The sequence below is a fragment of the Pinus tabuliformis genome, chromosome J (genome assembly GCF_031772625.1).
Source record: "Pinus tabuliformis cultivar Carrire ecotype Pingquan chromosome J, CPIR1, whole genome shotgun sequence".
NCBI lineage: Eukaryota > Viridiplantae > Streptophyta > Pinopsida > Pinales > Pinaceae > Pinus > Pinus tabuliformis.
In genome coordinates, this window is record NC_142295.1 from 1052901700 (window position 1) to 1052973788 (window position 72089).

At 36.0% G+C, this 72089-nt stretch overlaps 1 protein-coding gene across 5 annotated transcripts; it reads right to left on the minus strand.

Moving 5' to 3' along the window:
- Positions 1-9782: 9782 nt before the first annotated feature.
- On the minus strand, positions 9783-17235 carry LOC149230542 (uncharacterized). Of its 5 annotated transcripts, none has more exons than XM_089379019.1 (6): positions 16987-17005; positions 14512-14614; positions 13316-13801; positions 12989-13038; positions 10675-10875; positions 9783-10570 (listed from the first exon to the last, which is right to left on the minus strand). In XM_089379019.1, the coding sequence occupies exons 3-6, from the start codon at positions 13763-13765 to the stop codon at positions 10471-10473; spliced, it is 801 nt and encodes a 266-aa protein (XP_089235145.1). In that variant the 5' UTR covers positions 13766-13801; positions 14512-14614; positions 16987-17005; the 3' UTR covers positions 9783-10470. The 5 variants fall into 5 exon arrangements, with proteins under 5 accessions (XP_089235145.1, XP_089235144.1, XP_089235146.1 ...); XM_089379018.1 differs by lacking the exon at positions 16987-17005 and adding an exon at positions 16643-16967; XM_089379020.1 differs by lacking the exon at positions 14512-14614 and having other exon boundaries at positions 16987-17235.
- Positions 17236-72089: the final 54854 nt, after the last annotated feature.

A 72089-nucleotide genomic window follows, 5' to 3' on the forward strand; every position in this document is an offset into this window, starting at 1 on the left:
CATCCTATGGGTTGGCCTCAAATCAGCCTAATGATGAGCATCCTTACTTTGCCAAATTTCCCTAGGTCAGATATGTGTTATCCTATGCTCTTTGAGCTTCCCTATCTCTAGGAAACCCTAGTTTCCTTGCATTGATGTTCAACCCCTTTATCTTGCATCTTATTGCTACTGTTGGAGAAGAGGTCTTTGTTGGCCCAAGTAGGAAGGATCCGGAGGAAGGTTCGTTCGGTGTTGACAATTTAGACTAGGTTGTATCATGACTACCTCTTTGTTGATGCGATTTCAATAAAGAGACTCATATTCCATTCCCATTTGCATTGTCTATTTCTTATTAATATGAATGTATAATAGATACTTTTATGGAATGACTTTATTATATGTATATATGCTTTGAATGTTGTAATTCGTGGCTGGTTTCTTATTCAACTCGCAGGTCTACAATTTCAAGAGGACAAGTGAGGGTTTGGACCTTGTGGGAACAACATCAAACGTAGGACCTACATGTATGCACATAAAACCTACTTTTTCAATTCAAAGTGTATGTATTTTTGTTTGAGTTTGCTTGTTTTTTTTGTGTTCTTGTCTATTGGGGCTTCCAAGCCTAGTCTTAGGGAATTTTCCTGCAAACATTATCCTTTTCCATTACACAAAATCATGAAAATGGTATAATTTCATACATAAATTTAATGAGTGACCTAAAATAATATATATATTTAAATTATTTATCTATTTAATATTTATCATGATACGACAAACATTCATAGAAATATTTCATGCAAATATTAATTGTTACAAGTTACTTAGAAATCAATTTAGTTGATGTGAATTAAATCTAATAGCTTTTAATTTTAATATTGATTCACTTCTTTCCCACATGGCATAGAATAGACGGTGATAGGGTGTTTTGTTAAGGCACTTCGTGGTGAGAACGTCATAGGTTCAAAACCCTATGGAAAAAAATCCAACCACACTAAGGGCTAGTGTGACCAGATCAAGTGCGATCCCCCTGTGATTTTAACATCTTAGATGCCATTGATATGCGTTTTCTCAAGCCACAGGTTAAGCATGTCATTCATCTAAAAACTCACATTACCTAACAAATAAACAAAAAAATATTGATTCACTTATTAATCACCCCTAGAGTAATTTTATTCCTCACAAATTCTACAAAGCCACATGTTACACTCGTGAAAATGAAAAAAAAAAGACAATATTGTCTCAATATAATAAAATTCACACAACTATCACTTAACCTTCTCTTGATGCTAAAGTGACATTCGCCACTCCTAATTACCGCCCCTTAATAGGTCACACAAGATTATAACCCCTATTAGTATTTTGAAAGATAATTACCCACACTAGTTAAACACCTCATCACGTATTTAAATAATTCATTTCCAACTTTTTTATTTCTAATTTACTTCATGCTTCCTCTTTCCTCTCCTTTTCCTAAAACCATGCATAGAAAAAGAACACCTTTAGAAATTTCCTTATATCTCTCCATGTTTCTTGTTCCACGTATTCCATGCATAATATACTTAAATTATTTCACCTTTGATCTTTATGTATAATTCTATGTATTATTTAAAATTCTGATCTCTTTAATATTTTAACCAGCAAAATTTCATTATACATTGTGTTTTATTTACCCCTTTTGTTTCATAATGTTAGTATAGATTTTAAAATAATTCTTCAGGCAATCATGTCCAAGTCACAAGCTCCACTTTAGAAAGAAAGTTAAAGTATAGTTTTAATTGCAACCAATATGACTTACCAGTATGAGTTAAGTCAGAGAGTGAAGTTCATTCATATGCATTACAATCTCATAGAGAAGGTAATATTTCAAGATCAACTCAAGGGTAACAACTATACTTAAAATTTGGTTGAAGTAAGATTTGAAATTTTCACATGGTTAAGTGTGTCTTATTTTAACTTTAGCTTTTGTTGCAATAAACATTATTTTATAGTTAATATATGCATCATATATGATTTTTTAAAAGAATCTAATTTTTATTAAAAAATCTTTTTTCTAATGTTAAACAATTACTTCAATCACTCTTTAAGTTCCAATAACAATAGTTAATGAATAGTCTTTCAATCAATGATTTCTCTCTGTTTTATTGCACAATATACCACAACTATAAGAATTAAGGTAGCCAAGGATCCATGCCATGCACATTTATTGAAACACACACCAAATAACACATTCCAATGTAAAATGTCATCATATTTAACTGCAATTTGTTCATAAATCATGTTACAAGGTGTCACTAACTCCAAACCCTATGGTTCATTGCAACCTATAGTTGTGTCACAAATAGATAATGCATACATAATTTGCATGTTAGTTAGCATGTGGTACACCCACACATGCCCTCCATTTGGAGCATTGGGTACTTGTTACCGCTCAAACTAGCAAGGGGGTCCTAGAGGGGCACTTGCTAGGTCAAGAGAAACAATGAAGCTAAAGTCCACTGTCACCGTATCTAAAGCTTCCTACTCTTTATGGACTTTCACTGGTGGGAGGAGACCTGATATATAAAGAATCACTTATGAAGGATAGATCAACAAAGATGGATGTGAAGTGATCTCGATGACCCTTTCCTAGGAGAGACTCAAGAGTGGGACTTGCTTTTTAAGCAAGGCGCAGGGTTTCTATGATAGGGGAATAGGGATTTGAGGACTTGGCTTAGGGAATGTGACTTGTAAAGGAGATTCCTAAACCCTAAAATCCTTGTTGAACTTGGTTTCCCAAGTGGTTTTTGAAGAGTTGACTTTGATAAGATATGGGACCAAACGAGACCAAGTGGACCCAGGTTAGGTCAAGAGGAAGGAGTTTGGCAACCAATGATAGAATTGACCTAAAAAAGGAGGAGAAAGGGATCAAAGAAGTGATTTTCATTTAAAGGTGCAAAATTATCCCTATGAGGAACTAGCCTGAGGAAACTTAAGCAAAAACCAATCTCGAGGCTAGGTCTTGGGATATTTCACAACCCCACTGTCAGAATTTTGGAGGAGGCTTAGGATACACACCAGCGTAGTAGAGGCCAAGAGATTGAAGCTTTTCTATGGATGGTTTCTCAGGAAAATGACTCCCTAGGAACCCTAATGTGGTTAGACCTAGAATAAAAAGGGAGAGGTGAAGAAAATTGGTTCTTTAAGTGATCACATTATGGTATATCAGTGCCTAATCCTTTGGGGTGATTGGACTCAAGAAGAATATGAGAATGGACTTCGTTTCTAGGTCAAGGAGGCTTCAAGGACAACTTCCCTTGTCATTAAGGCAAAGGAGAGTGACCTTAAAAGCTTTTACACTTCATTTTGCAAGGTAAGATGGCTTGCCAAGATAAATTCAATCATAGAATTATCCCTAGGAGAATTCATTCAACATACATGGCCCATACATAAAGAGATGCTATATAGAAACGTAATTTCGCAGTAAATGCATGCAACAAGTAGCCCTTGTATAGTAAAAATCTCATCATCAATGCATGTGACAGTAAAAGAAGAAATAACATTAAATTTGTACTTACATGTAAGAGAATATATCCAACCGTCAATAAACTTGTCAATCAAGAAGCTCCAAGATAAGAAAAGACAATCCATACATCAAAATTCATCCATGCTCCAAAATTTTGTCCACCAAAACGGAATAATGAAAATCTCAAGAGAGATACAAGTCCAAACCAAGTGATGATGAGAAATTAACTCTCATCATTTGTATTTATACACTCCCAATGAGTTTGATTTAGCTACTTGAGCCTACATTAGCCATTAACATAAAAATAATGTGCAAATAATTAACTTTTGGTGACAATCCCACCAAATTAGCTCATAAACAAAATAACAAGCCTTTGAAGAAGTTGAATGATCAATAATACATGTCATTGGGCTCTTTAATAAGCCTGAAGAAGTTCATAAGTGCCATAATGATGAATAGGACTCCCAATGTAATGGACAAGGCGTTCGCCCCTTGTTCTCCACATAATAAACTTGTTGGTGCTCCCAAGGGGGTGTGAAGGCACACAAGTGACCTCATGGGTCTCCAAGTGAGTCAGAGATGTTTGTAGATCATATGTGAGGACTTAGATGATGATGTAAGTGATGCCACATCAACATACAAGTTTTGGGTCATCTGCCAAGTGTATGGTACAACTATGGGATTGGCTAGGCAAAGGTGAACCAGGTGCATCTTCCTTGTCCAATAGGTGAATCTCAAGCAATCTCTAAACATACCTAGGGATCCATGGAGTGTTGTCTATTGTTGTGGAGGCCCATGGCTCTCAACACACACACCCTACATGTGCCAATGTAGCCCTCTGGAGGGTCGGGACCCTGTATAGGGAGACCAAAACCAAAATGGAGACCACCTGCAATCCTGCATAAGATTCAATGTGTCCCCTAGCATTCCAGTACAACAAGTCATCAAGGAAATCGAGTAAAAGAGCTTACAAACCATAGACAACAAGTGGATACTTCATAATAGCATCTCCTTCCATATTGGGATTTAGCGTGTGCTAAAGTCTCCAAGCTCGAAATGGCGTTAACCAAGTATCTTATTAGGTGGTTTCTACTTCTAAAGGGGATAGTATGTCCAAGGTACATCCTTTAAAGGGTGGTGTCACGTGATAAAGAGATGAATGGAGTAGGGGATGAAAAAGAGCATCCCTAGGCCACATGTTGGGGTACAAGGGTAGCTAATAAAAGGGAAGCCCACACTTGGGTATATAATGTATGGGAGGGAGCAATTGTTGTACATGACGTGCCCCGGCCTTGATTTTTTCACCCTTCTTTATATGCCTTTTTCCTTTTATGATTTTTCTTTATTTGACTACTTGAGGCTCAAGAGATAAGAGTCGATGTGTGAGATATAGTTGTGGATACCCCCTTTAAGGTAGGGTGGTTCATTGTCCATCAGGAGTTGGGACAATCTTGGGTTCCTCAATGATAAAGGAGGCTCATCTAGGGCATGTAGGAACCAGGGCAATGGCCATGATGATGGCGTAGAGCTCATGTATTAGCTTTTGCCCATGTGCTAAATGTGTTTGTTTCGACCATCTTTTGCATTTTGTGGTACATCTTCCTGTTGAATGTGACCAATTATGCTTTTAATTTTCTTTTTAGCTGCATTAACCTCTAGGGTATCATTCCAAGCACGACCTAAAGTGTGGGCAAGGGGAAGGGGAAGCTTAACCCTATGTGGACTCAGTGCAGGAATGTGGACCCAGGTGGGAGAAATAATGAATGGGGTTATAATGAGGGGAAGGTGAATAAAATATATGGATGAGGAACCGAGACCATGCAACCAAAATCAAGGCTCCCTATGTAATACCATCCCTAAATCCCAAAGGTTAGTAAAAGAGAACCCATGGGACTAGGTTCCAAGGTTAACATCCATAAGAGGTTAGGGGACAAGAGCACAGACCTAGCCCACACTTTCCGTCGAATCCCCCCATCAATCCATGCCCGGAAGTGTCCATGATAAGCAAACTACAATACTCAATTACCAAATGACAAGGCATACTTTTAGGTTCGAGAGGCCCACCTTCAAACATATGATCATGACAAATGGGTGAGGGACCACATGGCTGGCTCAGAAGGCAGAGAAAAGGCACAACGAGCTAGTTGATGGTTGCAAAGGGGCTATTGGCTATCGGCTGAGAACCATCTTGGAGAAAATATTTCTTCTAGGGATATCACCACAAAATGGTGGGTAACAATACCCACTTCACTATATCGCAAAATTTCTTCATTTACCAATGGAGTTTTCTCATAAATAGCAATTTTGGCCTTTCAACTATGGCACCTTGAAGTTCTAACATAACTAAAATGCAAAATAGATTTATTTTACTCTCAACTACAGAATTTGTTTCAAAACAATTTCTACACCTATTTTAATTCACAAACATCATCCCCAATTTGCACAACACTATGGTCATTAATTAACGAAGTGTACAACAAAGATGGAAGAGAATAATAATAATGCCCATCTTTTCTTAGAAATTTTCCACCAAGTTGGCTAGAAATGAGCAATTCATCTTCGAACCGTAGATAGTTGTTATTAATCTCACCCCCAACACAGGGTCTACCATAAATCCTACTCACAAGGTAGGCTACAAGCCCAAAAGGAAGAAGAAAATATTATTGGGGTGTTGGTTCACTAAAATCAACCCATAATGCTCACAACTCAACCAAACCCATACACCTAGCATGCATAATATTAATACAAACTCCACCAATCACTTTGACTATCATTTGATTGTTCATGGACATCTTCCTCTCAACTAATAACAACCATAGTTATCAGAACCAGACTAGTCATTGAACCAATAAACCCCCCAAATTGAGAACCAGTCAGACCCGTACGAAAACAGGTAAAAAAAATGGACCAAAAAATCGATCAACCAAAAACACATAAAATATTCAAATTTTAAATAAAAACATATATATTCATGTGCATCCATATGAATCCAAACCATTTATACACAAATAAGCAAAAGTTCTCATTTCTATAGCATGTAAGGGTGCACATAACCAAAATAGCACCGAGTGAAATCCATCTCTAAACTGAAAATACATCAACAAATAAGCTCCACATTGCCCCTAGCATCCAAAAAAAATATGCTACCACAAATACCTACATATCATCAAAATCATTGCCTATATTGGGATCTCCATCATTAATATCACTCTTTAAGCATTAAAAAAAGATAGAAAAATCATAACATATCTAAGTCAAGATTTTGCTTGAGTGATGGGTATTTTTTTTAGTAGGGCCATGATAGAGGAGTTCAAGAACCAATGCCACTAACATTAAGGTACATAAAGGGTTTGGTGCTCTCGATTAAATATTGGTTCCATATCCTCAGACATGAGAAAATACAATGTAGCTTTGCAATCCCCCCAATCATGAAATCCTGGAACTGCTAGATTTTGAGTGAGATCTAAAATTCCACTTTCTCCATATGAATTCCAATGAGGTCAAAAACACTTTCAAACATCTCGAGTCATTTCATGGTGATGTTAAAAATTTAAATAAAAAGATGAAAATGAAAGATAAAGGAAAATGTCACTTTTACTTTAAAAATTTAACATTAAAGTAAAAGTGACATTTCCTTTACTTTTCATTTTTATCTTTTTACTTGAATTTTTAACATTACCATGACATGCACAGCAATAGTAGGGCCATATGCTTGAATATTAGACACCTATTCTGGACTAGTGCCTAGCTAAAACAAACATTAAAAGAAAAAAAGTAGAACAATCCCCAATTGTTGCATCCTACATGGCTTTACCATACCGAACCAGACAAAAACGATTTAAGTCACCGTCGCCGGTTTGAACCAGTTTTTGCCTCAAAACGACCAAACTGATCTGAACCAACCAATCCGGTCTGGTCCTTATAACACTGATCACAACCCAAACTCGTGCATTTTGCTTCTTTAACACACATTCCCTTGAGAAATACATCCCAAGAAGTGCTCCCATGTAGGCAGAAGACTTTGAACCATTGAGTATCCTCTAAGAAACCATAGAATCGTAGATCTTCATTCATTTACACTCAATTCTTAGCATCAATATATGGTTTCATATTTTCTTTTCTTTACCAATCTTGCTAAGCATTGCATCAATGAATTGTCCCTTAAAACCAACCCAGTGGTGTTATCAGTGAAAAAACCCTCTAACTTATCATGGGCTCACATTGCTCTCAAGCTCATTTGTTCCCTATATAGGTTGCCAATGATGATGGACACAAAAGACCATTTGAATTGTATTTGAATAGAGAAAAAATGGAAGAATAAAATTACAAAACCAAAAATGTGGTTCATACTTTAATTTTACATGATATTTTGTGTTTCCTTCAGGTAAAAAATAAATTTGTTTGAACACATGAAATAAAGGTGGCAGTGACTTAACAACATTTCACGATTTTATTTTATATATTATGTTTCAATTTTTGTAAATACCTTACTATCATATATTGATTACGAGACAAAAAAAACCAAACCAAAGTCTATTTAACATTGTTTTTGTTTCGTAGTCTACCTTTGACTTTAAGCTTCACACTAAAAATTTATAAAAATATTTATAAATCAAAATATAAACCATATGATTCAACAGCTAATCAAATAACTTTATCAATACAACATATACCTAATATATTTAAATGCAACTTATATATAATGTAATTAAATATAACACAAATACCAAAATTTTACATGACACATTCATCAATTAAATCCATCCCTAACCCTTCATATCATAATATTGACACACCACAATTTAACACTACATATCATAATAAAGATACACTGCAATTTATTATTAAAGAGTATTATTTCCATAATTTATATAGATAGCATTATCAGTCAACGCCACTCATTTAGTGGTTAACATTGAACACATGAACCAAAACAAGGTGCAAACATGATCCAAATGTACCTAAAAATATAGGTTGTTATAGTTTCTCTTTGAGTAATATCGACAGATTTATTTCCTCTTTCTTTTTCATTTTTTTGTGTCCGAATAACTCTTGTTTTTAATGGCATAACCCTTTTATATTTATGAATTATGGGCACACGTTCCTTCTTTGTTCATGAATCCTGTAATCTATAAAGAGCTCTCCATTTTGAAGAACTTGGGTACTAACACATTAGGATTAAGATTGTTTATTAAAATTAATAAAAAAAATTAAGCTAGACTGGTTAAATTTTTTAAGTTAGAGCTACTTGAGCAGAGTACAAGTTACTCATTTTTAGCCATTTAAAATCAATAATTTTTGTCCAAACCTTATTTTATGTCAAACTAGGGAATAAGAATGACCTGGGGTATATGATATATGCATCATTAACTCATGCCGCAACATATTCAAGACACCCCTAAAAATACAAACTGGGCTTCCCTAAAAATACAAAATACAAACTGGGCTTCCCTAAAAATACAAAATACAAACTGGGCTTCTGCATTTTAGGTAAAGCCACTTTGGACCAAACATGTCACTAATGCGATTGAAACATACATGAGGATAATTCCTTATTTCAACCATCCAAACTAAACCCATGGGAAAATTTTTCCAAAACTACACTAATCAATTTGCTAATTTTAACAAATAATGAATCTCAACACTAATCCCTCCATCTTTTCCCAATGACTTAGGAACTAAGTCCTAAACTTGAACCATTCTGTGAATAAAGCATCGATAAATAAGTAGAAATAAATCAAGCTTATATAGAAAACAATCTGGATGATTAATAAGACTATCCAAGCGACTATTGGAAGATCTGTGACAAGCTAAATCAAAAGTTTGGATCCGATTGTCAATCGTTCATTGGTAAGTTGGAAGTGACCCAATTTGAAATCTTTCAGACACCTCATTTGAAGCAGCGGTAACCCTTATAGCTGGTATTGGCACCCAATGCTGTTAATTGTTAATCATCAAATAACTTTAGGAAGAAAGGATGAATTCATTGTGAATAATTATTGGAAGGCTATCTAATAAAAATACCAATAATATAGCTATGCCGCCTAGAAATGATCTAAGTGGACAAATTTGTAGCATCAATGACTTCCAATGAACACGCCGAGATGAAAAATAAATAGACATACTGCATACGATCATTTGACATACAGTCCACAAGGAACTGTTCAAAATTGTAAACCTAAATTCTGCTAGCAATCAAAAGTCTGGCCCTTTTCCATCATTAGAAGTATCTGATTAACGAAATCAAGCCCTGCATTTTGGTTGTAATAGCCACATCATATCACATTGCAAGTACCATTGATTCATTATAAGATTGCAATAGCCACGATTCTGTAATTACTTTATGGATGCAATAATACATGAACCCAACGGGTTGTTGGATTGACAGACTGAGTAAATGTCAGGCTTACTAGGAATTTCCACTATTATCATCAATATTACAGGGTTGTATCAATAATGAAACCCTTCCATTAAAGTGGCCACAATACATACTAGACCCTTCTGTCGTTGTTGTGGGTAGAGTTCAACCATACTAGACCTTCCTGTTGTTGTCGTGGACAGAGTTCAACTATATTTGTAGATTAGAGAATAGAAATCAATAAGAATGCGCCTTCTTACCAAAAGAATGGCCCCAGGTTCCTGTACGAACTTGCTTGTTCGAACCACACTTGGAACTCCAAAGAAGGAACTCCAAAGAATAGAATTAGTAATTCCCCAACTAGAATGCCAAGCTTTGCATTAAAAAGCCCTTAAATAAGCTTTAGCTCTACGAAGACTGTGGAAGAGCTTTTGCAATAATATTAACAGCCAATTCTGTAGCTACTCTTCCATGAGAGAGACTAGAATAGCCAACTCGATTCACATGTCAGTCCAAAGGCAGTAAACCGCAGTCAACCGAAAACTAAGCCAGTGTATCTTGTGGTGCAGAATAAGATCAGTGGATATCTGAGACTATACAGAGTTAGTTGTTGAAAGCAATTGCAATAACATCATGATAAAATAGGGATCCTCGTATTCAAGCAATCTTCAGTAGGGTTGTCAATAGTATTGTTGTCATTCCAAAGTCTTTGGCGCCATGCAACACCACACCTTGTAAATTGATATATAATACCATGTGTAAGAAATAGTAATAGATTGAAATCATGTTACAAGACAACAATGCTGGTTACCCAAATTAATGTGAAATTGCTTACCGATGATTTTCTTTGTGAAACATTTGCTTGCTTGTGGCTGCTGATATGAGATGGAGTTCCTTGAACTGTTGCCGGGACCATACCAGCTCCTGTTTGCTTCTCTTCTCGCCTTTTGTTAAATATGTAAGTAAAATCATCTGCAGATGTTGGATCCTTCTCATTCCAATCGCCAAACTTGGGCAGAGGTGCACTTCTGTCAGGCTGCACCATAAGAAAAGAACCCAAATATTGGCAATTCAACTAACATGGAAATTGGCAGGCTTGAATACTTCAAAGAAAGTACTTAAGTTTTTTGGATTAGGCTCCCAAACTGCCTAAACAAAAATACACCTCACCAGTAAAATGCATATCGGGATTGCTACAAACTTGCGAAGGTACATCCTTAAATTATTATTGAAAGACATGTATCTCAACAATTATGCAAGAAAGATGAAGAATTGCAGACGATATACTGGAGTCCTAAAATATATTAGTGGCAGTAACCATCTAAACACAAAACCAGCCATATTTATAACAGACGAAGAGAAAAAGCTTTGATTTGATTGCAAACATCTCTTTTTCAATTAAGAAGGGCAAAGTTATCTTATATCTCTATCTATAAAACTCGAAGGAAAAAAATGTAGCCAATTTATTACTGTAAGAATAGCTCCATAATGCTGAGTTATAGTAGCAATAGTTGGCATTTAATACTATGTTGAAAATATTCAAATTCATGTTCATAAAATTTGAAATTTCACAGATGAACCAAAGTTGAGTTCTTAAAAAAGCATTCACACTATTAGCATGAGATATTATCACAGTCACGTGACTCAAACTCAGGAATGACTAAGCAAAATCTGAAGGGTAAGAATATGACCCGGACTTATAAGAAACTTAGGAAAACCTTGAAACAAATCTTGATTAAACCAGCTTAAATCCATCTTGATATATTAAGCACCTAGAGGAATCCAAAAGCAATGGAGGCACAAATTTCTGAGTTAAGATGCAAAAAAGAACTGGGTTAAGACAAATCTATGCTCATTTATTTTATTATTAGATTATTTTTTATTCTTATGATCCACATTTTATATTATTTTCATATTATAGTCATCTTTTGTTTTTCATTCATTTTTGCATTACATACCTCAAATTTTCTTTCAAATTACTTGTGTTGAATCTTCCAAACTCAAAATTCTCAAATGAATTCAATCGATTTGAGTGTTGGTCAAACCCACAATGTCTAGAAGAAATTGACCAGATTTGAGAGAGCTTGACCCAACCAAACAAAATCTTATCATTTCAGGGCCAAAAGGGAAACCGGCCGAGTACTGGGCAGACTCAACCTGTCCTGTTTCAACAGATGTTATCTTAAGGAATGAATGAAAATCCGAATAATGATCAATCCTGCATAAAGTTTGACATAAAAAAATCACTTTACTCGGCCACAATTACTCATGCTTAATTAATGACATAAGATAAACAGTCTCTTGGGTCATGCACAAGAAATCCAGAGCATTTATGCAGCAAAAGTAAGCTAGAGCTTTGAAATTAGAAGTTTCAGGCTTCAGCCTTGCAGCAACATGGATCTGATATTATTCAGTAGTATTAATGAATTGAGAAACTAGAAAATGCATTATTTATGGCTTACAAATGCCATCTTACTTTTTGAAACCACTAGGCTAAGTCACACAGTTCAGGTTTGCGTTCAGGTTTAGCAACAATTAGGTTTGGTTTGAATTTTTATTTTCCGAAAAGGTTTTCTATGAAGTTCAGCTATATACATATATATAGAGAGATAGAGAGAGACACAGACACAGACAGAGATAAACTTTAAAATAAAATATGACATAAAATAGTAAAAATCAACATCAATAAACATAAAAAATGTTGCGATCAACATGGAAGCTACAAAGATAAATTAGGAGCTTGAACTGTAGCACGAGGTTTATAAAGGATAGGGAATAGACAGGAGGTCTCAGTCAATGCCCATGAGATTTGACCAGCCTGAACAAGCTTCAATTGTTTTTTAGGTATGCCAAATTTCGAACCTCAAGGTTGAAGTTTGGCAAACCTTGTGACATGGCTAGTAGGTTGCAGGCAACTTTCAACCTATCTCTCCGAAGGTTTTTGGTGCTTGTGTGCATGATTTCTCTACTTTATTAAGCATTTTTCAGGGTTGTGTGGTAGTTAACAGGGATGGATATGCCTGAAATCATAGCCGATGATAATCATAATCTAGGGGACAGCCAAGGATGTATTAAGTATGGGGAGTTCACATTTCCAAGGAATATCAAGGCATGAGGAGATGTGCACAAATAACAAAAGTTCAGCTTACCAAGGTACCACCGAAATAATTCCCATCTCACTAGGTGCAGCAACCAAACCCTGAGCATAGTAAAAAATGATGGTGCTTTCTTTCAGTTTCTTAAATTCAGTTACATAACCTCATGAAACTAGAGAATTTTTTCAATGGCAATATTTTCTTTACAATTTACAGGCAAGTAGACATTTCAAAAGACAAAACTATGATTGGTTTTCTTCAGATACCTTCATGTTGTATTTTGTAGGAATAGAGGTCCATATAATCATGGTTATGTACCAGTTCCAGTCATTCTCACTTTGCATATCCACATTATAGGAAAACAAGTGTGCAATCACTTACAGTTTCATCAGGTCGAGTGTTTGCTCCCATCTTAGATCGCCTAGGTGTCAAAGGTGCAAACACAGTTCCTCCTCCTTCTGAAGCATTCCTCTTTCGAGCAGGGGATGTTGCTTGGAGTTTGCTCCCCTGCCTTCCATGATAACTGCGATGCAATGGAGACTGACCCTGTCCATGGTGGTGATGCCCCTTAGTACCATGCTCTGAGCTCCCATTCTCAGGGTTTTCATTTAGCCCTTGTGTTGGTGAATCTGCAATTTTTGGCTTCAAAGGAGCACCACCATTAGTAGCACTGCGGACGGAGTGTCGATGAAATGGTGACTCACCAATTGATCTCCTAGCAGGGGATTCAGAATATTGATAATGTGATGGAGATTCATGGTGCATATAATCAATAGCTTCCCTACCAGAAGGCCTTCTAGGCTTAGGCTTCGTGACATACACACCATTCATGTCTGGGGAACTTATTTTCTTGGGATTTGGTCCTTGCTGCAAGCCACAACATGAGAGAAGCCTTTTAAACATGTAAAATGAAGAGAGCATGTGATGCACATGCTTGTGCTTGCATGGCAGAGTGCACATTGTACATGCTCCCCTAAGATATAAAAGTGGTTTCACAAAACGCAAAGTGCTCTCTCTAATCTATTTTGAGGTGGCGACTAAATGTAAAACATTTAATGAAGCAAAACTCAGGAGAAATAAATAGGAAGGCAAGAAGTATGGCTGAACGAAATGCTGTCCATATTACCAACTAGCTTAAATTTTGGAATCAAAGACCAGATCTCAGTCAAGTACCTAGGTGTACAAAGGTTCATGTAAAGATCAAAAACAAAAGAATCCAATTCATGTCATAGTGTTCTCATTTTACAAATCTTAGAGCAGTTGATACTGCTATGCTTCATAGGCCAAGGCATCTGAGTGGTCTACAATCACAATATTTTTCTTTAGAAAAGAATGCATCTTACATTACAATAACAAACAATATGATTACATTTGACATATCATGGTTCGACTAGGTGGTAGTTAAGTTGGCTCCCACTCCAACCATATCTGAGCAAAGCCACCACCTGAACTCCACAATCAACAGAATCTGTACCTTTCACATACATGCCTATCCTAGCGGAAAAATGCATGTCTAAATCAGCTTCAAAAGCATTAAACTCCTCAAGACAGGGGTTAGCTGTGTTGTCAAAGTTTACCTTGCAGTAAACTCCTCAAGGCAGGGATTAACTGTGTTGTCAAAAGTTACCTTGCACCTTCACTTATAGCAATAACATTTTAAGCAGCTAACAATCTCCCAAGCTACATGAAAATTTCAGATAGATCTATTCAGATCAACAACGTCAGGATAAATATAATTGCACACATAAAATTGCGGCCAAATCAGCAAAACTGCACACATATATTTAAATACAGTTCCCCTCAGTATGCACACAATTTTTTTTAATATATATAATCTTGACTCTTCTATAATATCCAATGAGAACAGTAAGAACCCTATGACTGAAATCCCTGTGAAGAATAATGTTCAATTCCACAACACTAAAAGGATATCTTGTAATAGGCATAAGAAGAAAAAATTTACCATTATTGGTCCACTTTATAGTTTGCTAGAAATTGCTAATATGCTTAATGGAAACACTGGAAACTCAAGATGCAGGCCTCATTATTTACAGTTCTCTCTCTAAATGTAATTCAAACATGCCACTATGGTAGCAAAACTTACGTGGTCTGAATGGTCAGTCATGTCTGCTTTATCATGGGAAACTATTTCAAATCAAGGTCTCGAAAATGATGGTTGTGAGCTAAGAATGGGTTCCTTAATATTGACTTATAATAAAGGGACTAGAGACTAGGGATGCTCCACACTGACGGTCACGGTAAATTATTTAAAGTATGATATCTTGCGCAGAGTAGTTTGAATTTGAATTCTTTTGAAGTTCAGAAATTTCAAATCTTCAAAGTCAGGTGACATCTGTCGAATACATGCTCAAAGAATTCTCAAGAAGATACAATGCAAAGCTGCATCGAAATTTATCCTGATAAAAAGCATTTTTAATGGCAGTTCTAAAGCTTAGCATGCAGGTTTTCACAGTTGGACATGGTATCAATTTTTTTGGTTGAATCTGTGTGAGATATTTTCATCAATGTTTCAAGTGAACACATCAGACATCCATCAGGAGGAGCACTTAGGTCATTCACCAAAAACAGAAATATAGAAGCAATGGGTAAAGTGCTCCACGAGTATGGGTGATGTGTTGACTTGACATGTTGGCTCACAAATTTCTCATGGAGATTCAAGCAAAAAAAACATTGTCAGTTTAAAAGCTGTCAAGTCCATGTAAATTCCAACGATATTTTTCTACTTTGAGTTGGCAAATCTCAGGGATCAAATGTAACTTTGATGCTTATTAGGTACCCATTTGCTCAATGTGGCTTGAGAGGCTCAGACACAATCATCCAGTGCAGCATAACAATCACATTTAGTTTAGCATAAACAACTATAAGGGGTAACTAAGTTCATGTACCTGATTCTTCATGAACTTCGGGTGAACTTGAGATAGGCCCATTGGTTGAACCTAATATTGATAATTATTTGAAGGATCAACTGAAAACTTTCGAACAAAGTCTTTTCCCTTATCTATGGATTTTTAGTTTCCTAAGATAAAACCAACCTCCAATCCGCGGTATAGCAAAACCAACCTCCGAAACTGCAACACTTACACCTACAAATCCTATTTTAACCATATTTTCTAAGAGAGACACAAACTTAACACGTATTTAACTTCTAGCTCTTAATATTTTCATATAATACATGAATTATCCACGCCAACAAAATGGGTCAACTATCCAAGTTAACATCAAAATGGATTACTAGGTAACCCCTACCATCTCCCTTCTGAACAGCATTGTTGGGTTCTTTTGGAGAGCCTGTGGATGGAGTTACTGGATTAGGATGGTCAGTGGGAGCAGTCCTTAATGGGCACACAAAAATTATTCAAAATTTGTCATTACTAAAAACCCTCTCTAAACATGGTGAGGGCATGCATACTTAATAAGCATGGAGATGGGTTTGCGCAAACCCTGAGCTTCACAAACTCAAAAAATGCATATATAAAAAGTATTTGAGGATTGAATCTATAAACAAACATTAAAGGACTGAATATTTATTCACAGACAATATAAACCTCATATGTGGATTGAATCTTAAAACAAACATTGAAGGACTAAAAATCTATTCACAGGCAATACAGGTTTCTTAAAAACAAACATTGAAGGACTAAAAATCTATTCAAAGGCAATACAGGTTGTTGTTGCCAGAAGACTCACCTCCATGCCCGAATTCCCTAATAAGTTGATTCTTTCAAACCAAATGACCAACCGAGTTATCTTCAGTTGTTTACAGACTCAAATCAGTGACAGAAAAATCTTCTTCTAAAACATAAACCCACATCCAAAACCATCTCAATTCTCATAACAATCTTTTTTGGAAAAAGGTAGAGCACAAACGATGATGTTGCAGCTTAAAATATACAAAAACAAATATCTGTAGCCATAGAGAAACCACCAAGTTCTTTAACCGAACCTGTCATGTCACATAAAAATAAAAAGCCCACATACAATTACGATTTCAAGGCAAACCACTTAAGGGACCACAAATTTAAGAAATTCACCAACACAACTCAGAGAGGCGGCCGCCGCCAATGGGAGGGAGTACTGGGAATCTTTTCGGACCGAGGAGGAAATGCGGACATGATTGCAATGGATAAATGTTTAAGAAATTGGACTTTTGAAATGTAAATCGGCCCACGTGGGCCTACGGCATACTCAGGTCTGGAATCGTTTTTTAATTTTCTGAGGATTTCATGGCTAGTGTGGAGCCTTTGGCCATTGATGACACTTGCCTTTCATTGCTTTTCCTTGTTCAAGTTGGACTAGACCTAACACCAACGAAGTCCTAGCCTGCCCATAAGGATTGTCTTGCTAAATCTTCTCAACTACTTATGATTTGGAATCTTGTCTACCCTATGCCACCAAAGGATGGGGATGTTAGTTGGTTGAGTCGGTGATCACGGATAGCATGAGTTGACTCTCAAATGTCCTTCAGCAACTCTTGAGGTTACTTGGGGTTTTGACTAAGGGGCAGGTCATCCCTAGGTTGGGGCGTCGGTGATGTTAAAAATTAGTTATGTGGGGTTGGGAACACGACATGCACATAAGAATGAGGAGACCTATATGATTTTTTATTTTTATTTTTAAATTTATATATATAATTTTAATAATAAAAATAAAATGTAATTATTGAAATGTAAATTAGTGAGTTTGTGTGGAGTTTTGTCTCTTTCAGTGTTTAAGTTTAAATCTCATGAAGAGGAGTTGATTACGCAAGTCATTTGGGGGAAATAAAAAATGTGAAACTGGTCCAAGTAGTAAACTAGAATATGTTGAATTGAGGCTTCTGTGACCCATATCAGGTTTACGAGAAATTCTTTGGCGTAAATCACAAGATAAATTATTTGTCGACGAGTTTCGAACCAACAAGTGTGGTTCATCGTCCGGATAAGTTGAAGAAACAGATCCAGCTTAGCATGTTAAATAGTCTGAGCAGATACTCCAACGGCTATCTTGACTAACGGCTAATTTTGACTTTAGAACCAGAGTCAAGATTTAATGGAAATTAGTTAAATTATGTGAATAAATAAAAATATAAAATAATTTAAAAATTGTTAAAAGTTAGTTAGAAAGTTATTAAAAATTTATAATTTGTTTTTAAATGGGACTTAAAGTATAAATAATATGTATATATATACAAAGGTTAGTTAGAAACTTATTGGAATAATATACATAAAAATAATAATGAATAAAGTTTAATTACCAAAGTTATAAAAGGTAAAAAGATTTTATTTCATTTTAAATAAATAAATAAATTCAAATAACTAAATAAATAAATAAAATAATAAATAAATAAAAATAAATAAATAAATAATAATAATAAATGGATAGATAAATAAATAGTTCCAAAAAAGCACTAGATGATAAATGACTCAATAAATAAATATAACTTAACAAAAAAACTAATAATAATAATAAGAATGGAAATTAAATTAATTGATTAGAGTAAATAAATCAAGCGAGCGAAAAATAAAATAAATGAATAAATTAATTAAAATGAATAAAACAAGCGAGCGAAAATAAATAAATAAATAAAAATAAAAATAAATTAATTAATTAATTAAAATAAATAAATAATGAAAATTAAATAAAACAAGCGAGCGACATAAAATAAATAAATAATATTAAAAAAAAAAACAGAGTCGAAAAGAGAAACCCTAGGAGGAAGGAAAAAAAACCAAGGCGCTCGGGAAAAAACAGCGAAATAAAGGGGAACCAACGAAAGCAAGAAAGGGCCGGGATCCAGCCAACCCTAGTCTTGTAATTTACTCCGAAGAATTTCTCATAAAACTAGAATATGTAAATCTTTGTAAACTAAAAAATTAGAAATAGAGGAAGGCATAAAAAATGTGGTAAACTCGTCCATGTGATAAACTAGAATATGTAAATATTTGTAAACTAAAAAATTAGAAATAAAGGAAGGCATGTACATTTTTTGCATGTTAAGGAGTCAAATTGTTATATGAATGGGTTCTTTGTTTTTCAAATAAGGGAATCAAGAATCTCTTTCTAGGTTTTTTTCAAGACTCTAAATATGTGTATGCATTTAAAAGCTCATTTCAAACAATTAAAAATAGTCATTTCACAAGACTAGTAAAATATATAAATCTTTGCATACTATAAACTTCAAAATGATAAAGTAGAATATGTAAATCTTTGTAAACTAAAAAATTAGAAGTAGAGGAAGGCATGTATACATTTGCATGTTAAGGAGTCAAATTGTTAAATGGATGGGTTCTTTGTTTTTCAAATAAAGGAATAAGGAATCTCTTTCTAGGGTTTTCAAGCATCTAAATATGTGTATGCATTTAAAAGTGTGATCGAAGAACTAAAAATAGTGGTTTTACCAGAATGGTAGAATATGTAAATATTTGTAAACTAAAAAGTACAGAAATGCATGTACACTTTTGCATGTTAAGGAGCCAAATTGTTATATGAACGAGTTCTTTGTTTTTCAAATAAGGGGATCAAGGATCTCCTTCTAGGGCTTTTCAAGCCTCTAACTATGTATATGCATTTAAAAGTGCGTTCAAACAACTAAAAATAGTGATTTCACAAGAATGATAGAATATGTAATTATTTGTAAACTAAAAATTTAAAAGTAGAGGAAGGCATGTACACTTTTGCATGTTAAGGAGTCAAATTGTTATATGAATGGGTTCTTTGGTTTTCAAACAAGGGGATCATAGATCTCCTTCTAAGATTTTTCAAAACTCTAAATATGTGTATGCATTTCAAACAACTAAAAATATTGATTTCACAAGAATGGTAGAATATGTAAATTTTTTAAAAGTAGAGGAAGGCATGTACAATTTTGCATGTTAAGGAGTCAAATTGTTATATGAGTTCTTTGTTTTTCAAACAAGGGGATCATAGATCTCCTTCCAGGGTTTTTAAAAACTCTAAATATGTGCATGCATTTAAAAGTGGATTTCAAACAACTAAAGATAGTGATTCCACAAGAATTGTATCTCATACAACAATTAGACTTTGCCCAAATGATAATGTAGAACATGTAAATTTCTATAAACTAAGAAGTGAGAGGTAGATGAAGGTATGTACAATTTTGTATGTTAAGGAGTCAAATCGTTATATGAATGGGTTTCTTGTTTTTCAAATAAAGAGATCTCTACATTAATATTTAGCATCTAGTTAGATTATGACTTTAAATTCAATTAGATTAAATCACTATTGTTTTTAATATGGAGGGGTCATTTTTCTTTTAAATAAGAAAGTCTCATTCATCAATGTTTGGCATTTAGTTAGATTGTGATATTAAATGAGATTATTAATATTGTTTAATTTTATGAGAAGTTATATACTTTATTGTATTTCTATATAAGATTGATTATTAAAATATTTTAATTATGAATTTAACATTCCAAAATTTATGTATGATTTTTTTTCGTCATAATATTTAAAAAGAAAACTAACTTTCTATTAGTTTATATTATTAAAGATCATAGAAATTGACGTTGTTATTATTATTAGTAAACTAATTAATTAGGAATTTAACATTAATAGTGACTTTAACAATATTAATTATATTTCATAAACTGGCTTGGTCAAAGTGACTAGTTCCATTTTATTACCCAAATATGTTAACTCTTTGCCTCATTTTAACACTCCCATAGGAGTAACATTGATAGGAGGCTGGTGGTAGAGGCATTAACTACTTTTTTATCTTTTGTATTAGTGTCTACACCACACTTCTTGATCTTTAGTTGATGTTACATATTGATTCTTAATTGATGCTTGTGAGTGATTATTCATCTCTAAATGTTTCACCTTGTAGGTTTATTGTTCTTCTACTTTTCAATCTAAAAGACCTTTACTTTTGAACAAGAAGTCGAGAAGTCACTACAAGCCCCTACTCAAAAAAAAAATTGTAACAAAAATCAATATGTTCATAATCCAAGAATTATTTCTATTTATGATTCTCACACTTTAACATAATTTTCTAAGAAGCATTTGCTAAAATGATATAAATGCAAATTTAGGCAAAGGTGGTTGTGGTCACCTTCTTAGTCCTAATACAAAAGTAAAAGACCTGCCCAAGGCTTTATCGATCATTGAAAAGGATGTTATCTCTAATACTCAAAGGGGACATTAAACATTATTACCTAAAGTGGGACTTTTAATAATAGCCTTGAAAAGGGATATGGATTGAGTGTCGGCCATATCATGAAGAGGTTAACATTGTCCATAGCCAAAAGTCGTTACTAATAACTTGTGTTCTATCCAATTTGTTAAAAAAAATAGAGTAAAAAAAGAAAATTTTAATATGGAACAAAAAATTATGGCACAATCTAACCATTATCTATTTTAACTTTTTAGACTAACGAGATAATTTTTTATCATTTTAATTTTAGTTATTCAAATTGTATTTTCAAATGCATAAATAGATTCAACACCTTAAAAAAATTCTAAATTCTAAAAACACTTAAACTATACAAATTTTACAAATCAACCCCCTGCAATTCATATTCCTAATAAATATTAAACCAAATTAATTTAAAGATAATAATAATACTAAAACAACCATAAAATATGCGAAATTCTCTCCACACACCCACATATAAAATATAAAAATTCTCACTCCAAATGATTATCACACCACAAGCCCTAAATTCACACTGAAAGAAAACTATTTTTCAAGGAAGATTAACCTTAAACTCAAAAGTAAGATATTGAAGTCCCTTTTGACAGTGAAAGAAAGGCATCATTCTATTTCAAGACCACCTTACATAGGATTATCATGATTTAACGTTTCCTAATTGCCAAAGGTTTCTAAAGGCAAATCAAGTATAGGAATCTTATCACATTAACTTGAGGTAACCACTTGGTAAGTGCTCAAAAGAGCACGCATGGTGCTTATTTCCACGGTTTTTTACTAAAGGTAGCCAATTAAGAATTTTACCTTCGCTCTCAAGAAAGAAGGCAATCATCAAGCATGTTGACCCACTTAAGATAGTTGAATTCATTTCCACTTATCACTCATTGTAGTTAGGAAAGTTATGTCATTGTCCCACAACTTGTCCATTATATTAAGTGTGGGACAGTTAAAACCTTTTCTTGTACATGTGATCTTTTCATCATGTCATTATATATAGAATGTGTGTGGGTGGAGATTCTATTTGTCATTTATTATAATATAAATAAAATTATTATTTTTAAAATTAGTATTTAAAATAATTAATTAAATGACAAGGTAAGTTTGAATTATTTTATATATATAACTAATCTTTTTGGACTCTAAATCTATATATAAATTTAGAAATACATATCAAGTAATAAAAAATATTGATGACAAAAATATAAAAACATAAAACAAATACTCACACTAAATTAAAGTCTGCATAGTCAACGATGTGCATTTTGTAGTCTAGAAAAAACCTAAAATTATGAGGTGGGAGTTTGGATTATCAATGGTGTACATCCTATAGTCTAAAAGAAACCTCAATTTTGAAAATATGTGTAGCATAAAACCAAATACGGTTAGTGGGTAAAGTTAAATATGAAGGGTTTTAAAAGAATTCCTCATCATTGATAAAGAGGTTAGTTTAATACTTAAATCATAATTGCATTTAAGTTTATCTTAATAGAAAAGATTATATGTGTGACTCACTATGTATTAATGTGATGTCACTAATGTTGTATGGATAGTGAAATGAAGTTTGCATACTCAATGATATTGGTATATTATTATTATTTTATTTAGTATATTATTATTATTTAAATAAAATAGTTATTTATGAATATATATATCTACTTTACAAGAAATTTGTTAGATATTTTTTTGTTAAATACAAATATAAACTATATTGTTATAAGAGATATTTACAACCTTAATAAAATTTGTAAAAACAAAATTTTGATTTCTTTTAAAGATCTTATAAAAGACAATATATTTATTTGTTCGAGAGTTATAGACATGTTTCATATACATAAGTATAATCATATAAAATTAAAAATAACTAAAATATTTCATTAATGTTTAAAAGGGAATTATTAGTTGAGGATGATCTAAATATGCATTAGGTAAGTTGAGCAAAAGTACATCAATTGGCAAAGCTTTTAAGAGGAGGAAAACTGGAATGCTCATGATTTGTTTATCACCTTCATATAATTAATCCAATATGCCACTATATCAAGCCTTCAAGTCACGTATGGAGAAAAAATTGATTGGCTAACAAACTACTTAAAATGTCAAGAGATCAAAAGGCAGAGGTGTCGCTATTTCCCCCCATCTGGACATCCACTTCTCTGGCTTTCTTTTTTACTTCTCCCTCTATATTAGTACATGCATTGTGTATCTTGAGGAAAGAGAGTCGTAGAAGACTATGATTAAGTGTGTCGATCTTACATTCACATATTTGGACCAATTATTTAAGTTCTTTGATGTTGGAAAAGAAATGGTTGATGTTACAAAACAACATTGAGAATCTTATCTAGAGATGGATTCCTCATGGGTTAGGAAGATGAACTGCTGTTGAAATTAGGGATTCTTGGTGAATATAATGAATTTGGAAGAGCAAGCCCAAGTAAGTGACAATGTAGAAGATGTAATATTGCTTTTGTAAAGGTTGTTAAGATTTATGTTTCAAAACTTCATCAGAGATATGTTAATGTAACTACCCCTCCCACATTTACCTGTTTTTATAAGTTTTCCAGGGTAAACATGAACCGAGTGATACTATGACATGACCTGACCTCTAAGTTCTAGTGATGGAAGTGGGACCTACAACCGACAACTTATTGGGCATCCCTCGGGGACTACAGATCACTCAGGAGCCTGAACCACCCGAGGTGATCAATCCTGAGCTAGAACTCTTTTTCACTAACTTAAATTTATAATTGCACCCGTAACACCTCATGCATGCGATTATGAGGCTATGATTGCACCCAAAAGCTTGGCTGCCATTGGTTATGACCCAAATTCCTCAGTTTTGTGTTAGCAGTTCCGAGATCTATGCGACTTTTCCAGGCTAGCCTCAAGACCACTGCCTAGAACTACCTATAACATTCCAGAATCATGATTAAGATGATAACAATGCCAACCATTCAAAAATTGAACAAGATCTTGACCTAGACATGCCTAGTACATGATAGACATTTCGTCAAACATATGGTAAACATGAAATCTACAAGTCATGAATGCATATTTGATAATAAACTTCTGAACTTCATCTGAGAATCACCAAGAAGGCTCAATTCCCTCTCAAGCCAGCTAAAAAAACACTTTTTAGCCCATGCATTCATAAACCATTCAACAAACTATCAAATCATGAACAAGAACCATAGCTTGAGCACATCATAGAACCATGTTTATAACCAACATATAACCAGAATAGAAGCCATGACAAATCAGCCATAAAATCCACATAATAACAAGTCCATGTGCTCATTAATTACATTAAGAAAATAACTCGTATTAACTTATGCAGAATCCAACCAAGTCAAGGACTTCCTTATACCACCCAACCATAGATTGGGCTCAACTAAATCTTTCTTTCAACCAATCACGCCTATGCCATATTCTAAGCATGAATGTGGGATCTCATTGATAAACCAAGACATAACTAAACAGGGACTCCAGAGGTTAAACCACCTCCACCCTCAAGCTATCATGATCTCACCTAAACCATGTTAGAAATTAAATAACAGAGAAATGGAATACATAAAATATTGCAAAAAGAAAAATATGGAAACGCATAAAACAAGAGAGACATAGATATATGTGGTTCACCTAATCTGGGTTATGTCCATAGAGAAACAAACAATCCTTCCTTTTATATTATCCATCAAAATGAAGAGATACAACCAACAACAGATCAGTTGTAATTTCTTCTTCTCTCTCACACTGTCTCCGCTCTCTTTCTCGCTCAGAACCATAATACACAGTCATAATAGAATTCCCTCATATAAACCGAGGGTTACCTTATAGGGAAAAAAAAAACCTTAAAATAACATAACTTCTATCGTCAGATCATCTGCCTAATGAACGACCTAGATTGGCTATGAAATTACAATATTTTACAAGGCAATTTTTTATCTATTTTTAGCTTTGGGGGCGCTGCCCCTGAACCCCCTCTAGGGGGGGCAATCATACGGTCGGCGTTGTCACCTCTTTAGAAACAAGGATCCAACGCAGCCAAAAAAAACCTTTGAACAATCACGAAGATAATCAGGCTTCACACCAACAAACCAGTCCCAAGATCACAAAACCAAACCAATCTTGGATGCCTCAAAATTCCTTCACTGTACCTTGAGAAGTTTTTTGTCTCCACCCACTTGTTGAGGGCTTCCTGAAGAAAACCATCTCCACCCCAACCCTTGGGATTTTCCTAAGACCATGTCACCCGAATCCAAAACCTTTCGGCAATCAAAAGCTCAACCAAGAATGAATCCCATCACACCATGGTTATCCAAGAAATGGCAAGGCAAGGCTAAAACCACTATTAAACCAATAAAAACCCATGCCAATGACAATAAACATAAAAAAAAATAACCAATGCATGTACCATGCATTCGAATCCGAGCATGCTAAATCTCACATGCACATTGTTACCTGAAATTCATAGCTAATTTATGTCCTTACTTGAAGTTTTCCCAAGCTTCCTCTTGCACTCCCTTTCTTTCCATTACTTGCTTGTCCAAGTGGTTGTTCTGTCTCCTTTGGTGAACGTGATCAAAAGCTAAGAAAAATTTGTTAATTGTTTCTCAGGTGCCTTCTTATTATTAACGTATCCTTTTTTCTTCAATTTCCTTCATTCTCTCTCTAATTTCCCTCGCATGTATATTTGTGCCTCTTCACCTTCCTTTTCTCCTATTTTCCTTTATTTCTCATAATTAAATGCCAATTATTGTCTCTTTTCCTTTTCCAAATTCCATAGCCATTAATAAAGCACGAGTGATGCCCACTATAATGTTTTCCCATCATTCAGCTTGGAATACATGTCCCATGACCTTGGTCTTTTTTTATTTACATGGAAAAACAACCTGATATTGTTACAATTAAGTTTAATTTGAGTTAGATGGGTAGACATAATGTAGGTTTAAGATAGTTAAAAAGGAGGGCATGATGCCTTACATTTTCTTACTAATGGAATACTCTTAGAGGTAGTCGATTGAGAAATATTTTTTTATGAGTCAATTGATAAGCAATCTAGGAATCATCATTAGTGATCACATCTTATCGATCCATGTAATAGTTGGAATTACTATTATCTTTCATTTCAGATAGAGAGGAATGTAAATAAATTGAAAATGAAGACAAAAAGTACTAACACCCACTAAACCAAGAGCTTAGTGAAAGGTAATTACCAGTACAATAGTTAGAAATGTGCCTTTGTTGGACACAAGGTGTTGGAAAATCAAAAAGACAGAAAGTTTTTCTTTATGTTGATAATTACTTGTGATATTCTTATGCTCTTATTAACTTTCTTGTGTTCTTATTTTATCTTAATTCATCAAGAAATTATCAAAATCATAACACGAAGATCAAAGACACCAGATGTAGGCATAAAGCCAGGGAAAACCCTTATCTAGGGGAAAACCCAACCAACAATTCTTCCTTCAATATTTTCACGAGATAACCTTAACCTAGACATAGACTTCCTCCAACCACCAATTCATCCCTTCCCTTATTTTGTAGATTATAACCTTGTAGCAACAACTTTGACCTTGATGCAACAACATATCTTTGCCCAGTAGCAGTAGAAACTTCGACCTAGTAGAAGCAGCACTTCGACCTAGAAGCAACATCACAATTTCCACCTAAATGCAACAACAAAAACTCAACATTAATGAAGCACTTCGACCTTCCAACAAGTAGACCAGTAAATCCACACATGTGAGAGAGAGAGACAACCCAGTAACTTTGATTCCCTTCTCCAGCAAATTTCCTTTTATTTCTTCTACAATTTCATATTCTTCTGCCTCCTTCTCTTGAATATCGAACTTATGTGAGTGATCTCCAAATGATTCGAACTACATTGTATATATAACCTCTTCTGGAGTTTGAATTACCCTCATGTAGGCCAACTTAATTAGGTAAGGGCCGACATGATGTGGAGGTGACAAATTATATATTTTACTCAATAATCATTCTTTTTACATGATTCAAAAGCCCAAGAAGGGTCTCATTAAATGGAGAATGACTCTAATGGCTTAATATAAAACCTAGAAGTCCTCAATGAGGACTTTGACCTAAAACATGATGACCCAAGCATGAAACCCATTCTTTAGTAAGTCATAATAGTAATAATAATAATAATAATAAATTCTTTTTCTTTATTTTGATAAATACATTTCATTATGACTCAAATATAATTATGAAGACCGAATGTAGTTACATTATTCAACACTCCCTCTTAACTAGGGAGGTATTCACAAGTACATGGAAGATCTCAGTACACATTAATCATGGAGAGTTTAGGCACACACGGTGCCACAAACTTGATTCTTGACCAAGGAAATCTATCTGGGTGGGACTAAGATAGACTAAAGCTTTTATCCTCTCTAGGTACCATCATGCTTACTTACAAACCATCAACCCAGGGAGCTAGGTGTCATGCAAGGTTAGAGATCTATGACCAACACCACCCTCCCTACTTCAAGACCTAAACACCAACACACAAGTTGGCCAGATGTCCTCCTAGGCATCTAGTAACATGCAATGCCTCAACACATAAAATATCTCTCGATCAAATAGATTGGTAACATTAATCATGCTTCCAAAACTTCGAGGAATTTACAACTTTATGTTGCTTCACAATTTACCACAGTAGGACTTAGAGGCTTTCCAAACAAATCTTGACAGAAGATTTCTCAATCATATAGCTTCATTTCTTACTTCACATGAAACAATATATTCTACAACTGGACCCTGCTTTCCTTCTTTCAACAACAACTCAATATACATTCTCCAATTTCTTCTTCAAGATATCCATCATGACTATAATATGCCCTCCCTCTCAACTTGGGAGATATACTCTTTCCTTTATCCAGGCTCCCTCTTAAATTAGAGAGATCAACATATTTTCCATAGCATCGGAGAATCTTTCATGGCTTCAATCCTTCTTATCAAAGTCATTTTGACCATCATCATTCATATAACTTCCTTCATCATGATTATCAATCAAACCAACTTTACTTACGAATATCTTCAAACTCTTGAAGATTATGTACCTGCAAAACTTAACCTGTAAGTACAACCAAATACATATATAGAAGCATGAAGTTAACTATATCATAATCATACAATAATGGAAACATTAGGCATCAAGCACCTAAACTTAGTTAGGTTCATAATTAGCAAGAAATACATAATTCCATACTTCAACCTCTAGCTCGAGTCCTATATCAAATCAGTAACTCAATCAAGATATCAGTCTCAATATTTCTATAAGAGATATGACAAAATTTTCTATGATATATTGCAAACCCTAGAAGCAATTTGAACAAGTATAGTTCTAGAATGCATCTAATAACTTTAGAATCTGTATGTTAGACTTCTACGAGGATTTAATGCAAGCCCTAGATTCAATACACTAAGTTTCAACAATCAAAACCAATCACAAAATAATCTAAGGTTTCAACAATATGACCAACCTATTTGTAAACCCTGTATTTTATCATCACATCATATCCTAGAATGCCAAACTTCGACTAGGGCCTAGTTATAAACCCTAGAATTTACATACTATGAGCATCAATGATTAGGTTAGCACATATACATATCTAGGACTTCATAGTCATGCACAAGCATATTAATGTCCATTAGGTAATCCCAATACATTTAAAGTCAGACATATAACGATATTGATTAGGCTAGTTTTTTTATCAGATGTACAAACATACAACTAGGATTTCATTCCTAGGATCTTACTTTAGATATTATAAGGGTTTTGCTCATAAACCCTAATTTACCAAAACCTCAAGGTCTATGAATGCATTACCATCTAACCCTAGAGGACTAGGGTTTCAACGATAATATTAAAGCCCCAAACATGACATTACCATCAAAACCCAAACACCAGTAACCCTAAGTAGATTAGGGTTTTTCAAATTGACATACCCTTAGGTTAGGGTTTTACAGAGAACCTTTTAGGGTTCCATAAACATGATGGTTTTAATGAGGTTAGATTCAATCTAATGATTGATCACCCAAATAAGAATCTATATCATTCAAAGGTCCTAGACATAACACTTATTAGTAATGTAAAGCAAAATTATTAGAATGAATGAATATACCTTTATCACGAAGAGAACAAAACTTATGATCTAGAACATAATTTTGAGTTGTTTTCTAGATAAACCTTAAATGATATCAATTCTAATAGAACTTCTATCATGCTTTGTCTTGTAAGATCTTCTTCATAGCCCTTGAACATATAAGCAAGATTTTCCTAAACAAGGAAAGTAAGAAAACAAATGTTATTAGTATCTAGTACAACCTCGTTTAGATAAGATAAGGAAACCAAATATAAAGATGATAATGCAAGGAATAAGATACTTTTCTTTGAAAATGGGTGAGGGCTCCCTCTCAATCCAATCTTGAGGGATACCTATAACTTTAACAAAAAAATTCAAAAAAAATTTCCAAAGCATGTTAAACATGTAAGTGTTAAAAATCAAAGTACAAAGAAAAACAATTCAAAAACTTAGATAAGAGGGACTTAGTAGTATAAATCCTTTATTTCCAATTCTTTGGTCTTGTTCTTCTTAGGAGATCCTTCTTAGAGAAGATTTTCTTGATCCCTATTTCTCTTTTTATTCCTCGGATTATCAAGACAATCATTTCTATAGTGACCCAGCTTGTGACAATTGTAGCATTCTATCTTCGATAGGTCTACCTTCCTTCTATACCCTTTAGACTTCTTGAAGATTCCTTTGTTCTTGTGATGAGCAGAATAGGGATTTGATTTTTTTTTCATTCTCTTTGTTGCTTACAAATGAAATTATGACTTCTTCTTGACTATATGCATTCAATAATTGTTCAAATGTAGTAGTTTCCTTCCAACTATTGATACCTGATGAAAAGGAACTCCAAGATGTTGGTAATCCTAGAAGTGCAGAGATTACAAGCTCCTTTTAAGGTATTATCTCATCTATTGCTTGGAGTTCATCTATGATTCTAGCTATTCTTACAAAGAAAGATGTCACAATGTCCTCCTTTGTCATCTTCATAGTTCTTAGTTCATTCTTAAGACTTGCAATTTGACCAAGATTTTTGATTGTGAATATTTTGGATAAGGTCTCATACATCTCTTGAGTGGAATCTATGTTGGATATATATGGGATGAGGTTGTCCTTTATTCCATCCACCATTAGGGTTATGGCCAATATCTTTGTTTCTCTAAAATTTTCCTTTCCTGCATCACTTGATTCATTTGTAGGCTTCTTTACTTTCCTTTGACTAAATCCAAGACTTTATTCTTCTCAAGGATGAGATTCATCCTCTTTTTTTCGTGCCTTGTGATTTGATGCTCCTTCTAATTTGTTTCCTCCCTTCATTAAGTTAGACATTGTTCTTGAAGATAGTAATCTTGACTTCTTATATGATCCTTTTCCTTGATGACCCTTATTCAAACTTCTTAAAGCTACTTTTTCTCATTTTAAAAGGTATTTAGGCTTCTGTTTTCCTTCTTCTTCACCTTAGCTTTGAAATCATGTTGGAAAATAAAAAAGGCAGAAAGATTTTCTTTATGTTGATAATTACTTGTGATATTATTATGTTCTTATTAAATTTATTGTGTTCTTCTTTTATCTTAGTTCATCAAGCAATTACCAAAATCATAATACGAAGATCAAAGACACCAGATGTAGGCGAACAGCCAGGGAAAAACCCCTATCTAGGGGAAAACCCAGTCAACAATTCTTCCTTCAATAGTTTCATGAGATAATCCAAGACTCCTTGACCTAGAAACAGACTTCCTCCAACCACCAAGTCAACCCTTCCCTTCTTCTGTAGATTATAACCTTCTAGCAACAAATTCGACCTTGATGCGGTAGCAGATCTTTGACCCAGTAGCAGCCAAAATTTTGACCTAGTAGAAGCAACACTTCGTCCTAGAAGAAACAACAAAATTTTGAACTAGATGCAACACCAAAAACTCAACCTTGATGCAACACTTCGACCTTCCAACAAATAGTCCAGTAAATCTACATGTGTGTGTGAGAGAGAGAGAGAGAGAGACAACCCGAAACTTTGATTCCCTTCTCCAACAAATCTCCTTCTATTTCTTCTGCAATTTCATATTCTTTTGCCTCCTTCTCTTGAATATCAAACGTGTGTGAGTGATCTCTAATTGAATTGAACTGCATTGTATATATAGCCTCTCCTGCAGCTCGAATTACCCTCATGTAGGCCGACTTGATCAGGTAAGGGTTGACTTGGTGTGGAGGTGAAAATTACATATTTTATTCAATAATAATTATTTTTACACGATTCAAAAGCCCAAGAAGGGTCTCATTAAATGGAAAATGACTCTAATGAATTAATATAAAACCCAGAAGTACTGAATGGGGACTTTGACCTAAAACATGATGACCCAAGCATGAAACCCATGCTTTAATAAGTCATAATAATAATAATAATAATTTCTTTTTCTTTATTTTGATAAATACATTTCATTATGACCTAAATATAATTATGAAGACTAAACCTAGTTACATTCTTCAACACAAGGGGAACATGAAAAATTTAGAGTTGGTTAAGCCAATGGTTTGAACTTACACCCAAGGGAAACAAAATCAACTTGTTGAACCCAACCAAACAAGGCAGCCTAGGAGGGTAGGGTAGCAATAAATCCTAATATAGAATATCACATTGTAGGAGAGATAATGGAGGTACACCAAGATGGATAGATTTAGAACCCTACCAAAATAAAAAAATGGAATTACTTAAACAAAGAGTAAATCAAAACTGTGGTTAATTACCTTATTATCTAGGTTGAAGATGGAGTTACAGTGAGACTAATTAATTGATCGAAATCATATCCAAGTAAGAACAATTAGTTATCAGTATAAAATTTAGGATGATCATGATAGGCCTTTCATGACACCTTTTCCCTAGGAGAAAGAAGACAAAAAATAAGAAAAGAAAGAAATAGAAAGATGAGAAACAACTCCCAAGGGAAGCTAAAGGGTTAGGTATGCCTAAACTTCTTGCTACCCCCCCCCCCCCCACCCCACGCCCCCGAAGTTGAGCGAATTTCCTACATTTTTTTTCCTGATAAGGGAAGAGGGTTTCTTTATCTATGAATGAGATAGGTCATTATCCATATTCATTGGGGATCTTATAGATGAACTAGAGAACCTGTCATTTCCCATTGCTACATAGTAAAAGCCTTGTCAAAACCAATTGATTGATGTTTTTCCCATTTGGGTTTCAAAGGTAAATCATTTCTTAATGATGTGTTTTCTTTTCATCTCTTGGGTATGATCTTGTGTTAATTATTTTTTTGGGTTATTGAGTTAGTGGTTGTGTTCTAATTGATGCTCTATCATTTGCTTACCCTTGTTTAGTTAACAAGCTATGTGTCTTGTATTTTATGGTGTGGGAGGTTTTCTACATGATAAATTAGTTTAATGGAGGATACCCATCTCAATAGGTCTCCTTTCCCCACCATTGAGTGATTTTGAAGTTAGGAAATCAATGGTTCCCACTCCACAGTTGTTGACATTTACATGGGAGTTGCTAATTTCATTTTAGGAGTTGTTGGAAAATTTTCTCGTTCCATGAGTACCCACACTTTGAACACAAGTCGTGCATTACATTTTTCTTCACTTTTCAACATTTGTCCTTGGCCCAGAGCTTGTATATAGATTGGAATTTGCATTCAGGTGTTACCTAGGTGCTTTCCTTTTCCCATGAGTCTTATCAAACATTTTTCAACATTGCTACTCATCAAACTCATCCTTTATACTTTTTCCATTGTTGTTTCTCATTCAATTCATCTTAGAACATTTTCCTTCATTGTTGGTTGTTTGATTCACGCTCTAAGCATGTATCTTTATTACTAGTCAACCCAATTCATCCTTAAGAATTTTGTTTCACCATTGATCGACTTGTTGATTAATTCCTCTTCCTCAGTTGACTGGACACACCCTTTGTCAACTTGTTAGTTGATTCCTCTTTCCCAGTGGATTTTACATGGCCTTGGTCAATTTTCTAATCAATTCTTCTTCCTCAATCAAATGGACATGCCCTTAGTTGACTTGTTGGTTGATTCCTCTTCCACATTTGATGGAAGACACCCTTGGTTGACTTGCTAGTTTATTTTCTCTTTGTCAACCAATTGGACATGCCCTTAATCGACTTGTTGGTCGATTCCTCTCACTTAGTTGATTGATTTATTGGCTAGTTATATTCATATTGGTGGATGTTTGGTTGGAAGGTGGGGTGATGGGGCCCATCAAGGAGGGGTCTCCCATCAAGGCTCAAGGCTCCTAATTTGGATTTATCTTAGATATAAAAATGTTTATCCTTTGAGGACATAAAAATTACTACTTTATAAACTAGTGGAAACTAAGGACATGTACAAGCATATGCTATATGAAAGAGTAGCGTTTATCATTTGATTGATGTTTTATTGGAAGTACATACAATGTTTGGTAGTAAATTAATAATCCTTCTCTCAATATTTTTCCATCTAGGATTTTATTATCCCTAAAGGAAATTTCCATGTTGGTGAAATGGATGGGCTATAAGCCTTCCATTTAAAGATCAAATAGTATCGGAACCTAATGCGCCTTGTGACACATGTATGGTAGGTACCCATAATGACTACAAAAGGAGTGGACAAGAGTTGTTGTGAGAGATAGAGTGAAGTAGAGTATCGAGACTAGAAGGGGAACATCATGGAGAATATGAGGAAGAAGATATGAGGGTCAGGTTGGATCAACTTAAGTAGAGTTTGGCCATGTTGACATTGATGTGTGTTATAGCTATTGGAAGTGAAGTGCAAGGAAACACTAGTAACATAGGCTTGCCATAATGACCACAAGAAATAATAAAATAATCTAGTGATGGAGTATAAAATTGAGTTAGATATGGAAGAATGTATCTATAGTAATACATATGTACCTTTCCATGTGGAGGCCAAGGTGGACATCAAGCCACATGCCAAGTAAGTGGATACCATTAAGTTGAACCAATGGCTATAGTAAATGGAGGTATACTCAAGTGTTCATGAAGTAAATAGAAAACAAAATATTCCATTCACTCATTTGAAGCTTGAAGGCCATGCTTTGGGATCAAGGGAGAGTGACACAATAGGTAGAGTGTTGGAAAAGAGCCAATAGTCACTGAATGAGAGGTATTCTAGGACATGATCAAAGCCTACTTTTGTCCAATTGTATATGAGGTACACCAAAACATAGTATGGCATTACATTAGGTAAATACAAGGACAACCAGTGCAAGAATTCACCACAGAGTTTAAGAAGAGAGAAATTCAACTTTGAGTCTCTCTCAAAAGTCCAGATATGTTGATCAAGTACTTTGGGAATTTCTACCTCAAATTTAATGTCAATTGATGATGCTCAGAACAAACACAATTAATAAGGTCAATACTAAAGCACAATACCTCAAGGGAGACAAGCATAAGTAGCAAGCAAGCATGCATAAGCTCAAAAATCCAAGTGGCTCCAAAGAAACTCAAAAATAAAAGTCCTTGGATTGCAATGAAACTAGGAACAGATCTAACATCTCATCGAAAAATTTCCAATGGCACAAACGACACCTCAATTTGAGTTTGTATGCAAAAGTTATGGCCAGTTAAAGTTTTGGTCAACCTAGGCAAAAGTCAAAGTCAAAGTCAACATCCTGCCACATGGCAGGTCATACAGATGAAACATGGAAAATAAATTCAACAAGCCTAGTGGGACCCATAGAGCTAATGTGGTAGCCCAGTCAGTAAACTAGGTGGATCCACAAGCAGGTGATGTGGCAGCACCACAAGTCAACACATGGCAAGTAGGTGAATGGGAGCCTGTCACATGGAACAATCACATGGTGCCACATGGCCTAATCACATGGTGCCACATGGCCTAATCACATGGTGCCACATGGCACCTCAAATTAGGCCCAAGTGGCATTGACATGGTGTATCTTCCATTTTTATCTTATTCTCATGGTTTTGGGAGTCGTTACAATATGGACATATGATTTCCATATATTATATGGTTTGAAAACTATATTAAAGCCAAAATTAGGCTTTAAAACCATATTAAAGAAAAATTGGGAGTCCATAGGTTTTGAAACCAAAACCTCCCCACCAAAAAGTAACTTAATATGACTATGCCAACCACATACTGTGTCTTATTCACCCTCACACTTTGTTATAAAATGCCATCCAAATGGTTCAAAGGGAACCATGGAGAATGATGGAGAATACATGAGAGATGAGGGTGAAAGTAGGCCAATGAAGACATGAATCTCAAGAAAATTCTACAAATTTTGTCAGAGCATGTTTTAAGAAATATTCCCAAGAATATTATCTATGAGGAATATTTGAGAAATCTTTAAGATTCCTAAGGGGAAATTTTGACAGTGTTAGAATTATGTTAGTTTTATACTCAAATTAACCAGTATTTAGCTAGGAGTCCAATGGTGTCATCGGTTTCCTCATTTGAACAGCAAAACATCAGTCAACCTGCAAAAAAAAAAAAATGTGGAATCTTTGAGATTCCCTAAAGCCCTGAAAATGGAAGTTTTGGAACCAGACCAACTTTATACTCATTTTCTCAGTTTTTCACAAGGAACACGATGGTGTGATCAGATTCTTTGTATGAGCAACACATTTTCACTCAGCTCGTAGAAGAGAAACTTTGAGGAATATTTGAGATTCCCAGGGAGCCCAAATTTGACCAAGATAGAAGGGGCCCGAGTTTAAAATCAGATATCATGGTTTTTCACTAGGAATTCAACCATTCTATCCAATTCCTCATTAGAGTTGGGAATTTTTAGGCCATCCCCAGAAGTGGAGGTATAAGATGCACTTATGCCATGACTTTTTTTTATTCTTACTAAGATGGTGATTTGATGTTGAGATCCTTGTTTGCCATTTTGTTGGGGGATTCTTGTATGCCACTTCATGTGAGAGTTTGATATTTTGTCATGCTAAAGGAGAGCTTATATGAGTGATAGCTCTTATAGGAGAACATCTCATGAAGAGACATGCCACTCTAGTTAAGGGAGTTTTTCCTTGTATTGACAAAGAATACATCATGTACTCATCATCATCTTACAACATTTAATGAAGTGACCTCCCAACTCTTGATACCGGGTCTAGAGACGTAACCCAAACTAGGTGAACTTCTTTATCAACTTGTGTGTGTTCTTTGATTTGGTGGTTGCCTTTATGTTTTCTCTTGTTTAAAGTATGCACATGTGGTTTTTCATACTCTTTCACATGCAATTATGATAACATCATAGAAGTAAAAGATCTCGATTAGTTATGGTAGCTGAGAGAATCCAAATCAAGTTTGGTATAAGAGCAATCTTGTTGATGTGAATTACGAGTGTGAATTATAACCATAGATTAAACGTGCAACAAGAAGGGAAATGGAGAACAACAAAGATCTCTACGAGGCCTTCTACAGGATATCTCTAGAGAGCAGATGATGAAGTCATTATATCTACAAGAGGACGAAGCTCCATATCTATATTCCAATGAATATACTTCTTCTCATCATTCAAATGAAGAGATCAACGAAAGCCTTCAAGCATAGAATGTTGAATTAAGGAAACTTTTACAAGAAGCAAAAGAGGAGAAACAGAGATTGCAGCTTCAATTACAAGCCACGAAAGAGGCCTTGGAAAAGTTGAAGTGCAACGAAGGCTAATAAAATACATCATCACCTGCTTCGGAATCAATAGTTGAGGTAAACAGTGTTGGTAATTCTTCAGTTTCATTTTCACATGATGTTATTTATTGTGGAAGCCTAGAGGTACCTGTTTCAGGATTGGGGTACACTAAAGTAGAGTGTTCAAAGGTAGCATAAGCAATGGGTTATTCACACAAATAATCCAATCCATTGTTGAAGCCAACGAGGAAAAAGGATGTTGAAAACACATCAAAATCTTCCTGTGAGTGTGAGCATTGCAAAGGAAGAGCCAAGGAAAGTTCTTCTCGTCAAATTCACACTAGAGATAACCAAGCAAGGTATAAAAGGTCTCATTATTCTAATGTTCATTTTGATTACAAGAAGATTAATGATGTGTAGAACTTGTGGAGACCATGTACTTTTTGTGGCTTGTATAACCATGTTGTTACCAAGTGTTGCACAAAAAATTGTCACCATGACATTCTGCAATTGGTGTGAGTCTATCACCACTCACACTTTCCTCCTTTACAAGTCTTAAACCTCAGTTCTTCATGTCAAACCTTGAAAATAAGAGAAATCCCTTAAAATTCTCTAAAACTCTGGTTCTGCACTTCCTCTTAGCATTACCTGCAGTCCCGCACCCACTGGTCATGTCCCCTACGTACCTGACCACTCTGTCTCTGTGTAATGGGTGTGGACCCATGTAAAAGTCAAAAAGGCGCAAGTACATTCTTAAAAACTCACTTTGAGTCATTTCTGGAAGCTTCTAGAAGGAATCTTGAGGTGGCAAGTTCGCTCCTTTAAGGTTCATGCATCCCATACCTTAAGGAGCTAACCCCTTGATGTGAGGAGCTTATCCCTTTGAAGGAGGATTCTATCCCTTCATAGGTGGACCTATAACCTCCTTCCTTTGCACTATAAAATGAAGCATTGGGTTGGTTACTGGGGAGGTTGAAAGCTGAATATTTTTTAGGGTAAATGCTGTTGGAATTTAGTCTTCCTAATTGAGCTTGAGAGGAGAGATTACATACCTTTTTTGATCTCATTGGGAAGAGTGTGAGGCTTGTCAAAGTAGAGGAGATTCCTGCTTGGACCCTGGGAGGAGCTTGTACAACATCAAGGCACCAAAGGTTGTAAAGTTCTTCTTATTTTCAAAGTTAATACAATCAAGTTTATTTTTCTCAATAAGCTGTGTTTTATGGTTTATTTCATGGATTCCTTGATCACCATGATGAATATGATTTATTATATTAGCTATGCAGGTGTTATTTGATGTGTTCTTGTTTGTGATTGTAGGTTCTTAAAAGGAAACTTGTTCGGACGGTCGAAGCGTGGCTGCCACAAACTAGCATTGGACTTAAGGTAGGGTCTAAAACACCTCTTGGTTTTTATTAATGAATCGCAATATATTTAGAGAAAGATAGATTTGCTTGTTCTGCTTGTTGCTAGATATCTGTTGATACTAGGGAGATTGATCTTGTCCGCAAGAACGATTTATCCGACCGACACCAAGTGTTGGAAGAGAATGGCAACAAGGAAGAGAACAAGACATGCAAAACCTTCTCCACATCAGGGAAGGAAGAAGGTTAGGAAGGTTTAAAGGAAAAATATTTTTTACAACCATTGTAACAAGCATGGACATTAGAGAGCCGCATGTTGGGAGTTCCATCCACAGCAGCGACTGAAGGACCAGAAAAAACCTAAAAAGGAACCTAACAATGAAGCAAATCAACTAGAAATTCAGCTATAGGAAGAGACCCATCAACATGGTTGGGTAAAATATGGGTAGCATTTTTAAGTATTTGATCATGGCCACATTTGTAAATCATTTTTTGCGAAATAATTGTTTTCCATCACTTATGAAAGCAACATGATGATATTTTTGGCCTTTTTTTTGATAGCTTGGGTATGGTTTTTGTTATGATTCTGATGTAAACTTGATGAATGATTGTGATATAAACTCTTGGCAAGAATGGGAATTTCTTGGGTCATGTTTGGTCACGTAAAAAGAATATGTATTATGCAATATGTACTACAGGTTTGCATAAGATGCAAGTGTCATTTCATCACTTATGTCTCTAAAGGACAAAGGTGAAGGAGAAGTAAGTGTGGAATGTTAGGGAACTTGTTGTGCAAACGAGGGAGTATAGTCGATTGTCGATAGTGTTCATGCTTTGAAGGGACCAAAAGCTCCTTGGTGGGGAGGAATGATCCAGGTGTCTCTAGAGAAGCTCAAAAATAAAAATCTTTGGATTGCAATGAAACTATGATCAAATCGAAAATCTCGTTGCAAGCTTCCAATGGCACAAACAACACCTCAATCCAATTTCGCATGCAAAAGTTATGGCCAGTCAAAGTTTTGGTCAAACTAGGAAAAATTCAAATTCAAAATCAACATTTTGTCATGTGGAAGATTGTACAGATGACACATGGAAAATAAATTCAGCAAGCCTAGTGGGACCCATAGATCTAATGTGGCAACCCAATCAACAAACCCGGTGGATCCACAAGCAGGTGATGTGGTAGCACCATAAGTTGACACGTGGCAAGTAGGTGACAAAAGTGGCATATGGTGTGGACCAATGAGAGCTTGCCAAATGGCCCAATCACATGTTGCCACATGGTACCTCAAATTAGGCCCAAGTGGCCTTGGCATGGTGTAACCTCCATTTTTGTCTTATTCTCATGGTTTTGGGAGTCGTTACAATATGGAAATATGCTTTCCATATAATATATGGTTTAAAAACTATATCAAAACCAAAATTAGGCTCTAAAACCATATTAAAGAAAAATGGGGAGTCCATGGGTTTTGAACCCAAAACCTCCCGAACAATAAGTAACTTAATATGACTATGCCAATCACACACTAATAATATACAAGAAATTATCCATGAATAGGGCAATAAACATGATCTCTCGATCACCATAGAAGAAGAATACAATAGTTGGAGTGATAATGTAGCTTTTTCCTTTTGCTCACGAACTTCTAAGTGAAGACTATGAGGGAGATGATGATTTTCTGCAAGTACATGAGGGAGGTTTTGGTCACTGCAATAGAAGGGAATGGATACCACCTCCAAGAGGGGTTTCCATACAAGCTGGGAAAACTTTGCATACCTGATGACATAAGATTTTAGTTGATGAGACAAGCACATACTTCTAGAGTTGTTGGGAATTTTCATGTGAGCAATACAATTGCAAGTTTGCAGCAACATGTGCTTTGGAAAAATATATAGGGGTCGGTAGAAAATTTTGTTAGAGGTTGCATTATTTGTGCACTGACAAGCCAAGCAACTAAAAACTTGGCTTTTTCATGGCATTGAGTAGGCCTTGGGAGAGAATCTCCATGGATGTGGTTGGATGTGCCTATGACTCATAGAAGCCATGTTTACTTTATTTTTGTGGTGGATCACTTCAACAAAATGTGTGTGCTCATTCCATGTAATAAGAGAATCTCTACATGAGAGGTAGTTGAACTATTTTTCATCCAAGTTTAGGTACATTTCAAATTTCCCACCTCCATCATATATGATTAACATGGTAGGTTCTTGGGAAGATTTTGGAAAACACTTTGGGAGAAAATGGATACCAAGCTGAAGTATTCCATTGCATTCCATCTGTAAACTTACGAGCAAAAGGTAGTTTTTCAATTGAAGACTAATACAATTATTGAGAGGTTAAAAATGCAAACACCCAAAGACTTGGGCTGAGAAACCAATTTACATTATATACTAATACATTGACTACCATGGATATTCCATTCGACAATTTGTCACTATAGATCTAATGAAATTATACTTAATATCTGAAATCTACACTATGAGACTTAATTTCTCAGATCTTTTGGATTTGTTGATTACTATGTTATGCTTATGCATGCAATAGATAAAATATGTAAAAAATAGAGAAAAACAAAATAAAACTAACAAACCATAAATTAACACAAGATATAACCTGGTTTTGACAGCGCTGGAAATTTGCCAACATATAGGGGGTCTACCCGATGTGAAGTCCCAATTAGACCTCACATCATTTGGAGTAGGAGCCCCATCTGAAGTATCGATATTACCACCATAACTTAAGGTTTTCCTTGGATGCAATGAATAACACAAGAGAGTATGCACATAACCTTTGAAATTAGCAAGTAATTTGACACTGTGAAACATCGATTGCATTGTATAAAAGGAGGCCTTCACGAGAGGGGAGACCAAAGTGGGTCTCTAGAAGGAAAATAATAGTACTATCCTAAGAGAGACACACAAGGGCAAGACAATATTTGTTATTTATCTAGAGAAATAGTTCACATAAACACAACGATAATTAAAGCAAATACAACACACATTCAACAAGATCAATGAAGTTGTTCAATTTCTTTAGTACATATGAACATGAAATATACCAAAAAAATCTAAAGAACAATCTTACAATATTCATGATACATGCATGAAAGTGTGTTGGCTTAATGAGATTTTGATTTTTAAGTGAATGATCCAAGTACAAAGTTACAATGATGAGACATTAGCTCAAATAGTGGAGCATTAAATCACTTCTTACTTCTCTAAAAGAATGATCTTCTCTCCTATGCCAACCTAGAGAAGCCAAGGCTAGCTCTCCAAAGTCTTAAGCCTCCAAAAATCCCTTTGTTTGAGTTATGAGGTTTATTTTATAACAATAGGAATGACCTTTCATATCCATTATGACACTTGAGCTAACCTCATGACTTTTGGACTCCTAAATGACCTGTGAACTTCTATTGACTCTTTGGTCCACATGTGACTTTTCATGTTCCACATGTGACTCTTAGACTTCCACATATTTACATTTTTTTTATTTTCCTTTTGATAACACATAATTACATTCCACATCATGTGGCATGAATCATTGACACATTGGACTATGTGATGACACTTGTACATGCCATAACTTAGGAATGATGACATGGAATTTTATGATTATGTGGTAGTGCCATGTTGCTCCCTTTGCTGATATGCATTGCATTTTTGATGTTATATCAAATCAATAATTCATCTTTACCCTCCAAATGGTCTTAGATCAGTATGGGACCTTCTGAGTAATCATGAAATGTTTTCGTTCTGTCATAGTCTAGGATATGTTTCATGTCCTCATGATGGTTCTTCTCCATGCTTCTTCTATGCAAGAGATTCTTTGTTCCTTTTCCTTAACATCTTCCTTGAGAATCACCTTGTCATGCTGAGATGGTACAATTTCCAATCAAGTTCACTAATGACAAGGAAAGATCAGTGTTGAAATTATCTATTGTATCCCTCCTTTTCTCATGGAAGAAGCTGCTTGTGATGGGTCTATGTAAGGACTAAAGAGGAAGGCTTGCTGAGGAAGGAGCAATTGAGCTTAGGAGTGGCTGAGAAGGCACCACTGCTCACTAGAACTGCAAGATGCACTATAAAGAGGGGCTCCTCAAGGTCCAACATAGTGGGAAAGTGCAAGAGATAGTGTGATGAGCTTGCTGATTGAAACTGCAACATGTGAAGGGCTCAAGGGAGAAGGAGACAATGGTAGTACAATTGAACCTCATAGTGACTAAGGGAGGCCTTGACTATGGACTAGAATTGCGACATGTGCTAAGAAGGTAGGGAAGGAGTCAATGATTGTGTAGTGAGAAAGTCTATTGGACAAGGGTTGATGGATTGCTGAATAAAAATGTGACATGTGCTATAACTAAGAGGTAATATTAAGGGAGAGCGTATTTTTCTTCGGCAATGATCTAGGGGAGGCTCCATTGTTCACTAGCAAAGCGACATGCGATAGGAAGGAAATCAAAATAAGTCTTGGGAGTAGTGAGCGGTTGTAGTCAGCAATAGGAGCATGACTAGGCATTTTAACTACGACATGTGTAGTGCTTGAGGGCATATATCCAGACTAGCACAATTTACTTTAGTATTGGTTCACTGTCTGGTAGAAATGTGACTTGCACTTAGGAAGGATCATTAGGAAGGAAGATTGTGCAGTTGGCTAAGGCAAGCAGCAGAAGACAAGTCACTTTGCCCAGAGAGATTCTTAATGCACTATGAGAGGGAAAAAACATTGGATGGCACAATTTTCTTTTGTAGAGGGTCACTAGAAATGCTCCATGTGCTACACAAGGTAGAATCATTCAAATCTCAATGCAGTGATTTAGTGCATGCAACAAGGGTTAGGTGGCTATGCTTTGATGATTCTCAACTTGAAATCAAAGAGTTGACTTAAAGAGAGGCTTAGTGCACAAGTCTAGGAGGGAGAGATCTCATCAATGAGGCTTATGGATAGCATGTCCTCATCACCGCGTGAAGGATTGATACTTTCATAACTTGCACTGGGCGGGAGGACCAAGAAGAGCTCTATAATGGCTAAGTGTGGGACTAGTGGAGTAAGAGAGAAAAATACATCTGAACAACTCCAAAACACCAATCGTACACACATATGCTATTAATACAAGTTAGGATAATGCACAGGGCTCATGAAAAATATTCACACCTTGAAATGACAACAAAGCAACACTTATTTCTAAGTGCGACAATTGAACAATAACATTACGACACTTAGAACACAAGCTGTGACACAAGTGTCGATTATGACCAGAAAGTGAGCTAAGATGTAGGAATGTGTCTACTGAATATTCTTATGATATATAAGACCATATAATGTAGAATAATGTGTTATAACTAACTGTAGTGATGTACAAAGGTGTGACACATACATGAGCCAAAATAGTTAAGAGTGACATTTATGACAGTAAGAAAAAGTGAAAATGACACTTTCAAAAACTAAATAAATTGAAGGCGACACATGTCAGCATGAAGATAATATGAAAATTCCACTTGTTAAAAGGAAAGCAAGCAAAAATGGCAGTCATGAACATGAAAGTGACACCCATGAAAGATAGGGTGTGCAAAAGTGACAGTTGGGAAAACTCACTGAAATAGAAGTACAATTGCAACTGAAGTGAGGGATATTGTCAATGGAAAGTGCAAAATAATTTTCAATAGTCTAGGTTTGTATAAGAAAGATGTTCTCATGCATTTATCAAGGACCAAGCATGTGAGAGCAAGTTACTTTGACACTTAGAATCCAAGAAGAAGAATTAAACACTTTGCACAAAATCAACTAACCATGAAGTGACCATAGAACGATAGATCATAAGATCCTCAGTAGGTTCCAAAATTCAAGTGTACTCAAAATTTTGGAGGGTGTTGATCGCAACATCAACACTTGGTGACACATTGGAAGAACTCCAAGTTCTTTGTTTAGGTTTCACCATTAAGTGAAAGGTCTCAGTCTTTCGGGAAGTAGTGATTCATCATGGGGATCACCTTGGCTTCCCCATTTAACCTAGTTATATTATAGTCTCCTTTATTCTCTTCCTTAGTTGAATACACCCACAAAGATTTCCATATCACAATTTTTTCAATATAGGAAAAGGGTAATATGTAATTGCAAGTTTAATATAATCAAAGTCTTAGTTTTCATCTCTAGTGTTGCTCCGCTTCCAGCATGCATGTTCAGTACCTCGATGGAGCCACTACAAGAACACAAGCATTGCTTTACTTCCAATGAGTCTGGTAAGTAACCCAACAAAGTTACTTGCTTCACCTATATGCGCAAGAATCCTTTCTCTTCTTTCATCCTTTATTTATTTATTTATTTCAATATTGTTAGGAACTTATTTATTTACCAGAGTGGAAAAGGGATCCCAACTTATTAAGATCAAGAGAGGTTGTTCCTTCAAAGACAACTATATATACCTCTAAAATTGATTTGCTCGTTATTGATTTCCCCTTTCCCTTCTCTAATCGATTGGATTTGTAGGAAAAACACCATTTAATTACAACACCGAGTTAAGGAATGAGGATGATAAAATAGATGCGGGCATTATGGTTCTTCTTACGACTTTCCATTCAAACATCATTAACTTTAAAGATATATAAACCCAAATAGAGAAGAGGCAACAGATTAGCAAAGCATTCTTCGTCATCACAACTGCCCCTTTTCAAGTTTTGAAACATTGTCTTTTGAGCCAAAAGGAGCATCTTTCATGTAGTCTTGTTAAACAAAACATGAAAGAAAATACACCACAAAACAAGATATCATGATTAAAGAAAATATAGAACTGAACTAAAAGGCAACATGCATATCAAAAAATAAGAAAACAAAACAAAAACAGAGACTAGATGGAGAGCAAGTGCAGAATGAGTGCAAAAGTATACTAGAATGCAAATAGACCTACTCCTAACCTAATTAGCTATAAGGTTAGGGCTAAGTGTAATTAAATGTCCAATGAAACCATTGTAATTGCTCCTAACTTGCAAACAAAATATGCAAACAATTAAAAATGATATAAAACAATGTGCAAAAGAGAAGATATGAACTTGAATATCTTGCACAAAAGCTTGAGGCTCTTGTTTATAGGCATAAATATGTGTCATAACAACTAACCTTTACCAACTTGTAACCTTACTTTTTCAATGAGTAGGATAATCAAACAAACTTGGGTGAGGTATCGTGAATGTACCTTCAGTTGTGTTGTTTTACTTAGCAAACATCAAGAATTATCAAAGCTTGTTGTTAGCATTAGGGATTACTAAGTAAGATGCTTGCAACCAATCATAGACTTGATCATGAAATTCAAAACTATCCTCTTGAAAACCCTAAAATGTTTAAGAAAATGAACTTTCAATTAATGCCATGGAATCGAGATGAGAATCTTGTAAGGGAAATTGAATCTGATCATATTCAAAAGACTTGTCAAGATATTGAGGACATGACGAGTATCTAAATTGATCCAAGTGGATATTGGTGGCCACTCACCTATTCCACTTGGACCCCCACCATTGTTTCTTTCACTTTCTTTAATTAGAGCACAATTCTAGTTTCCTTAATTATAGAAAAATTTACTCTTTTTTTTTTAGACAAACATGTTCCTTTCACTCACTTTACAATCTAAAGTTGTAGTTCTTGAATAGATCTTTCTAATGAGGTATCATATGCGTCAAACGAAGATAGTATTCAAAAGTTATGACCTTGGGAAGTTGGTGTACCAATTTACCCCAACAAGGCCCATAGTTTCGGCGCTTCATCTCCTAGTTTTAGGTTTTTTTATGTTTAGGGTTTTCCATTGTTTCTCAATGATAAATAGGCCTTCGAGCCTCATTGTAACACAATTCAGAGGCATGTAGCCTACAAATCTCTTCTCAGAGATAAGTTACCATCGCCCGAGCTAGTTTATTTCCATTTTGTATGTAAGCATATTTTAGTTCTTTGATATTAATGAAATGAAGTTTTATTTCTGCTGCATCTTTGTGTTTATGTTTATAACTATATTTTGTTTCAATCCTGCATAAGTCTAGATCACGAATAGTGAGATGATAAACCATAAAGATAAATTAATGCAAAACAACTATCATTTGATATGCTTGTGGGAAAAAGGTTAGTTGAATGATAGTTACTAGAACAAACATTATGATCAGACGGATTAATTAAGACATAAGATTCTTGATTAATGGATAATAAAGATAAATCCATTTGAACAATTTTATAAATTCTTTGAACAATAGACTCATCTTCCTCACATGTTGAACAAACCATTTCCTTGTACTTGGTTACAAATTGAACTAGCATCACAATTATTGAAAGAAATTAAAATGAATTCTAGTATAACAAGTACATGAATCTAGTCTAGATACAATGGGTGAAAAAGAGGAATTTGATTCACCAAGTAACTCAAGCATTCACTAACACTAAAGAGGACATATGGTGCCATGATACAAATGATTAGCATTATGACATTCACAAGAAGAACTAGGAGCTGATTATTTTCAAAATATCTGATAGGTAAGAATCTTTTGGTCGGTGATATTCTTTAAAATGGATAGCTTCATAGCTCTGTGTATCCATGGAAGATATATAATCGAAAACCGAGTTTGATAAAAGATATTTTTCATGAAGATAAATTAACTGATACAGACTCTTCAATCCGATTAGAAACCGAATCTTGAGAAATAGAAAAACTATATCCCAAGTATCGAAAGTTTCTTAGGAAAGAGTTTGCATCTAATGAAACCATGCAAAGAAAAGAGTTTGTGAGAAAATCTAGATCTGATGTGATTTTGGGATCTTATCAAGATTGTGAGAACTTGACATAACCATCAATGAAAGTTTAAGTGCCTCAATCTCCTGATAAGTTATGGAACCTTGAAATGTGGGATAGCTACATTTTGAGAATGGATTCAGATCACAAATTGCATGTGGACGACTACTATCAGTTAGATTAACAGATCACTACGATCTGGATGGAATCCATTTACTTCACTAGTTTGATCATATTTAATAGCCTTAAAAAATAGATTACCCGAGTCATAAAAGTATTCTAATTGCAAATATATAGATGGAGAAATCTTATGAGCAACCTGACTTGAAGAATTTTCCTCATGCAAAATTGGACATAACAAGGAATATCATGGATGATGGATGATTTGATTACTTCCAACTTCACCATTGATGACCTAACCACCCTATGTCAATTGAAATACTACTCATTAGATTATGAACTTAAATAGCATGGAGTATATTAATCACAAGTTAATGCATTGAAATCAGTAGGGAATAAGGGATAGTGATCTGAAGAGGAAGTTTCCATAGTACAATCTTATTTGACCAAATCAGATTACAAACCTAAATCTTTCAAATAAAAATGTTCTTGAGAAACTGAAAGACCAGTTGGTGCACTTGGGCATCCCTCATCATACACATCAATAGAGTCAGCATCATCAAAATGATGGTTACCTAAGACTTTACTTGATTGATTAGGAAAATTGATTTCATTTGATTTAATACCTAGATTAATAGGTTCCATATCAACTAAGAATGAAGGAACACCATCTTGACAAAAAGGAATTTGAAAAAGAGAAGAAAGATCAAAAGAATATTCACCTTTCTTCTCCTCTACCTGTGAAATGTGACTACCTTGCACTTGATCACTACTCGAGTTAGCAAACTGAGAATCAAAAGAGTTTCAAAGAGACTGATCAATAAAATGAAGGGGCAAGGGGTTATGAGAATGAGATGATAGAGGATGAAACATATCCCTTGAAGAGGCCATACTGTCAATTAAATCAGATTCAAGATTGAAGTTATGAGTGTTAATATCATCTTGAAAAGTCAAGGGATGAGTCTTCACCTTAGGCATCGTGAACCATTCCAAGGTTTCCTCCTTTGGATCTGGATCATGTAATGTGGATGAAGGTTGAAGAGACAAATCAATAATTTGGTTTCCGAATTTCCCAACTTCGACATCATCACAAGGGGGAACCCGAATTGGTAATGAAAAAGGAGGAGGACAAGGAACAAAAGGAATGACAGGTTCCTCCTATGAAATTAGAGGTATCTCCTGGTTAGCAAAATTTAGGAGAGTAGAAACATGAGGGGGTTTAGATTCACTTTGTTTCAAGGATATTTGAGCCAAATGTTGAAACTTTTCCTTGATGTAATCCCAATCCATATCTTCTTTAGGAAACTCATAACATAGGTGAATGAACCTATTAGCAAAACCCTTGATTGATTTATCGGGCTTCATTCTAAGTTGATTAATCCATTTATAAATAACTTGGTAATCATACCTATCAAAGGTTTTATGAAGCTCCTTGAGGAATTGACCAAATGAATGAATTGAAGCAGATGGTAAGGTATGACACCCTCGTTTGACTCGAAATTCAAGGGTGAGGGAGAAAAACACACAAGCAACATCTTCACAATCGATTTCCTAAAATTCACAAAAATAAAGAAAGTTAGCTATACGCTCGGTTATGGATATTTCACCCTCACCTTCAAACTTTAATTTCAAGACAAGTTATAAATAGGTTCATCGGGGATTAAAATTTTACGATTGATTCTATTGGAAAAACACCCCGACAAAATGATTTGAGGATGAACCATTTAAGATAAGAGATTCAAAACAGACTCAATGGGCACAACTTTTCATCTGACTCTCCTTCTAGCGAAAAAATGTTAACAATGTTGGCAATTCATCAACATACAGGGGGTCTCTCCAGTATGAAGTTCCAATTAGACCTCACGAGCCCCATCCGGAGTATTGGCCCGACCACCATAACTTAAGATTTGCCTTGGCTGCAATGAATAACACAAGAAAGTATGCACATAACCTTTGTAATCAACAAGTAAGTTGAGATTGTGAAACAATGATTGCAATGTGTAAAAGGAGGCCTTCACGAGAGGGGAGACAAATGTGGGTATCTAGAAGGAAAGTAATAGTACTATCCTAAGAGAGGAACATGAGAGCTGGAAAATATCCACTAGTTATCTAGAGAAATTATTCAAATAGACACAACAATCATTAAAGAAAATACAACACACATTCAACAAGATAAGCACCAAATCCAATGAAGTAGTTCAATTTATTTAGTACATATGAACATAACATATACCACAAACATCTAAAGAATATTCTTACAATATTCATGATACATGCATGAAAGTTTGTTGGCTCAATGAGCTTCTGATTATTAAGTGAAAGATCCAAGTACAAAATTACAATGATGAGACACTAACTCCAAGAGTGTAGCATTAAGTCACTTCTTGCTTCTCCAAAATAAAGATCTTCTCTCCTATGCCAAGTTGAAGAAGCCAAGGCTAGCTCTCCAAAGTATTAAGCCTCCAAAAATCCCTCTGTTTGAGTTATGATGTTTCTTTTATAAAAAGAGGAATGACCTTTCATATCCATTATGACTCTTGAGCTACCCTCGTGATCTTGGAATCCTAAATGACCTTTGAACTTCTATTGACACTTTGGTCCACATGTGACTTTTCATATTCCACATGTGACTCTTTGGCTTCCACATATTTACATTTTTTCAATTTCCTTTTGATAATACATAATTACATTCCACATCACGTGTCATGATTCATTGATACATTGGACTATGTGATGACACTTGTACAAGCCATAACTTGGAAATGATGACATGGAACTTCATGTTGATGTGGCAATGTCAAGTTTCTCCCTTGATTGCTATGTATTGAATTCTTAATGGTAGATTGGATCAATACTTCATGTTTACCCTCCAAAGGGTATTGGATCAGTATGGGACCTTCTAAGTCATCATGAAATGTCTTCATTCTGTCATGGTCTAGGATCTGCTTCATGTACTCATGATGGTTCTTCTTCATGCTTCTTCTCTGCAAGTGCTTCTTTGTTCCTTATCCTTAACATATTCCTTGAGCTTTCCAGATCACAATTGTTTTGGTCTATGAAAAGGGTAATATGTAATTGCGAGTTTAAGATAATCAAAGTCTTAGTTTTCATCTCTGGTGTTGCTCTGTTGCCAATAGGCATGTTCAATACCTCGACATATTCACTACAGGAACACACACATTGTTTTGTTTCCAGTGAGCCTCATTAATGCCCCAACGAAGTTACTTGCTTCACCTCTCTATGCATGAAGCCTTTCTCTTCTTTCACCCTTTATTTATTTCATTATTCTTAGGCACTTATTTATTTGCCAGGGTGGAAGAGGGATCTCAACTTATTGAGAGTAGGAGAGGTTGTTCCTTCAGAGACAATTATATATACCTTTGATATTGATTTTCTCACTATTGATTTTCCCCTTTCCCTTCTCTACTCGGTTGGATTGGCAAGAAAAATACCATTTAATTACAACACTGAGTTAAGGAATGAGATGTTAAAATAGATGTGAGCATCATGTTCTTGCTTATGGATTTCCATTCGAATGGATCACATTTTCCATTCATACATCATTAAATTTAAATGTATATAAACCCAAATAGAGAAGAGGTAAAAAATTAGCAAAGCATTGTTTTTCATCACAACTGCCCCTTTTCAAGTTTTGAAGCATTGTCTTTTTAGCCAAAAGGAGCACCTTTCATGCAGAGTCTTGTTAAACAAAACACGAAAGAAAATATTAGGATCAAAGAAAATGAAAATATAGAACTAAACTAAAATGCAACATGTAGAACAAAAAATAAGAAAGCAAAACAAAATCAGAGACTAAATGGAGAGCAGGTGCAAGATGAGTGAAAAAGTAAACCAGAATGCAACTAGACATGCTCCTAACCTAACCTCTAGAAGGTCAGGGTTAAGTGTAATGAAGTGTCCAATGAAACCATCGTAATTGATCCTAAAATGCAAACACAAAGATGCAAACAATTAAAAATGATATAATTAAAAGCAATGTGCAAAAGAAAAGACATGAACTTGAATATCTTGCACAAAAGCTTGAGGGTCTTGTCTATAGGTAGAAAGATGTGTCATAGAAACTAACCTTAACCAACTTGCAACCTTACTTTTTCGATGAGTAGGATAATCAAACAAACTTGGACGACTTCTCATGAATGTACCTTCATTTGTGTTGTTTTACTTAACAAACATTAGGAAAGTTCAAAGCTTGTTGTTAACATTAGGGCTTGTTAAGTAAGATGCTTGTAGCCAATCATAGATTTGATCATGAAATTCAAAATAATCCTCTTGAAAACCCTAAAATATTTAAGTAAATGAACTTTCAATAGATTCCATGGAATCAAGATGAGAATATTGTATGGGAAATTGAATTTGATCATATTCAGAAGACTTGTCAAGATAGTGAGGACTGACATAACCATTAGCGAAGGCTGAAGTGAATCAAAAACTTGACAAGTACCCGAATAGTGAGATGATAAACCATACATATCAATCGATGCAAAAAAAACTATCATTCGATATACTGGTGGGAAAAAGGTTAGTTGAATGATAGTTACTAGAACCAACATTATGATCAGATAGATCAATTAAGGCATAAGATTCTTGATTAATAGATAATAGAGATATATGCATTTGAACAATTTTACAAATGCTTTGAACAATAGAATCATATTCCTCACATTTTGAATGTGAAAAACCATTTCCTTGTACATGGTTACAAACTGAACTAGCATCACAATTATTGAAAGAAATGAAAATGAATGCTAGTATAGCAAATACATGAAACAAATCAAGATACAATGGGTGAAAAAGAGGAATTCATCCACCAAGTAACTCAGGAATTCACTAACACTCAAGAGGACATATGGTGCCACGATAAAAATTATTAACATTATGAAATTCACAAGGACTAGGAGCTCATTATTTTCAAAAATATCTGATAGGTAAGAATCTAAGTATTAGGGGGTTTACGCAGTGCATTATATTAGATATCATTTTAGGACCCGAAAAACTGCTAAAAATAGTACACTGTGCTATAATTAAGGAAACAGAAAAATTGAAAGAGACAGTTGTGGGGGTCCAAATGGGATAGGTGGGTGGCCACCAACATCCACCTGGATCAAGGGATTAATGCAAAGGTGTTTGGTGATGGATATACCCTCAAGGATCTTCCCGGGATCCTTGGCAGACAGTCAAATTAGCTGCAGCTGGCCCAGAGATACATGCACATATCTGTATTAGTGAAATGAGAATCGAAGTAGGAAGAAGGATTGTTACCTCAAGTCTTGGTGTGGTGTTGTTGGAGAGCACAAATTAGCAGAGTGGAAGACCCCTCATCTAGCTCCAAGATCAATACCTACACATAAACAAGACGAGGCGTAATATCACAACATATAACTTAAACAATCAATACATTAATAAATAGGGATATCTAACTGCATACATCTAAGCCACTCACAATACCAACGCCATGGAGTGGACAACACAATTTCAGGTCTATATTAATGATAGAAAAGAGTGATTACAACCATTGGTTGCATTAGGCTTCCCTTACTCCTCTAGCTCCTCTCTCTCTCTCTCTCTCTCTTCTTAACCTCTTGAAGAGCCAATGTCTAATACTAGCTTCAACAATCAAATAGGAAATCCTTTCAATAGTTTCGACCCCTTTTCACAATGGCCCTAGCCACAAATATATAGCATGAGAGGATAAGCCTTTTCCAAATCCTTCATGAGTTCCTTTGGGCAAAAGCAGAGATGTTTCCATGCTTTAGTGCTCTTTCCCTGTTTGTAGTCTCCATTAGGGATAGTAATTCCTCCAAATAGGCCGAATATGGAGTTTCCCTGCTTTTATGAGTTGACATAAGAGTGAATATAGGGATATTTCTCGATCAATTTTCTCCTTTGACCTTCAGAAACTCACTTAAGTTGACTAACACTCTTCCCATGGGGGATTCACTCAATGAACCTCTAAACTATCACGTGTGTTCATGGCATATTAAACAATACCCTTAATTTGACTACATATTGGAAAATACCCCTAAAAATAACATTATTTAACCCCCTACCAATACAAACCTAATACACCTTCCCAATTAAAAAACCCCTACTTCCACTAGATATTGTAGGTATCCATTTTTTCATTAACATTTTTTATATCCCTTTATATTTTTTCATTAACTTTGAGCTCCATTTTTTATACCCGCCAATATAAAATCCCTTTACCCCTTATATATCCCCCAATATATTATGCCATTTTTTCCTCAATATATATCCCCCAATATGAACCTACGTGATATGGTATTGCTCCCCCAGTGAAGATCCTATGGCTCTTCCCGAGGCAACAGACAGAGTTACCCTAGGGACTAACACACTTGATGCATGGCTAGGAAGCTTTATAAAGCAGGTTGCTAGTTCCTAGAGAGAGTTATATTGACAAATAGGTCCATGAACTTGGTCAGTCTTTCAATCATCTTGCCCTTCTCCTCCGAGCTGATGAGGAGGTCATTTTCCTATATAACAATGATGTTCGTACATTCTTTTTTGATCAAGAATCTTGTGACCCTGGTTATTACTGAAATGAAATCAATATGTTTAATCAAATATAATTCTCAGATGATCATTATCCCGTCACCAATGAATCCTTTGGTTTAGGTAGTGATGAGTATCCGTGTACATCTATTTATCTCTTGATTTCTTAAGAAGCCTTGGATTTGCAAAGCTTGAATCTAGAATTTGACCGAATAAAGAAATAATCTCTTATCGAAGATTACTTCCTCAACTCACCACCCTTTATGTCCCAATATAGTTAATGAATTGAATGATGATGAAAATATCCCATGTTTTTCAAACTCACAATCTAATGAATCAAATTTGAAGTTGACACAAGGTGGATAAGATAATGTAATCATTGAACATCTTTCTTATAGTTTGCAATCTCTGGTCCTAGATAGGATTAATTCATTTTCTCAGGTTTTTCATGAGACTCTTTAGATCCATGCATCTTCAGTTATACATCATGAAGAATCTTATGACTTAGGTGATTTATTTGGTGATGTTGAAACATTTGATGAAACTGTTGATTCTGATGGCTGCCATCTGATTCATAATGATCATGCCGGAAAACTAATGATAGTTGTCTTCATACAAATGTTGACCTGACCATGTTTTCAAAATTCAATCATCGGACATTTGAAATTTTGGGGACTTGTTAAGAAGTTGAGGGACTTTAGCTTCGACTGATGGTTATGTCAAGTTCTCACAATCTTGATGGGATCTCTGAACTAGGTCATATTAGAATTTTCTCACATAATTTTTTTCTCAGTATTGTATCATTAGATGTAAGCTCGCTCTTCAAGTATTTTCAACATTTTTGAGTTAATTATCTTAGTCCTTAGGATAGGGTTCCTCGTCGGGTAAAATATCTGTGTTTGACTGATTCATCATCATGCAAATCCTTTGTATTAAATATAGGGGTGGAATGCATATCTTTCATGGATGCACATAGATTTGAAGCCTATCACCATGATTATTAAGACAAATATCATCACCAGCTTAAAAATTTCTCCTTGTCAAACTCTTATGTGAATGATCAGTTTCTTATCTCTCTAGTGTATGTTATGAATTTAATCATTTTTCTGGCACAATCAATCCTTTTGACTGTGATTCAATGCTTGAATCAACTGGCAGAGAAAGGCTTGTGTGCTGAAAAACTAATTTCTCACATTTATATGAATGTTGGATGTGATTTGACATATGCTTCTAATATTTTGTCAGCCTAATATCTTAATTTGTTTCTTGACTGATTTACAATGCCAACAATTGTTTCTAATCCTTGAACCTTTCATGTTTTTGGTTTAGTGCATGACCAGATACAATGGGAACCAATAGAGAATCGAGAATCTTATGTGCCAATCCACCAATCTGATCATAATACTATCATTAACAACTATATTTTAACTAACCATTTTTCCCACTGGTGTATCTAATGATAGTTTTTTACATTTATTGATCTCATCAAGGCCATAAATTCTTATGATTCATTATTTCACTACTCAAATGCTTGTCAAGAAGTTGAGGCACTTCAATTTCCTATGATGGTTATGGCAGGTACTCACGATCTTGAAAAAGTTTCTGAATGAGGTGAGATCAATTTTCTCTCGTAAGGTTCTCTATATAATTCGATTGCATTGATTGAAAGATCACTTTCCCTAGAGTTTTAGGGTTTTTAAAAGGGTTTTTTTGAATCTCATGAATGAATCGTTAGTTGGCTAGAGGAATCTTATATAGCAAGCTTTGCCATAGATAATAAGTTTCAAACTTACCTGATGTTTGCTAAGAATGAAAAATATGGATGAATGTACATGCATGGGATGCTTTCGATGTTTGTATGTTCATTGTATTATCCAATGAGGTAAAACCACCGACTGGTTAAAGGAATCATTTCTAACATACCTTTCTATCAGTAGGCAATACCTTCAATTTATTGTGCAAGTTATTTAGGTAGACAACCTTATTTCTGCATATTGCCTTATACTATTACTAATCACTTATATCTTTCTTCTTACACGCCATGAACAACTCCAATGGCTACATTGGAAAATTGAATTTACATATTCCTGACCTTTTAGTTAAATAAATTAGAGGTTAGGCCTAGTTGCAATCTAGCTATTTTGGCATTGTATTATAGAACTAGTCTTTACTTTTCTTTCTTATTTTATGTCTTTTATGTTATGTCCCTTTCTTTCATGTCTTTGCTCATGTTTTGTTTTTAATAAGACCATATATGAAAGTTGTCTTGTTTGGCTCTATGGTAATGTGGCAAAATTTGAAAGGGAAACTATGACAACTGGCAACACTTGGCTTACCTTTGATCTACTTATTTGTTTGGGCCTAAATATATTTTAAGGTTAATGATGCATGTATGGAAAATATGTTTCATCCTAAGTGAAAGCTCAAGTAGATCTACAATGCTTATATCTATAATGATATCTTATTTCCTTGAATCAACTTTTGTATTTATTGGTCTTAATGTGTCATCTCAGTTGAGTAGAGAAGGGATGGGAGGAAAAACTTAGGAAAGCATATTAATTTCAGAGGTGCATGCATGAGAGTCTTTGCAAAACAAGGAACAACCTCCCTTGCTCGTAAAATAAGTTAGGATCCCTGTTTTTCCTTTGGCGAGATGAATGTCGATAAAATGCCAATGAGAATGAAGTTAAAAAACACATAAAGGGTGAAAGAAGAGAAAGGCTTCCTATGCAAATAGGTGAAGCGAGCAACTTTGCCAAGGTACTAAACATTCTCACTCGTAGCAAAGCAATGCTTGTGATTCCTTGAAGTGACTCCACCAAGGTATTGAATAGGCCAAGTGGTAACGAAGCAACACCAGAGATGTTACTAAAACTCTGAATACCTTAAAGTTGGAGAACTCATATACTCCTACTCCATAATCAAAACAACTAAAGTTTGACTAATCTTCTGAAGTGTATTAAGCCAAAAAGAGGAATAGAAGGGACTACATATTTAAAATGGATAAGTAATGAAGATAGGGTGATCAATAGATTGAGACAATACTTCTAGAAGGCTAGAACTCATGATCAAGGTTAGACCTAAATAGACAAGTTGGGGTTCTTCCAGTGTGTCCCCAAGGGTTGTAGCTGCTACAACCCTTTCCAAAAAATTTAGTACCTTCAAATTTTGGACCCTCCTTATGACAATGTCATCTTTAATTTTAACTCATCAATATCATGCTCAGTGATGTTGTTTAAGTGTTCAAGTCTTCCTTTAGGAATCCTAAGTGTCGCAAATACTTTCTTTCACATGCCCAACTCTTGATACCTTCATAACACACTTCTCATAAGTAGACTTTGTGTATTATTGGGAGACAAGAAAGCACACCTCTTGTCAATGGACAATCATTATGCAGTTCCCAGAGACAATCATTGTGAAATCTTCGCTGACAATGACTACACAATCCTTGCTGACAGTGACTGTGCAATCCTTGTTGACAGTGACTGAGAAATACTTGCTAATAGTCACTTTGCAACCTCTCAAGTCAACATTGTCACTCTTCAGAAGAATTCAACTCACTCTTGATCCTGATTTCCCGACATGCACTAAACACACTCGCAAACCCTAGCCATAATTGCATGTCTTCTCTCCCTATATAAAGAGACCATCCTAGATCTCTCCCTATATAAGGAGACCATCTCTAAAGCATAGTCACTCAAACCTTGATGCTTACATGTTCCCACTATGTAAAGCCCTGATCAACCCTGACCTATGTTTCACATTGCACACTCATAGTGGAGAGTGAGGTCACCTCAATCCCCTTGTAGTGGAAACCTACACAACACCAAGAGACTCATTCTCTTGTGCACTACTCATCCTTAGTAAGCAAGCCTGTCACCTTTGTCTCCTGGACTTGCCCTCTGTGAAAATCCAGGATGAGCCTTCCCTTCATTGTGCATTGCGCAATCCTAGTAGAAAAAAGGGTAATCCCTTGGCCCTTACAATGGTAACCTGCACAATACCTCCTCAAAAAATAACATTGCAACAACATAATCAAATTCAAGACCCTAGTTGTACTAAACCTAGAAGTTAAGAAATCATCCCACAATTGAGGCAACGAACACAACAATGTAATTGCCTTATATTCACCATTCAATTTAACATCCATACTACTCAACTGGAAAATAAGGGTACTAAACACATTCAAATGATATACACTTTTCATACCTTCTTTCATTTTAGACTATATAGATGTTTCTTCAATTATATATGATTCATTAAGGACTTCATCATATAATTACTTTCCATCTTGCTCCATAACGCTGTTGTTGTTACTTTTCTAATAATGTTAAACAAAACTTAATTCGCAAGACATAACTAAATTGTACTAAGGGTACTAGCATCTAAGTCTTCTGATTCTTCATTAGCCATAGTTGCAGATTTGTTCCTCCTTCCATCTAACACCTTATACAACCTTGTTCGTACCAACAAATTTCATTTTTTTAGTTTCCATAATTTGAAATTATTTTTATTATTGAATTTTTCAACCTCAAATTTGGTACACATCACTGGCGGGTGTCCAAATTGGCATAGTTTCAACACTTTCCCATATTTCCACTTTGCATTCCTCCCTTATGCATTTTTCATCCATTATTACCCTATTTTTGGTGTAGGTATGAATAATCTCTTTTCACCACTTTTACACTTATTCTTATGCATCATGTTGTGAAATTGTCATCTTTCATACTAACATTGTGAGATAGGAGCAAAAGTCAGTGGCTGCAACTTCTTTGTGTAGTTGCAACTCCACAACAAGTGCTTGTAGTCGATATACAGATGTTGTAACTCCTCAAACTAAGATAGGCAAGTGTTGTGACTCTCCTTCATGCCATTGCTGCAACTCCTCTATGTCACTGTAACTTTAGCATAGCCACTTACAAAATAAAAGAATGTTGCAATTTGCTTATGACGAATGAAGTTGTTGCAACTCATGAATGCCACATTGCAGATGGAATCCCCAGTCTTTGCATTGTTGCAACTCTGACATACTACACCAACTCATTGGTCAATGCTCCAGTAGTACACTCAGCATGAATCTCTCACGATGGAAGATGATTGAGGCAAGTGGGTGGTTGATTAAGAAGGACAACTAATTTGCTAATGGCACCCAACTAATGCAAGTCAACTTTTATTTAATTCATACCAATTTCTGAACAGAATGTTGTAACAAGATGAGTTGTTTGATTCTCTCAAGGTGCGCATCCAATATTTCACTTAGTTTAGATAACAAGAATTTTGTATAAATAACTTGCTTCCTTAAAAGCCTTCGGGGGAGAGAAAGGAAGAATTTACAATTAAATTGTTGTGTGATTTCTCCATTCTCTGAAATAGAAAATCTCTTCTACTCCATTCGCTCGATGTTAATTTTGCGATCGTATGAGTTGAAGATTTCATAGTACCTAATATAAGGAAGTAGGCCCCCCTCCTCATCTTGGAATTTCTATATAGCATTAACAGGTAGTTATTATTTATAATTCTATTAATTTACAATTATTTCCTATTATATGAAATTCTATTGGTTTTCTTCTCCTGCAACTTCATTAGTTTTATTTTTCTACAATTATGATATTTTCTTGTGTTGTAGTCACATTACTTACTTGTTGTTGCAACTTTAGGTCATGAATGCAATTCAAGCATTAATCATAGATTTAAATGATTAACTAACAATTTCATATGGATTTGTGTGTTTCTGGAATCCTAGATGTTGTTTCAACTCCCTTGTAGCTTACTTTTACAATCTTTTCAATAGTAGTTGACGATTGCGAGCTTTGTAATGTTTGCATATCACTTTTGGGTTATTTACTTGTGATTCGTTGCATCATAGGAACATGCCATTGCATAATTGTTACAAAAAACCAACATCATCATACTTGAGCATGTCATTTCTAGTAGTTGGTGTGTTTACTTTTTTGTAAGTATGTTTACTTTCATTAATTATGATTTACTTTCCTTGCAATTTACTTTTTTAGTGAGAGTGCTTTATTTCTTACAAACTTTGGTGTGTTTATTCATGTCAGTGACATGTGAAAGCATCTTTATCTTGTACGATGAAAATCTTCATATCACTACAATTTCAAGACACATAACATATTGCTCTAGCATATTTTGTGCATGATAGTTCACAAGTTCCAAATTTTTCGTCCTCATAATTGACAATTTAAATGTACAAATAATCAATTTCTTACTAAGATAATCAGAAATAATTAAAAAGCTCATTAGTCACCTTTACCATTATCCTCTACACATAGATTCTAGCTCCAAATTAATTATTTTTATTATGTTAATTGAAAGGAAAGATCACACACCCCATTTCACAAACCTGGTTTCTCAAATCACTTTTTTCAAATTTGGTTTCAACACATAAGGAAAATACATAGCAAACTATAAAGTTTGACTATAAGGTAAGTGAACTATTAAAAATATTGTAGGTAATAGTGCATTTTCATTTCCGTGCCTTTTGACCTTGGGTTTAATAAAATTGAAAATGTACAAAAGAGTTGTACCAACCTCTTAAAAAGGTACAAAATGAGAGCTGTACCAGCCTTAAATGCAAACAAAACAAAATAAGCATTGTTGTCTTGCACATACTATCGTGTCGTCCAACGATATCTGGCAACAATCGCTAACTTAAGATCGTTTGTCGTTTATCTCAATAGTAGAGCAAACCTTGGTGTGCTCGTATCTTATTTTGACTTCAATCTTCATAGAATTTGGAAAGAGTCCTAGAGATTGGAAGGTTATATGGAGGGATGTAAAATCAGTCCTTTAGTCTATTACAACGAATTATTCCAAACGATAAGCCAAGTAAGGTTTAAGGTTTAGTGTTTTGGGAAGGATATGTTAATCAATGGAGAGCTTATAAAGAAATTTTTTCTCTGTTATGTAGTGCTTCTGCATGAATATAAGTTCTTCAAAATCTTTTTTTATGCGCTTAAATGTTTATGAGTAGGTGATTTTAGAGATTTTAGAAGTTCTTTCTTTTAAAGAATTGAGGCGGGATGTTCGGCTTTGTTTATCTTGGTTATTATCTGAAGTTAAATTATTATTCCATCGTAGATTTGGAATTGGGTTTATAAGAAAATTGTAAACTGTATTAGCAATTGGTGTTATAGATGGTTGTCTTTGGGGGTAGGCTTACTTTGCTAAAGTTTGTGTTGGTGAGTATTCTAGTATACTGGTTGTTACTCGCAAAGGTAGTGAAAGCATCTCTTAACAAATTTAGACAATCTATATTTCATTTTTTGTGGTTTGGATTGAAGACTTCTGGAGGGTATCATTTAGCTGGGTGGAAAAAATTTGTCTTTGTCGATTGAATATGGGGGTTGGGGAATTACAAATATTCTTTGGTTTAGTTAAGCGTTAACAATGAAAAGTTTGTGGAGTCATTGTGGGATCGGGTTGGTGGAGTTCTATTATTGTTGGTAAGTATCTAAAAGGTAGGTTTTCTTTTTGATCTTCTATGGTCTGACAGATTTGTGCTTGAAAAAGAAGCCTCCAATATTTGGAGAGGTATGCAATCTTTGTTCCCTAGAATAAAAAATGGGCTTCTTGGTAATTAGGGACTGGGTGTTTGGTTAGATTGGAAAGGAGCAATTTATAGGAGTATCTCACTGTTGTAGGCTCTCGCAAGACTTAATTCATCAACTGAATCGAGAAGGGAAATTCTTCATGTGTTAGGTTTACAAGTGTTCTGAATTCGGCTTTGAGAATGGTTAGTGGTTGTCTGCTGGGGTTATAGGATTAACAAGTTTAAGTGCATTTGAATGGGACGCTTTTGTTGAGAAGTTGAGAATTGCAAGAATTTTCCTTAAAGATGCAACAAATTCTCTTGTATGGAGATGGAATTCCAGTACAGGTCAAATTACAGCAAGGTTAGCTTATCAAGTGATTGTTAGTTCAAATGGTTTCTATAGAGAGCATTGAAATCTATGTGGATGTGGTCAATGCATTTGAAAATTTGTTGCTTTGGATGGTTGAGTTTAGAAGGTAATATTTTAATGTGGAATAATATATTAAAAAGGGGTTTTAGTGGTCCCTGTATATGCTTGTTGTGCAAACAGATTGAGGAAACAATCGCACAGATGTTTTTCCAATGTCAATTTGCTCAAATTGTGTGGAATTATATTGGTGAATCTTTGAATATCATTGATGTAGGTCCATTAGGAAGCTTACATACATGTTTACTTTGGTGGAAAAAAATTAATGCTTTGTGGAAATCTCTTCCTTTCTTCATTGCATGGGGAATTTGGAAATTTAGAAATAAGATGGTTTTTGAAGATAAAGCTCTTCCCTTGTCTTTGTTGTGTGGTTATATTATTGGTTTTTTTTTAATATTTAAAAGATGAAAGGAGTAAATGGAAAACTTCCCCTTTGTTTCCTATTTCCATAGGAAGTGTAGTAGGATTTTTTGATGGGGCTTAGCAAGGGGGGATATGTGGGGCTAGAGCGATGATCAGATTCATTCATAAAGCCCAGCATTTTGTTTGGATAAATGGTGGTAAGAGGTCTAACACCAAAGCTGAATTTTTAGGATGTTGGATACTTCTTTTGCTGGCAATATCTTTGAAGATTGGTGATATGCAGGTATATGGTGATTCTCAAGTAGTAATTGAATGGGTGCTAGGTAAAAATAGATTGCAGGGGATTTATCGTTAGGGTTGGATGATGAGGATTAATAGGTTGAAGGATAATTTCCAGGTTTTGAGATTTAATCATATCTATAGACAATGGAATGGGAGTGCTGATAAACTCTCAAAGAAGGCAATTTCTGAAGATGAAGGATTCATATTTTTGGAGAAATGGGTAGACTTCAAGTGCATTTATCTTAGAAAATTTGGGATTCCTTATGGTTATTACCTCTTTCATGAGGTGGATTCACTACTTTATATTATAAAGAACCTGTTGCAGTCTCAAGAATTTACCCTAGAGTAGATGATTTTTATGTTGTGCTCTTTCTGATGATCACTTTTTGGATGTTTTCTGTAATCATCGGGCTATGTTGGTAAGGATGGCCTTAGTTTTTTGGAACTATGGTTTTAAGGTTATTTTGACTAAAGCAATTATCAATTTTTTTGTTTTCTCAATAACTGTACTCTTTTTCATATTTTCAATGAAAGAGTGTTTTTCATTTTGGAAAAAAAATACTAATAGTGGATTATTGTGCAGCATTATGGAGCAAAATATTACAATGAAAGAGTTTGTCAAGGCTAAAGGAGAGCAAGGAATGCATGGGTTATTAAATGGAAAACAAGGAAAGAAATAGAATCAACTATTTTGGAAGGACATCAAAGTAACAATGAGCAATTAGAAGGATTAACCAAACTTTCCTTGAACCCATATTTTTAATTTGTAAGGAAATGAAAGCATCCAAGGAACATCAATTCTAAGTGCATGCTACTCTTCACCTGCAAGTATGTCGAAACGTGTCCTTCTATAATTAAAAAGCATTCTACCTATGAGGTGTAGATCACTTGACTTGTGTGGGGTTTAGTCCCTATCAGATCTCGATTTCAAAACTCATGAGGGAGGGCTTAGGGTGGGAGGCACTTGTGGGGGAAATTAATTATCCCATCGATTCTCACACAATATTCATGACAACATCCCACTGGTGGGAAAATAACTATGTAATTCAACATTTAACTATCCCACGGGGAATCCAAGCTTGATCGAGACTCACACAAACTCAGTGATAACAACCCAATGGTGGGTAGATTGTTCTTCCATTCAATATTTAAATATCACATGAGGCATTAATGCTCGACTAACTCTCGCATAGTCCTAGTGACAACATCCCACTAGTGAGAAAATTGTTCTTCCATTCAACATTTAGCTATCCCATGAGGTATCAAAGCTCAACCGAATCTCACACAATCCTAGTGACAACATCCCATCGATGGGAAAATTGTTCTTCCACTCAAGATTTAACTATCCCATGAGGCATCCAAGGTTGATTAGGTCTTGCACAATCCTAGTAACAACATCCCACGAGTATGAAATTATTGTTTCATTTAATATTTAGCATCCCATGAGGTATCCAAGCTTGATTGAGTCTCACACAATCTTGGTGGCAACATCCCATTGGTGGGTAGGTCATTCTTCCATTCAACATTAGTGATGTCCCAACCTAAGTTCTACACAGAAAGCAATTAATAATAATAATGATGAAAAATCAACCTGAATAGAAGTTGCATAAAAATACCAAAGCGTTAAGGAGAAATGAAGGGAAAACAAATAAAAGACTAATAAATTTAAACATAATTGGAAAAAAAAAAAAAAAAAAACCATCATTATACTCACAAAATAAACCCAAAACATATCAATGCAATATAATAACAAAAACATTGTATTTCATGATATTAATATTAAATATTAAGTATATGTGTAAGTTTGAAGTACTGGTGTTTGGTTTAGTTTGAGTTAAGGTAATGTACGATAAATGTATTTTTCTTTCTTTTAGAATGATTATGATGAGTTATATTTTTTTTTTTCTTTTGGGATGATTATGATGGGACATTAGTATTTTTTGGGATGACTATTATAAGATGTTGGTTTTTTTCTTAGTGTTGATTTATGGGAGATTTGAACATTGAATATCATGGTTTATATGATACTTCATAACATGGTGATCATCACTTAAGCTGCCTTTTGTGAATTATAAAATATTGATATTTTTCAAATATTTATTAAAGTTAAAATATTTTATTAATTATAGAAAAAATTAATTTATTTTTAAATGAGTATTTATTTTTTAAATAACAAGCATATATAAACTATTTTATTTAATATATTAGTATTAATCATAATAATATGATTGATGTACATTGAGTGCATAAACTCATCTTTTATTTTATTAGATGAAAATTCTTCCCAAAAATCAAAATAAAATTTTATAATAATCCATAATTTCACTTCATTAATAAAAACTTTAATGTAAAAAAAATTACATATTTTAATATTAAAATTGACATTATTTAAAAAATAAACATAAAATAAAATAAAATAATTTAATTTATAATATATATATATATATATATATTTTTTGATAAAATCAAAATAATATAAAAAGTTTATTTAATTAAATATGATAAAAAATAAATAATAATGACCATGTTTATTACGAGCATTTTTTTTTTTTCAGGAAGAAAAAATCGGCATGTTATATATTGAGAAAAATATATTGATCGTGTTACATTTTGAAGACCGTAGTCTTGGAAGTATAAGGATGTAAAGATCCAAATGAGCTCATATGAAATATCACGCCGGATAATCAGCAGTATGAGTGCCATATAGAGAGTATGAGGGCGCATGAGTCGACCTGTATATTAAAAGAGAAAGAGCATTTGCTGTGCTTGGAATAGCGACGAAACAATGGAGAGAGTATGAGGGCGCTTATGTCGACCTGAATATCAAAAGAGATAGAGCATTTGTTGTGCATGTAACAGCGGCACGACAATGGAGAGAGCCTGTATTATAGAGGGAAAACAGAAAAACAAACATATTACAGCCATAAGGATGGGCTTGAGAGAATCATATACATATATGCAAAAAACCTGAGCACCAATGCGCAAGGAGAAGAAGCCTCTTCAATCAGATCTGTGAGGGCATGGATCCCGTGATAAGAGGCAGAATGGAGAGCAGCGGCAGGCAGGAGGCCTGAAAGATGCGCCGGTTCCGCCACGTCCAAATATTCCAGCATGTGAGGCAGAAGAGAGCTTGTCTTTCGGAACTTTGATCTGCCCACCAAAAAAAAGCATCCTGTATGGAGGAGAATAAACAGTGAGGAAAACTGTGAAGAGTCGAGAGTTCATACCAGATTGCTTGGGCAGCAGGGCATTGTAGAAACATGTGGGGATTGGATTCATTCTCCTGAAGGCAGAGGACACATCTGCCAGGACCGTGCCAGCCTTTCCTCTGTAAAACATCCCAGGAGAGGTTCTTATCGAATAAGAGCAGCCAAGAGAAAAGAATGGTTTTTAGAGGGCAAGGGGCCTTCCAGAGCTTAACAGGAAAAATGGAGGGAAGTGGAGGGAGATCAGCAGTGATGGAGGAGTAAATTCTCCTAACAGAGATGAGATGGATATTGGAGTCGATGGACCAAATGAGGGAGTCTTTAGTGCCATGTTGGACGATCCCCTGGTGAGAGAAATGGGAGGTGAAGGAAAGCCATAGGGGGCGGAGAGGGGGAGGGATGGCGAGCTGGAGGTCGGTTTTCCAAATCGGTTGTAGGGACGACCAGGAATCGATGAGGGAATTCCAAGTGAATAAACCTCTGGAATGGAAGAAAAGGAGGAGAGAAGGGGGGATCATAGACTCCAGGTTGAAGAGAGTGGGGTCTATACCAATAAGGATGGAGGAACCGGAGAAGAGAGTCCATTTGAGGTGTTTCCTGAAGAAAGGGAGAACCTTTTTAAAACTGATCCAGATGGGGGAGCCACTTCGAATGCCAAGAGAGGATCGGTGGAGCCAGTGAGCCAAGGGCCGGCCTTTTAGATACTTCTGTTTTAACAAGAGACTCCACGGACCGTTGCCAAATAAACCCCTGTGAATGGATTTACATATGAGCGCCTTGCCGAAGAGTCGCATATCAAGGAGGCCCCATCCACTCTTCTCTTTGGGCCGAGAGATGGAGCCCATCTTAACCAGATGGAGTTTGATTGGTGAGGATCGACCGCTCCACAAGAAGATGGCAGCAATGGAGGTCATTTGTTTGATAACAGAGGTCGGAAGGACAAAAAGGTGACACCAATAAACAGATAGTTGTGTGAGGACAGACCGAATCAGAATGTATCTGCCCGCAAGAGAGAGAAGACGCATCTCCCACCTGGAGATCTTGAGGAGGAAGCGGTCCACCAGCCATGCCCAGTCCAAACATTGAAACCCCATTGCTTTGAGGCGAAAACCCAGATAGGTAAAGCCATCCTTTAAGAGGGCAAGATCGATTCCAAAACGTTCAGCGATCCATTGTGCCAGGGCAGGATCCGAGTTATTGTGATATAACACTGATTTTCCACAGTTGATCGAGAGACCTGTAGCAGCCTGGAATTTTTTGAAAAGCAAGAAGAGGAAAATCCATGTTGGCTTGCAGAGCATGGCGAAGAGAAGGATATCGTCAACAAAGAAATTGTGGGAGAGGGAGATGTCCCTGCATATGCGGACCGGCTTGCATCTACCCCCGTCCACGGCATGGTTGATGTGCGAGCTGAGGCAGTTCATAACCAAGATAAAAAGGAGCGGGGAGAGAGGGCATCCCTGACGGAGCCCTCTCTCGGCATGGAAGAAGGTGGATGGAACCCCATTGATAATAACCGAGAACTGGACGGATTCCACGCAAGCCATAATCCATTTAATAGCCGGAGGCCTCAAGCCGATTTTAGAGAGAAGAATATTGAGAAAACTCCAGTCGACACAATCGAAGGCCTTTTTGAGGTCAATTTTGAGAGCGGCTGCGTTGATGTTCTTGTTGCAGATAGAGTGGATACACTCCTGAGCCATGGCAACCGCATCCATTATGAGCCGGTCTTTGAGAAAGGCGTGCTGTTCTTTGGAAATAAATGAATTGAGAACTTTCTTTAATCTGTCTGCTATTATTTTTGAGATGATCTTGTACAGAGAATTGCACAACGAAATCGGCCTATAATCGCCAAAAGAGGAAGGTCTTTCAGACTTTGGGATTAGGGCGATAAAAGTGGCCATAAGAGCGTTGTTGATGCTACCAGAGAGTCGAGACATATCGACCATACAGAGGAGATCTTTTTTAAAGAGCTCATAAAAGTGGGCAAAAAATTCCATCGGCCATCCATCAGGGCCGGGGCTCTTGTCTTTGCTGAAAGACTTGATGGTTGCAGAAAGTTCTGCCTCCGTGACAGTCCTGAAGAAAGCATCATTAGCCTCATCGTCGAACATGGTCGGAAGATGTTCAACCGCCCATAAAGAGTCATTTAGGTCATTGTGTTGTCTCGAATATTGATGCCTGAAGAAACGAGTGGCCTCCGCAGCGATATCGTGATGTGGAGAGAAGCTCTGGCCTTGATCGTTTTCGATTTTCCAAATGGAATTTTTGAGGCGGCGACCGTTTGCGAAGGAGTGGAAGAACCGGGAGTTGCTGTCGCCGTCTTTAAGCCAAATGGCACGGCTTTTGAGCCGCCAGGTGGCCTCTTCTTTGAGGAGAAGAGCCCGTTTTTTCCTTTCGAGGGAGCACAGTGAGGAGGCCTTTTCAAGAGTTCTGCCACTGATGTGAATGGAGGAGACGATTCTCTCTATTTCAGAGTTGATGCCGATAAGATCCTGTGCATCCTTAAGCTTTTTTGAATGCTGCCATGACTTTGTTTTATCCCGTAGGAGTTGGATCTTATCCCGAAAAGTTAAAAGGAAAGCGTCTTGAGAATTGATGATTTCCTCCCAGCACTTCTTTATAAATTCATTGAAAGATACGTCCTGAAGGTGGATGGAGTTGAATTTAAAAGAGTATCCCAGCCTTCGATCCGCCTGTGCCCATTCTAGGAAAATGGGCTTGTGATCGGAGGTGAGCTCCCCGCCAGTCTTTGCCTGTGGCATCCCCCATCGAAGGATAACACTATCATGGAGAAGAAAGCGGTCTAATCTTTTCGCTATGAAGGCAGATTCCAATCTGCCGTTGTCCCAAGTGGGGGTCATAACGGCCGGGCAGATGTCGACAAGATTCCGGTTAAAAAACTCCCTCCGCATTCTGACTGCCAATCTGTCAACTGGAAGGCCGTGGCCCCAACATTCCTCTGAACTTAAGGTGAGGTTGAGATCGCCAGCGACAAGCAACGAGTGAATGTCCATAATGCCAGAGGAGAGTAAAGAGTCCCAAAAGGGGGATCTGTGCCTGTAAGGGGCATATATATTCAGCAGGTTTAATGAATTCGGGCGCCCTCGAATAGAAGCAGTGAGAAGGATGCCCGCGAGGCATTTGAATGCCTTTGCCTTTATCAAGGTAGGATCCCACATGGAGACCAAACCGCTCGAGAGACCATCCGCATTGGTGGCGACGATATGCCAAGTGGGAAACATCTTGCGGAAAAAAGCTAAGGAGACCGAGCTGGGGTGCATAGTCTCTTGAATGAAGATGATTGAGGGCCGGGCAGAGAGGAAAGTGCCCTTTAGAGCCAAGAACTTTGGGCCGGCTCCAAGGCCCCTGATATTGTAAGAGATAAGGAAGGTCATTTGGACGGCTGTGCAGCCGAGCTTGCTCTAAGGGGCTGTGGGGGAGGGGATTCGAAGATTGGGACGTCGATAAGGGGAATGTTTGATAATCCTAATTCAGAGGTAATAGCCCGGCCTTTATAGTGACGACTCCCACCACGGGTCTTTTTTCTAACAGTGATATTTTTGGCCGAGTTGGGACTGATAGAGGGGAAGGATGGTTTATGAATAGTCAGTGGTTCCAGCACAGGAGGGTTGCAGCTGAGAAGGCGTTCGATGTCGCTGTCAGGATTGTTGACCGGGGAGTCTGATGGGGAATTGAATGGTGTCGGGGAGTGGAGAGTTTCTTTTCCTTTTTGGGAAGCAGAGGGGGGGGACGTGGAGGAGGAGATGATGATGGGATGAGAGCCGACCACGAAGTCTGAGGCATTCATGGTCGGGGGGGCAGTAACAGGAGCCTCTTCATGCTGTTCATTGACAGGGGAGCTGTAAAAATCTTCCCTCGAGATGTTTGGAGAAGAAGGGATCACCTCGGTTGCCCCCGACGAGATAGGAGTGCTTCTGAAACCTGTGAAAATTGGCGAGTCCGGCTTGGACTGGGAGGCCTCTTTTGAACATCTGAATTCTGTCGATTGGAAAGAAAAATGCTCCCCCAGGGGGCCATCTTTTTCGGAGTGAGAGAGAGATCCTTCATTGTCCTTATTGGCCCGAGAGAGGGGACGGAGCCTACGTCTGCGATAGTGGCAATCCTTGACTAAATGGCCGGTGCGATGGCATGCAGAGCAACGGAATGGAATGCCCCAATAATCTAACCTTTGAAGGATCTTTGTTCCGTCCCACGTAATCTCTATTTGGTCCGGATAACCCCCTTTATATGGTCTTTTTATAAGTATCCATGCAATTCTCTTGTCCTTTTCGCCACGGACCCATGGGTCGACGTAAATGAATTTTCCAATAGCACCTCTGATAGTGGCGAGAATCTCAGGCGTCCACAGCTGCAGAGGAAGATTCGGCAGTTTGACCCAGATCATGCTGTGGGTGGGGGTGTTCTTTAGAGGATCGAAACCAAGGTACCATCGTGAGAGAGGAAGAAAACTTCGACCAGAAACCCATGGCCGGTTCAGAATCAATTCCAGGTCTTCCTCTTTTTGGAAGTGGAAGGAAAACCAATCCTTCATAAGCCTTGAGATGATAGGAGTGTAGCCGATAATGGGAATCCAGGATTTGGAGACCCAACTTCTTATCTGAGATTCGTCGAGCTCCGGAAAATACCATTTCCCCACAAGGGCGAACTTTTGGAGGCTCTCGATCCGATCAACCAGAGTTGGACCAGAAACGGAGACAGCCGGTTGAGGGACCGTTTTGACTGGACCTTTATGCTTGTGGCGTCCCTGTGTGTTCCTGTTAGAATCAATGGTCCCCGTGAGGGGGGGGTCCCTCAGCCCTGGTGGCAGGAAATCAGATAGCGTTGAGTGCCATCGTGGATTCCTCTTGGACAGATTATGGACTGACTCAGCATGTATTGCCGCGGCAAAAAGTTCCTTGGTGGCTGGTGAGTCGCTGTCTGTGGCCATCCCGAGAGAATGAAAAGTCAGTATTCAGAAGAAAATCCCTGGAGAAGGATCCCCCGTACCTTGAAAGTTGCCTGAAGAAGGATCCCTCGTACAAGAGTTAGTCTGAGGGAGAGAAACCGGCGGAGGATGATGCCTGGAGGGAAGGTTCTCTGATAATAAAGGACGAGAAAAGGACCGGCCCAAAAGCATAGAATAATCTAAAATAAGGCCCTTTGGAGAAAGGTGACGGGAGCCTGCCGCCGTTTTGACATTTTGGAAGAAAAGGTGGCAGAATACATTAATAGAGCCTGTTGTAAGAGGCTTGGATATGCGGAAAGACGACGGAAAATGAATTTGAAAGGTAATCCGGGAGGATAATCGGAAAAGGTTCCGGGAGGGTAGAGGGGAAGCCCTCACGACCTCAAGGAGAATCGATGTCTGGTTCAAGAGTTACAGTCGAAGCAACAGCAGCAGCAGTGGAACACACACCACCATTTGCAGATGCGAAAACGAATATCTCGACATGGTCTATAGATGAAAAACGAGGCTCTGATTCTGCTAATAAAAGCACAAAACCACATCCGTAGAGGGCAAGAACGACAACAGATAGATGAGGCGAGAGTGTGACAAACCTTATGAGGCCGTGTACATGGCGACAGAAGGAAAAAGAGACCAGAAATAGAAACTTTGTACAAAAAATGCCTGGAGGAGGCAATCCGTGTACTGAGGCGTTATTACAATAAGAGTGACATTAGACTATGTAAAAAAAAACGATATGCATTCCCTCTAGGCTCGCAGACAGATAGCATATATCACATAGCATAATAGACCATGTAAAAAATAAGCAACCATTCTAGGCTCACAATCAGAGATAGCATATATCGCAGAGAGACATATCCCAAAAAAACTACTCCTGTGAGCAAGAATGAAAGCACATAGTCTATCGAGACTTCTGGGCCCTATTATCCAAACAGAAAACTTCAAAGTTTCAAATTAGCTACTAATGCATAATAGAGGAAAAAAGGATATGGAACTGACCTGAGAGGGAGCCGCGCGAAGCCAGGAGCGAAAAACCATGAACAGACCATAGGAGGCAGACGGATTGCAGAGACAGGAGCCTCCAGCCCTCGAGGCTGGAGGAAGGAAACCGATTGAAACAATCTTCACAGGCTTAAATAGAGGAAGACCTGCATGTAGCTTAGAACGATAGCGTTCCACGTACCCCTATTCAGGCGAGGCCATGCATGGGCCGGGTTGAACCAAGTAAGTGTAGGAGTAGAGCTGCAAGCGGATGGCTGTCGATAGGCAGTTCGAAGAGCACGTGTTCATCTAGAGAGTAGTGTGGGCTCGACCGTAGGGCCTCCTGCTAATAGCTATGGCTGCAGCGCTATGGATTTGGCAGCAGGCTGTTGGAGGTTGCTGCGAAGAGAACAGTGAATGGGTCTGTCATGGACTCCTCCCGTTGGATGCTCCTGTCGCGCGGCTCCGCTCCTTCTCCCGTTGCAAACAAAAGATATTAATTGTTTTTTTTTCCTATAAATTCATTGTCGTGTATCTAATTAAATAAGGGAACTATAAATTTATTATCGTGTATCTAATTAAACAAGGGAGCTGCAAAGCAGCAAGTCCCTGTCAATGTCCAAAAAAATAACTATTATTATACAGAATTGTCATGACAGTTCATCTCTGCAAGGTGAGCTTCCGTCATTATTATACAGAATTGTCATGACAGTTCATCTCTGCAAGGTGAGCTT

Coding starts and splice junctions, on each gene's coding strand:
- LOC149230542 (XM_089379017.1), bottom strand. Junction 13,039..13,315: donor ACACTCGACCTGATGAAACT/GTAAGTGATTGC, acceptor TACTATGCTCAG/GGTTTGGTTGCTGCACCTAG. Junction 10,876..12,988: donor ATTATTTCGGTGGTACCTTG/GTAAGCTGAACT, acceptor CTTATGGTGCAG/CCTGACAGAAGTGCACCTCT.